The sequence below is a fragment of the Calidris pugnax genome, unplaced genomic scaffold, assembly GCF_001431845.1.
Source record: "Calidris pugnax isolate Ruff unplaced genomic scaffold, ASM143184v1 scaffold14, whole genome shotgun sequence".
Lineage (NCBI taxonomy): Eukaryota > Metazoa > Chordata > Aves > Charadriiformes > Scolopacidae > Calidris > Calidris pugnax.
Window position 1 is genome coordinate 9,427,790 of NW_015090793.1, and position 63,090 is coordinate 9,490,879.

The 63,090-nt window shown below is 44.3% G+C and overlaps 3 protein-coding genes across 4 annotated transcripts; 1 reads left to right on the top strand and 2 right to left on the bottom strand.

The window, feature by feature from the left end:
* Positions 1-8,961: 8,961 nt before the first annotated feature.
* KRCC1 (lysine-rich coiled-coil 1) lies at positions 8,962-26,212 on the bottom strand. The gene is made up of 7 exons (XM_014966753.1): positions 26,138-26,212; positions 16,357-16,463; positions 14,609-14,716; positions 14,356-14,530; positions 13,422-13,670; positions 11,763-11,862; positions 8,962-10,241 (listed from the first exon to the last, which is right to left on the bottom strand). The coding sequence occupies exons 1-7, from the start codon at positions 26,199-26,201 to the stop codon at positions 9,431-9,433; spliced, it is 1,614 nt and encodes a 537-aa protein (XP_014822239.1). The 5' UTR covers positions 26,202-26,212; the 3' UTR covers positions 8,962-9,430.
* A 3,504-nt stretch (positions 26,213-29,716) lies between these two features.
* On the top strand, positions 29,717-55,335 carry SMYD1 (SET and MYND domain containing 1). 2 transcript variants are annotated; one of them, XM_014936003.1, is made up of 10 exons: positions 29,719-29,944; positions 39,099-39,275; positions 39,993-40,206; positions 41,870-42,000; positions 44,142-44,180; positions 47,112-47,304; positions 50,617-50,709; positions 51,583-51,746; positions 53,276-53,444; positions 54,850-55,335. In XM_014936003.1, the coding sequence occupies exons 1-10, from the start codon at positions 29,808-29,810 to the stop codon at positions 55,006-55,008; spliced, it is 1,476 nt and encodes a 491-aa protein (XP_014791489.1). In that variant the 5' UTR covers positions 29,719-29,807; the 3' UTR covers positions 55,009-55,335. The 2 variants fall into 2 exon arrangements, with proteins under 2 accessions (XP_014791490.1, XP_014791489.1); XM_014936004.1 differs by lacking the exon at positions 44,142-44,180 and having other exon boundaries at positions 29,717-29,944.
* A 2,004-nt stretch (positions 55,336-57,339) lies between these two features.
* On the bottom strand, positions 57,340-61,026 carry FABP1 (fatty acid binding protein 1, liver). The gene is made up of 4 exons (XM_014936005.1): positions 60,885-61,026; positions 59,642-59,814; positions 57,972-58,064; positions 57,340-57,473 (listed from the first exon to the last, which is right to left on the bottom strand). Exons 1-4 carry the CDS (start codon positions 60,949-60,951, stop codon positions 57,423-57,425), a joined length of 384 nt encoding a protein of 127 aa, XP_014791491.1. The 5' UTR covers positions 60,952-61,026; the 3' UTR covers positions 57,340-57,422.
* Between the last annotated feature and the right edge of the window lie 2,064 nt (positions 61,027-63,090).

Genomic DNA, 63,090 nt, shown 5'->3' on the forward strand with positions numbered 1-63,090 from the left:
AGGCTGAAATAAAGAAGTTAAAGAACTGGTCTTTAACCCAACAGAGAGCTGCTGGGCTAGCTCAAGAAATGAGTTAAACCCCCCACTTTTCACAAACATGAGGCTGGGAAGCACCAAACCCCACCGTATTGCCACGGCACACTTTCTTAAAAGAAAAGTGAAACTTAAATATATGGGTTTGATAAAAGCACTTCTTTTTAAAAGCACACATCATAACCAAGCTCATGAAAACGTGAATAAACAAATCACTGTCTAAAGACACAGAAATCTTTTGTCCCCCTCCAAGCACCATGAAAGCAGCCCTGTCACCCTTGGCACGGGGGGCTGAGCTCTGCCCCCAGCCCTCCCACCCGCCAGGGGAAGGGCCAGTGCCTCGTCCCCTCTGCTGACCCCTTCATTTTAACTGTAACAAAGCCTCACAGAAAACACCTGGTTATTTTGGTTAAAGCACTCTTCTTACTTGCTAACACCTTACATGTTTCATGAGGATTAATTTTCCCCATGAATAATTACCCTTTTACCCCTCTAACCTGTTTTGGGAGCACAAGGGAACCACAGAAAATTCACATTATCCACTCTTCAGTCCCAAACTTGCACTGGGCGAGTGTGGCACAGCAGGGGTTAGCCCCGGGATGATGGTATAGCCATAGGGAAAGGGGTTCCTACATCTCCAGGCTGGTTTTAGCTGAGATTTTCCTTTCTTCTCTGCATCTCTAGAAGTAATGCAAAGCTTTACTCCATGGAGAGGCACTAGAAGTCAGTGATATCTCCACAAGTGGTGATGGATATGCCATTTTCCCTGATCTGAGAGCCGGAAACAGCTGTAGAGCACGGCTCTATGAAGTGAGTGATGGTGTGAATTTACAGCACCTGGGCTGCTCTCCCCAGGCTTGTACTGCAGGGTGTGCAGTGACTTCTCCCTCAATCAAACTGAGGGATTATTATTCATACTGGTCCTGGGACAAGCGTACACATTTGGCCAGAAAATCTATGCCCTATTTTGTCTCCTGATAACTTGCTTGTGCAGCTGGACCCAGATTTCCAGGCCTGGCCCAGATGTGCTCTGTCCCCTGCATGCTTGTAGATGCTGCACTGATCCATGAGTGGTCACCAGCTGTGCTGGGATACCAGTCATGGCTGGAGCCACCTGCATTGTATGTATGTCCCCTTTCTATCCCCCAAACAGATAAAGGCTTGTCCAGCAACACAGGACCTGGCTGATACCAGCACAGTGAGAAAGGAAAATAAGTAGTAAATTTTTTCTGTTGTCAGCAATACGCAATCAGTATTTTATATAACCCTTTGTTTAGCTTTTTCATGCAATTCCAGCAAATTATTCTAGTATTATCCTTCCAAATGCATTCAAAGGACACAGTCAGGCTTGCATGGCAATATGCTCTGCACTTAGTGTATTTTCTGTGAGACAAACATGTTTTGGCTGTGTATAGAGGACTGACACTGATATTTTCAGAAACCCAGACAGGGTCAGGCATTACTGGGGACAGAGGAAAGCAGCAAAGACAGTCTCACCTCACTGTGAGAGCCAAGTGTCCTTCAGTGGGGAGAGAGACAAACCCCCACAGCTTCTGCTCCAAGATCTCCCAGGGGGCCGAGGACAGACACGACCTTTACAGATTCCCTGAGGAAGTAAACAAATAGTTAAGTGCCATCAGGCAGTTTAATGACTGCAGCATTTCCACAGCCACCCTTAAATTGATTAAACATCAGAAGTTTCAAACCTGGAGGCCTAACGAGGCACCCAAATTTCTTTTTAGACAGTGTGTTGGGCTGTCTGATTTTCAGTACTACTAAGCAGCAGGTAGTCAGCTGTTCTCAAGACTAAACCACTTTCTGAGGTGCCTACAAGGGGATACAGGTGCTACTTGTTAATGTTTTTGAGGACTCATTGGAGAACCCTGGTTTAGGCTCCATTTGCTGATCTCCTCTGGAGTCTCTTGTATTTGTCAAATGCCACACGAGCACATTCTGAAGCACAAAGACAACAAACCCACCTTTCTGGGGGTCTCCTCTTGCATTATCCTTGCTCTAGGCTAGAAAATGTTGCGGTAATGCTGCAAAAAAGCCCGCTTGCCTAAACGAACGGCAGCAGAATACCCTATAAACCCTTGCTAAAACAAAAAAAACCACCAACCCAGACTTGAGCAGCGCGTCCACCAATGAAGATGAAAGTACCTCCACACCAGCGGTGGTGTGCCTGCCCGCGCTGCCTTTGTGCTTGTTCACAAACCTGACCAACGATCTGAACCCCGTTAGTTGCCAGGGCCAACGCGGAGCAGCAAAATCATAACGAGAGGTGACGCAGCTCTGAGGCGAGTGCTGGAGAGCGGGGAGGGCTACGCCACCCAGGTCGAGATGGACACCCGCTGGCAGGAACTGTGGCCTCGACCTCCTTTTCTCCATCAGCCGTGCGGAGCGTGGGGCGGCAGGATGAAAGGCAAGCTGGTGCGTGGGTGCACGGACCCCCTGAGCCCCCCCCGGTTTGCAGCTGCTCGGCAGGCAGCCCCCGGGCTCTGCTCGGGGCTGGGTGGCACAACACCTTCACCGCAGCGCCGGGTCGGCACGCCAGCACTCCCCACCCGGCACGGCTGCTCCTGCGGTGGGAGCCCCTCCACTTGCTGAGCTAGAAAAAAGAAGAACGAAGAGAGATGTAAACAAACCAGAAGGCAGGCAGCGAAGCAGCCGGCATCACCTGCTCCCTCGGGGTTGAGAGGGCTTTTTCTTAAAACAAAGCCCTTTTCATACAGTCCTCTCGTTCTGAGGGCAATTTTAAGGAAACGAGTATGTAGCACCTGCTTGCTTTAGGCTGTGAGTGCAGATACCCTCACACAATGACACGAAATAACTCAGCAGGGGGGAGACACTCATCCTGAGAGTTTTTCAAAAAATATCACAGATGTGTAAGCGCTTAAGCAGACACGAATGGCAGCAACGCTAACTGCTGACCATTGGCAGAGGGTCCCAAACCCCAGAATTTCTATTAAACCGAAGGGGCAGGCTTTATGTCTGATGTTGCTTAGTAGGATGCAACTCTGCTATGGTGGTCTTGATTTCACGTTGGCTTCCCAGGGATCCACTCCCACCTTGAGCATGACATCGCGGAGCAAGGAAGGAGCTGATGTGTGAAGGAACTGCTGATGCAGAGTCAAATTTGAAGGCTACATGCAATAGGGGTGCAAAAGGTGCCTCCCCAAGGGGCCCTGAGGCCTCTGCGCTATGGGCACCGCTGACATGAGCTATTTGGCCCAGGAACCTCGCTCCATGCACAGGTGTTGCTGGTGAAGGGAAGCTCAGGTGCTGTCTGAGAGAAACCCATGTGAGCCAAGTGCATCCTGCACAGTTTCTTGATGGGGACTTGCACAAAGCTACAGCATGAAACATTCTATTGGCCTCTAAGAAGTGGGAAAAAGAGCCAGATGTCGGAAGCTGCTGAGAAGTCTCACACTTCAGTGGTCACACACTGCCTTGCCTGGGTGAGACATTTGCTCAGACAGCAATGCAACTGGTCTCTTGGTGCTGCAGGAACTCGGGGAGCGCAGAGCAAGAGAGGCAGCATTGCGGGGGTGAGGCTGAGCAAGGCAAAGCGATATTTTATTATCAGCTTTTTAAGAGCTCAAGAGATGGATTTGAGAAAGGCTTCTCCCATCATGATCTTGAGGCACGGACACCATTTGCACATGAAGTCAGATGACTCTAAGGATACAGACTTCAGTCTTGATTACCACTCTGAGAACAACTATACATGTACCACGGAACTTCAATACGTTCTCTCAGTCTTGATTACCGCTCCGAGAAGAACTGTACATGTACCACGGAACTTCAATACGTTCTCTCGCTGACAGGGAGGAGCAAAGAGAACTAGAAATCATTATTTCTGCTAAGTACAAAAGGGAAGGATGTGCCACTGTGGCTCAGAAATACCATCAATACAGACTGATACAATGCAGTTCCAAAAGCAACATTTTGAGGGGGAAAAGCTTAGCTATCAGCAAGAGTCACAGCCAACGTGTTTCTCATACAGCAGGATGTTATCCGTAACTGTGATTCAGCCCGTGGAGCTTCAATTTATAATGCAGGTGGTTTGGAAACACCTAGCACTCAGCTTTGGGAAAAACAACTTTACTTCAAGTGTTTGTTAGATTAGTGCTCAGAACATTGGTGTGAACAGTTTCATTGTTAATTCTAAGAAATCCCACTTCATTTTAAAGGCTTCCTTCAAATCTCCCCTCCCTCCCACATACAACGATTTTCAGTTTTCCCCACAGCTCTCAGAGAAAAAAAAAAACTACAATGTACCACTTCTTTCACATTCCCCCCACTGAGACTCTGGTTTTATCTCAAACTTCCATGTCTTAAGTAGAGAAATAGCAAGGACCTGAACCTGTCAGTCCAAGAAGAAAAGGTCTGTGACCTGAGGGTCTGTGTTTTCTCCCCGTGTTGTAAAGCATCCATCCTACAACAAAGCCCAACTGTGAGACAGGTGGCCCATTTTTGTGATACCTCCATTTGCCACCAGTTTAAGGGTATAGTCAACAACTGCTATAGCTGGTCTGGGTTACAAAGACACTGTGCCTACCTGCTCACCACCTCACTCTGAAAGTATAAGCGGGACAGGAAAGGGGTACAGCTGGAATGACACCAGCAGATCTGACAGGGCTGTAACATCCTCCTTTGGGTCATTTCCACCAGTGGATGTTCACATTGAGCCAGAAGCTCTAACATGTTAAGGTTAAAGTCCTCCTTTGGGTCAGTTCCACCAGTGAATGTGAAGAAGAGCCAGAAGCTCTAACATGTTAAGGTTAAAAAAGCTGCATCTGGAAGAATTCATTTAGTACCACGTTCCTGGCAAGTTGTAAATCATAGGAGAAGCTTGTGGAAAGGCTGGAAAGAGAATCCAAATATCCTAGTCCCTCACCCTGGTGCTTTCATCTTGGTGTTCTGGCTGATAAACACAGCCATTAAGAATCAGCTTCTGTGTTCTTAGATGGCAGCGCTGGCCAACAACCCTACACTGAAAAAAGAATACCTTAATTAAATTAAACTGCAATAGTCCTCTAACTAACTCAAACAACAGTTTTGCCCTGTAATATGATTCCAGATACGTGGGAAACGTGAGTTGCAGCTCTAGGCATTGCATTCAGGTGATTTACACTGATTTCAGCCGAGTGCCTCTCAGTCTTCATAGAAATAGGCTCGGGCACGTTAGCAGGTTAGACACGAGGAGGGTACGTCTCCTCGGCCAACTGCAGGTTATCCTGCCAGGTGTTGAGTGGTCCCAGCGTGCCTCGCTGAAACCACAGCCTGAGCTCAGGGCACGCGAGGCGACTTCGGTGGCTCTCCCTTTTGTCACAAGATTTCAAATGAGAACCTTCCACCGCAAAAACAACTTTTTGCTCACTTCGCAGGACGCAGAAAGATCTCTCCCGTGTCAGCTGTGGCCTTTTTCAGACAGACCTTGCACCAGGATCTCATTACAAATTTTTCACGCGCTGCAGCCAGTCATAAAAACAAAGTATAAAAAGACATACGAAGGAAAACAAACTATAAAAACCTGTCAGTATTTTGCAGAACAGCACATTCATGCCACTCTTCATAGTACACTGAAATCATGGTTGCTTTCTGAGCTGACCATCTAGGCTCTCTTACATGTTCATTGAACAAGCAACTCCAATGCTTTCAGGCATTTCTTGTTATTCCTGGACCAGCAGAAGGGTGGCCTTGCCTCCCTCTAGAGTCAGCTCCCCTTACAGAGAGTTTAAGCTGATCTGTTTGCCTGTGAAGAAGAACAGCAGACGCAGAGACACGAGGATGTGACAGGGATGGTAACCTTCTGGGGAAAGGAGGGGAAACTGGCAGCAGCAGTCTGCTTCAGGGACACATCACGGGCAGGATAAATCTGCCAGAGTCCTCTTTTGCACCATTTGTAGATGAAAAAAAGAGGTCTCGGAAGAATTCAGTACTTGATTCTGATCTGGAAGTCTTCACTTAAACCCAGCTTTAAACAGCAGTTTTAACTTTCTGTGCTCAGATCCTTGGACAGAGTTTTAATTTGCCTTTTTCATATACAGCAGCTCTGTCACAAAGCCAAGCAGCACACAGGTTTACTGAAAGAGGAGACAGATCAAATTTAGTGCTGTTGGGCCCTCACAGAGGAACCCTCGTACCTGCACAAAATACCACTGACTCCAAGGGGTCTCCAATCAGATCTGCAAGTCTAGTTCCTCAGTGTGACAGAAAGATCTGTGATTTAATTTGTTCTCAAATCAGAATTGTAATGCTTTGGTAGTTTCAATGGGAGGAATAGATGAGCAGAATTAGCTTTTGTTACAGACAACGTGGATTCCTTTGGTACTAAAAAGTGAAAAAAGGTGTATTTACAGTAAAAGGGTAAAATCATCAATCTCTGTGCCTCGTATTTTAAAATGTCTAGTACGTAGATAACTATTAGGTCAAATGTGAAAGGCTAGGAACAAGGCAATCAGGAAACACATGAACAGTACCAATTATTTATGACCTTAAAAAATTGGATATCACTTACCTAAATTAGAGCTAGATGAGATTCTGCCATGTCTCATTTGCAGCATTTACATCATAGATTAATCATTGTTTAATCAAAATGTGGCAAGAACACTTCTTTTGGGATCTTACCTTTCATGTTTGACACCAAGAAACTTTGTTTAGAGCTGTTCTACGTAGTTTGTGAAACCACTTGCCAGTGGGTGGGCGAGGAGCGTATGGAGTTCAAGTCCAGACTTGGGAATGATCACTGCAAAAACCAAAACCAGCTCCCTGTTCTGCCAACTCACGCTTCTGCCACATTTCAGAGCTGTTAATCTCCTTCTCCCGACTTCCAAAAGTGCTACTCTTATTTCAAAAGCAAGTAAACTGACGCTTACTTCCCTACAGTTACCCTGTTCTCTATGTATTATACTGTGGCCTTTCCGTTTGGTGGAGTTCTAATTGTTTTCTTAGCCTGACTTCCAAAGGAAAGGAGGCGTATGTGACCCATATTGGAACAAGGGGTCCTTACTAATAATTGGCCATGTTTGTACAGCCCTATTTATCAGGGTGGCAGAAATATCAGATAGACCTTACAATGCCCCAAGATTTGCTAAATTAGGCATTGTGGGTGAAGAGAAGGTCATTATTTGTCTTACAAGGGAGACAAGCTGCAGTGTTGCTGTTTTTCTTGCAGCAAGGAGTATATATAGGAGAACACCTGACCATATTGGAACAAGGGGTCCTTACTAATAATTGGCCATGTTTGTACAGCCCTATTTATCAGGGTGGCAGAAATATCAGATAGACCTTACAATGCCCCAAGATTTGCTAAATTAGGCATTGTGGGTGAAGAGAAGGTCATTATTTGTCTTACAAGGGAGACAAGCTGCAGTGTTGCTGTTTTTCTTGCAGCAAGGAGTATATATAGGAGAGAGAGCTTGAAAACCTCCTGTTACACTGTAGGACGATACAAGCAGCCTGCAGCTGGCATCTTACACAACTCACAACTGTCATCAACAGTTAGCATAAGTAAGTTATGATTGAATCCGCTCTCTTCCCAAGAAAATAATAAGAAAAGCAGTTATCAATGTGTGACGAGACTCCCTCATTAGATGAGCAGGGGCTAAGGAAAACCAGGGAGTGAGTCCTTGGAAAGACACAGAAAGACATGTAACTCCTGAGCGAGGAAAAAGAGCCACTGAAGAGAGCAGAGCATTATCAGCCTGAGACAAAGACCAGGGGAGATGAGAAAAGGCAACCAGAAAAACAACCCTATGTACACTTTGAACTGCAAGCTGAATCCCCATGAACCTCTGACTTCACTCCCCAAAAACTTGTCTATTAGAGGATGGCCCAAGTTACTTGATGGCTTAGATGCTAACTACCCAGATTTATAACTTCAGCGGCAACCATCTAAATCCAAGATTGCAATCAACCACAAAACACAAATCCTTTAAAAATAATGCAGACTACATAATTTTCAGAGCTTTTCAAGCTACTTCTCATACCTGCAAAACTAAAACTAAGACAAATTGGATAGAATTCAAGGCTTGAGGGCCCTAGTCTCTACTCCATCCCACACCACAACAACCCACAACAGAAGATTTCAGTTGGGCAGGTTTACTGAGACTGCAGCAGCTCAGCACAGGTGCCTCTACAAACAGACTAACCCAGTGGAAAGCATAGTCTAAGTGGTACAAACCAACAGCGTGCTGGCTTTCAGATCCCACATCAAGGCTCAGAAGCAGCTTTCTTGTAATCAGAAGGCATTAAGAGAGATGCTAAATGTTGTCTTACGACTTTGCTTTCAAATGATCGCTTCTTAGAGCTTAATTGTATTTACTCAATGCAGCGGCTTTCAGTGAGGCATCACACAGGCTTCAAATCCTCTACACGACCCCTGCTCTGCACAGTGCAGGTGGACAATGCAATCCCTCCCTCCTCTTCCTCTCTGGCAGCCTCCCTTGTCCCAGGCCCTGTAGAGGACAGAGCATTTCCAGGGTTCATGGCTCACAGAAGTCCCAGTAACAACTCAAGAGCTTGAACACTATCATCTGAATTTCTCAGTCAATTCCACGTATGTAAGAATTCTGTGCTCATGCCACAATAACGTAAATTCATGTTGTGAGTGAAGGTCTGGTGACATGGCATTTAAAATGGAAATACAAAGCTGCTACTGATTTTTCAGGGTATCTAGCTTCACTCTAACAATTCTTCTGTACATGACCTTGAGTGAATGAAGCAGAAAATACCCTCATGGCAGCAATTATTTTTGTGTATTGCACCTTTTCTGTGTTTCTTAAATTGGACTAAAAATAAAGATTACAATGAGAAAAATCTACTAGACAATGTTTATCTGACAACCATTTCCATCTTTATTAGACTTATTTTGAACTCAGTACTGGGTGACAAAAAACCAAACCAACTTCCAAAAAACCCCAATAGCAAATAAGGTCTAGAATCAAAAGACTTGCTAATTCTCCTTTTAAATCTGCGAGAGAAACGGTTACAACATGGCCGGGGACACTGTAGTGCCCTTATTTATTTTAAGAATTTATGTACTTTCCTAGAAGAATAACAGAAACCTTCCTAGAAGAAATAAACAGGCACCATTAACATTAGAAAGAAACTATACATTCTGGTGAGCTACTGACCCTTATTTCTGTTAGATTTCATAAGAGATTACAGACTTTCAAACTTGCATCACTGCACTAGCTGCTGTATGTGTAAGGTGATTAAAAACTGATACCTATCTACTGCTCAAAAATTTCAAAAGATAGGCTTTTTCTCGCTTCCAGGTTGGAACAAAAACTGCTTAAAAAAATCCCACACCAACAGTGATAGTATAATACAAAATGTTAAAGTGAGGCTACAAACAGAATCAACTTCTTAAAGCTAAGCAACAGCTTTATCAATATTCCAAGACAGATTCATCCCAAAGCAGCTCGTCTTCTTTTTTGACATCTATCTGTGGCTTCTTTTTATCCTTTTTGTGCTTTTTGCTCTCTTTCTCAGTGGAGTTTTCTTTAAGTCTTTTGCCTTTATAAGGTCTTGATTTCTTTTCATTTTCCAAGTTTATCTCAAATTTAATTCTCTTCTGCTTCACATTTTCTTTTCCAAAATCTGCACCTTCACTATTTTTCTTTCTTTTCTGCTTTGTGGCTTCTTTCTCATTCTTCAGCTCTTCAATGATGTATTTTTCCACTTCAAAATGTTTTATCTGAAATTTCTGTTCTTTTCTGTAGGAGCTGGTAGAAGTTTCAACAAGCATAGGTTTGTAGCTGTCTCTCAATTCTACAGCTGATAGCCTGAAGCTTTTTTCTCTGACGGTGTCTATCTCTACCTCAGATGCTTGCTCTTCTTTACAGTAGCCCTTGTTATAGCCATAATTAGGTGTCTTTTCTAGTGCTTGCTCAGAAGCTGGTGGCCAGCTCGGCAATTTGTTTTCCCCAGTGGTGATGAGAAAAGTATGTGATGAGAAAAGGCTGGAATGCTGGCCTTGTTCACACTTAAAGTTTGAAGATATAACCTCACCGAAGTCACTTTCTCCTTCAATGTTTTTATCTTGAAACTCTTCCTCTTCTGCTTTTCCAAAATACCTTCTTGGCTTTAGACCTCTAGCTTTCCAAACTTTAACATAATCAGTTAATTCATCTTGAAAGGAGCCATGTCTTTTCTTTGATTTCTTCATGAGATTGGCAAGCACTGTTTCTCTGCATAAACTGGACAGAAAGTCTTAGTTATCAATACTGACCAATTTGCTTAGCATCTGTTGTGTTAAAATCCCCTCCAAAACTCTTACAAAAAGAACATATTCCAAGTGTGTTGTTCTGTATAACTACATAGACCCTGTTACACATAATCTGTAAAGCTGAAGTTACAGGGAACAGATTCTACTCTTTGTGAAAACTGAAAATCTAGAATAACTTCATGAAGACCAAATGAGTTTCTTATGACCTAGATGCTCTTTAGATGAATCAATGCATTTTATTGAAGAATGAAGAATAAGAAGCGTTTAAAATGACTGCATACATTTTTAAAACTACTTTTAAAAAGAAAATTTAAGATTCTGTTTTACTAATTCATCTCCAATTAGCAGCAGATAAGAAGCAACTAAATTATATACTGTCAAGTAATAAAGTTACTAATTTCTTTATGAGATTCATTCTGTTGAACAGTCGCAGTACAGCAATTTCAGGCAAACTGAAAATTTCTGGGAAACTGACTCCACAGTGGAAACAAAACTGAACAGAAACAACCAACGTGGATTGCTAAAAACCCCAAACAAGATAAATGTGCTCCCAAGACAAAACTACCTATTAGTTTATGCTCTACTATCCTGAAGATGGAAGATAAAGTGGTTAGATGAGAAAGTTATCCCCTATGGGAAGGGCAGCTCTGACAATCCATCCCTCAAATGCATCTTGTTCTACCTTAATTCACCAGCTTTATACATTCATTTTGTTAAACTATAGATAGGCATGTGGCAGTTCCCTATACTCCTGTTTTGGGGGACTCTAATTCTGTCAACATTTAAAGTCATATCAGTTCTACATCAGGCCCTGGTGGTTATATTGTTATTGTACCTTCACTTAAAACATGTCGTATCAAAATGCTTAACATGTAAGCAATTTTAGTATTTAGCTTACATGCACAGCAACCTCTAAAAACCACATCTTAAATCACCACAATATCAATTCTGCAATTAACACAGTCTATAAGCCCTCTTCTGGGTAAAAGGGAAAGTACAACAGCCATCACCTATCCCATAAATGATCTTACACCAAATTTAAGATACACCTTAATGAATCCCAAAAGCAACACAATTGATGGAGACTTGGCACTTTCCAGGATTGAGATCTTCTTTGCCCTGTCAGTAGGAATCTTTAAGTTCAGGCCACTTCCTTCTAGACTGAATACTGAAGATCCCGTACCAAAAGAGACGCTGCTATCCCCAGACAGCAAAATAAATGGGAAAACCATACAGGTTTCAGGACATTTCCTCTGTGGATTGTCACTGAAGATGCAACTGTAGGAATTCTAAGACTGAATTTCAGTCACAAAATATAATGTCTAAATGGACAGTACCCCTTCAAACCAGTAAACTAAACAACAACAAAAAAACCCAACCAAAACCCCCATGAACTAGTCAAAGTCACTTAGCAGCAGACGACAGGGCTAATGAAAAAGTGTGAAAGTACAAACTTTCACAACAGTAGCAAAAGACTTACTGACTTACTTACCTAATCCGGTGCTTATTTCCTTGCACGTGGGCCTGGTATGTTTCTATAGATGTAACTATGACGTTACATACGAAGCACGTGTAATAACCAACCCCAAGAGCTGAAAAGAAGGTTAGAGAGGTTAGAGAGACTACAAATGAAAGGCAAAACTCCAAGCACATCACAATCCCATCCCATGCAAGAGTCCTGCCATAATGTTCCTATAAATAATGTTCACAGAGAGATGCAAAGTCTCTGCTGCAATTTTACACTAGGATAATCTTTATGAAGGGAGCTGGTACAGTTGCAGCGAACCCATGGTTTAAACATTAACAAAGACTATTTCTGATGATTGAAGTGATACAAGATAGTTCCAGTAAACTGTTATCAAGTGCTGATGAGAATGAACTGTACTGAAAAAATAAATACTATTTTAAATACCTGACCTCAAAGTAAGCACCAACAGATACAATCCAGTCAGCCCAAATTTAATGAAAGTAAGATCAGTTTAAGCATTACCGCTCAAATGTTGATGTAGTGTTGGTTCAAGCCTGTGAAGATGCTGAGGGAATTGTCAATACAGTGTATTACAATACGGCACACAGAGTGGCAGGGAAATATAAGGTAAGGTGAGATGAGGAAAGCCCTTGTGTTTTTTAGGTTGTCATTTTCTCCTCTCCTATAAGCTATGTCATCCATAGACCCACGTATTCTGAAACCAGTGAGTAACCTTTTCCCCCATGCAAACCCAAGAGCTTCATCCGTTAGAAAAATGCAACATTAATTCCAGTGGGCTATTGCTTGGCATCAAAATGTATTATTTTGTTTAAATTATAGCATGACTTAATGAAAGATGTTTTAAGTAACAATGACTTTTGACTATCAGGTAGGATTTGGAATTTCTTACTAAAGAAAGGATTGACAGTTTTGTTGCACAGGACCAGATGATGCCCCCTCAAAATGAATCAAGTTGCACAGCAACAGGGCCTTGGCTTTGGACATAGTGCTTGAGCTGGAGACAGTCCTGATGGGAGGCTGGAGAACAATGACTGTTTAGGAAACAAATTTCCTTTTGTGGTAAGATTGAAATAATTACAACCACCCAGTTTAGTGATCAAAAGATTAAGGGAAGACAGGAGACCAGTTTTCAATTATTTAAAGAATGCAACAAAAGAGAAACAAATGATTCAGTTCTTTCCTCTGCTTCTTGTTCTGTGCACATTGAAGAAATATATTGTGGTCAGAGAGCTGAGTTCAATGTCAGTAGAAGGTTTTAAGATGGAGAAGGCAAAGATCAAGAAGTCCTGGGAGATGTTCCTTATGAAGGTTGTGGAGTTTCCAGCACAGAAAGTTGTAAAGAACAAGGGAGATGAACATTTTAATAATGACACAGATACAACTGGCCCTGGCCTTGGATTTGGGGGACTGGGCTATTTTCTATAATGCTTTGAATTTGATTGCAGAACTTGGTGAGGACTGATTTGAGTCTCCAAATGGGTAAGAAAAAATTTCCAACCTACAGTTGCCAGAGACAGAACTTCAGCATTTCATAGATCAAACAGAAAGGAAGAAATTAACTTGTTCTGTAACACAGGAAGAGACTATAATTTCAGGCAGTTCCTTGAACAAGTAAGAGCTGAGTACATGAGCTACACTGAGACTGTAACGTGTTCTGCTTACCATTTGTGCTGTGTTCTCCAGGGATGGCCTTGTCTCCCAGCTCCTCCAATATCTTTTTCCGTGCTTCATTTCTTTGGTGTTTCTTACCATTATAATGCTCATGGGCCATAAGTGGATTATTGAAGGGAGCACAGCAGAGCTTACAGTACTTGTTTGCATCATTTAACTTCAACCTTATGTTGGAGGTTGATGAAGACTCTTCAGCTTTTGAGGGCAGCAAGGGTTTCTCAGCCACTGGCTTCTGTAAAGCTGGAGACATGGAAGTAGAGGATAAATCTGCTGACAGCACAGCTAATGAAAGGCCAAGTCCATGGAGCAAAACAGGTGACTGCAGAACTACAGAGCTGCTAGGTACTGAACTACTTGCAAGAGACTATAAAATATCTTAGTCCTTCCAAGGATACAAAACAGCTGTGTGTGATGGCTGGTCACACTAAGGTCCACACGCAGTCTAAGAAGAGAGATTTCCTCTGCAGAGGATGATTCAGAGCACATTCACTATGCTCCATCTTCAAATACAGTTCTACAACTTGTACAGGACTAACACCGGCTGAGCGTTGCTTGTGGACTAATTGTTTTTTAATTTCTTATCATACTACTTTAGCAGAAGAACATCATCTTGGAACTGCAGTGAATTCTCAGAACAACAATAAACACCTTTCATTAACAAAAAATTAGAAATATTTGCCTTCAGTTTTGGTCAATGACAGGATCATTTGGTCAAGGATAGGGAATCCGAAAGCAAGGTTCCATGGCTTCAGAGTTGCACAGGGTAATATCTTTGTTTATTCACCTAAGGAGCCACCACATGACAGCTCCAAGTTTTGGTAGAACAGAAAGGCACAGAGACATAGCAAGTGTAGGAAGATACTTCTAAATAGTTTGCTTTGCATGTGTTTCCTGTCACTCTCTGAAACAAACATATAGTTCTCACCAGAAACAGGCTGCATCCTCTGTGCTGGCACATGGGCTTGGTCTCCCGATAACTGCTTCACCTTTTTAGTATGGATCTTTCCCAAGCGGTGAGACAAACCAACAACTGGGGAAGTAAAACTCACGTTGCAGAGACTGCAGTAGTTGTTTTTGTCCACTACTCCACTCCCATCCATCTGAAACCAAGCAAGGGCAGGCTCAACTACTAGCATTCACTGAAGTACACAAGGAAACATTTTATGAGGAATAGTCACCTGAAAATTCACACAATCTCTTTTCATCTGTTTGCAATGCTCCTGTCTCTCATCTTTCTCACCATGCATTTGGATGTAATGACGAACTTTCTGAGCATGTTTTTTGCCCTGGGAAGAGACTAGAATTATTCCTGTTTCAGTAATAAGGATCCAAGCAGTGATATATCCCGTGACCGGGACTTCATTCATCAAAAACTGCATTCAACACTTGCCAAATTGTTTTTCTGTGAAGTAGAGCCACAAGCAGACAAATGCCAACTCATGTAACAATACTATATTTCAATCAATAATATAGTACTTAGCATTACTCATAACATTTCGCCTCAAGCACCCCTCAGAGTCATCTACTCTTTGGGGAATCAAAAATCCTGGTATGTTCCCTTATAAACAGGGACGCTAAGATAGGTAAGGAGAGGAATGGAGCCATGCCACAGAGCAAGTCTGCTGTGCTTGGGGGACTTGACAGCCACCCCACGCCATGACACAAAAGAATGACAGGCAGCACAACTTAACTTACCTTCCTAAAAAAGTCTAGTCTCCCCATACAGTCAGCGGAGAGAAACAAGTTTCCCTGGAAGCTGAGTTTAAGTATCTCCAGTCTATGGAGATTTCTACACCGTTATACTGATGATACAATAGTATGGGTAACTAAAATTGGGTGTTAACGTATACTTCCCTCAGACAATTATTTTTTAATTCTCTCAACCCATGATCTTCAAACTCATGGACTTGTCATGTACTTACTCACGTGCCAGACTATACACATGAGTACCACACAATACAGTGGTAACCTACAAAGCAAGTAATTTGTCTTCTCTTACCTGATGCTTTTCAGATGTCTGTTAAGGATTCTGAGGAGCAGTGCAGGATATTATAACAATATTATCAAAGAGAAAGAAGACCTATCATACCTGGCTAGACAATACAAGGACAACTGAGAAGAGAGAATCAGTTGTTTCCATCAATTCATTTTGTAATGGTGAGGTCAGGTAACTTAACAATTGCATCTATTATCCTCAACTGGATCTTGATCCAAGAAATAGAAAATCAAAACCACAACAGGGTCTGAACTCTGTGAAGTTCTGACAGTACAACCAAGTTAAACCAAAGCAAGGAAACACAACGCCTTGCAAGGCCTAAGTGTTAATGTGAATAGCAAGACAGACTCCTGACAGCAACTGACATTTTAAACTTCAACTTTTGCAAGAAGAAAAAGAGAGAAATGTCTGTGCCTGGAAACCTGCACTCCTCAAGATCAAGTTTCAAAATAAAGCATACTTTCCCATGTCTACAGCAATACCCCAAGGCACACAAGTTGTTCCAAGAAATGCCTTCAGCACAATTCATACAGCCTGCCTCAAGCAGACACTGGTGCACAGAGCAGCACGTCTGTATCGCTGGTGAAGCATCAGAAGGCGTGACCTTGGTCCTCTGTAGCTAGCACTGCCCTGTGCCATACGTATGTTCTGGCTCACGTGGTGCACATCTGCTTCAATCCCATACACAGCATGGCCTGAAACTGCTCAGTTCCTTCCAAAATCATGCTGCAATATGCAGGCGATTGCATCTTACTATACTAAATCCACAGCTTTCACATTCAAGTCTGGTTAATGTCTAAGCCTAGCATAGGCCCTGGGAAACACACTATAAAAAGTTCTAAGTAGCCTTTTATAACACTATGTAGAAATCCCAGACAAACAAACCAAAGCCCCAGTGCTTGCGAGGAGAAACCCTCCCTTCCAGCCTACCTTATAGTGTGACACCCTTTGAGTCTCAAATTGCAGCACTGCCTTGCAAACCTTACAGAAAGTGTCGGTGAAAAGGTCTTTCCTTCTTGCTTCATCTAAAATGTCATCTAAACGGAAAGAGCAAAAGACAAAAACCAGCCAGTAGTTAGGACAAGATATATTTGCATGTCTTTGCTTAAACAAAATATCAACCACTTGAATATTCACACACAGCACAAGATGAAGAAACCAATGTTCATCCACTGAATCACACCATGCCTCATTGTGGCTTCAAAGCCATGTGAAAAGCCACCTAAACCTTCCTACTTACAGCGGTATTGCTCTCATGGACTTAAAAGTATTACTATAATAGTACCTAAACTTTAAAGACAAAGAAGACAGAGACTCTTCATTGGGTTTTCAGTCCATTTCAAATAAAGCACAATGTCCAAAATACTTGATTAATGGCTAAAAAGAAGGATTTTAACTGGACTAGGTCATACAGTTAGTTAAATAAGGGAATACTCCTTAAAGAAGAGGTTTAAAGAAAGTCTGGAAACAGCTCTGTAAATCACAAAAGCTTCTGAGACCTCCTGGCCTACAGGTTGTACCTGTGCCCCATATGCCAATTTAACTGATTTAGTCATATGGAGGAAAACTGCTCCAATGGCTTGTTTTGATTTTCTTTACCCCGTTCCCAGTTAACTCATGGCCTGTATACACTTCAACTCACATTAAAATTGGCCCAGGCTTGAAACTATTTCTGAATAATTGCATGTGCAGGCACATTTGATCAGAGGGGGGGACACTCTAACAAGCACTTAAAAGTAATGCCAACATCATGCAAACTAAGAGAGTTAAAAACACTCTTCAATCAAACATAGCTGTGCTGGGAAAACCCTGACGAAGATAAAGCTACATCACCAGCCCAGTTCTTTCTCCTATTAATACACTGTAATTCATTAGGGAAACCAGTTTAACTCATATTGCTTGAAAGTGTTCCCTGGTAAAGGCTATGTTTTCAGGGAGCAGGTTTACCTATGCTATTCTACCAGCAAATCATCTGTGCTGAGAAACTACCTGTTTCTTTTTGTCTCCAGTGGGTCTCGCTTTAATTCCAATAAAGCTAGAATTTTACTTTTTGGCATGCCCTGCTCCTAAATATAAGCTCAAGTTAAACCAGTTTAAAGCAAAAATAAAAGAAGCAACATAACTACACAGTGACACTGAACCGTGATCTTCAAATAAAGCTGAAGTTAAAGGGAAAAAAGTATTGTGATGTCTTAACTGAGCTTACTCCCTGTAAGTTCACCCAACAGTCAGTCCATCCTGGAAGCCACATGTGGAGTGGGTGGCTTTCTGTGCTTTGCACAACACCTGGAGAGATTGTGGGCAGGGAAAGCATCACTCCCTGCGGTCCTAAAGCTCAGTGCCAAAAGGCATCTAGAAATCATGAAGGCAATCACCCTTCACCCTTATTTCTAAGGACTGTTCTCTTGGCCTGTTACCAAAGGAAAGTCAAATCCAAAGGAACATGAAAAAACAGAATGAAATACTGTGTAGTGTGTCCTGTAGCTGTAAATAACACTACTAAGATGTGGGATGATTAAGGAAGGACTAGAGTCCCCCTGGACAACACACGACTGCCATCTTTGCGCAAGCAAAAAGCCCCTTAAAAACAGAGCTGTATATTTCAGTATAAACTGTATGACATGTATTTTAACTCAGCCAGTACCACCCCAGGAATGTGGCTCCAGCAAAAGCCTGAAACAAGGAATGCCAAACTGCTTTGACACGGCAACATTAACGTGTGCGACCAGCTGGAAACCCATGGGCAGCTCTATGGGTGCTGACAAAACCTGAGGAATGGCAGATGCAGAGATTCTTCTCAGACTGTGTGTGTGTTTAACCCCACTTTGCATTCCCAAAGCTGCACTCCTGAATTGTTTAACATACAGATCTTAATTAAAGCTGGCTCTAATGAGGGTTTTGGCTGAGATTGCAACAACAATTGGGTATCAAGATGCTACTGTCTGGCATGGTTTACCATCAGTCCCTGATACAAGAATTAATTTTCTAATAAAGACTTCATGTCCATAAGGTAAATGGCCAGATGACTAATCCTTTAGAACTTTGCTATTCTGTAGTATAAGTCATATAGAAATCTTCAATATTTTACAGTTACTGATTCACATAGCTTCACCCCACAATAAATAACTTGAATCCACACAAGAAAATCCAATAACTTGGTTCTGGGCATTAGCTCAAAGCCCATCTTGCACCTGAGACACATGAATTGCCAATGTTTGTAGCAGAAAAAGCCACTTATGGAGGAAAATTACACCAGTTTGCTCATGTGTATGGAACTGTAAAAACATAGCTACCTAGAGAAAGATAAATGGAACATATTCTTTATTAAAAAACAATAAAAAGCAAATTGCAATGCAACCAGGCACAAATCTATGAAATACTACTACCACAGGCAGTATTCACTATATTTCAATTTGCATAACCTCTCACTGGAAAACAGATCTTGGTTTCAAAGACAGACTTCTTTATATTAGTTAAGGACAGTATTCTATGCATATTTTCCTTGATTTAACAGTGAACTGCACAGCATCCTTCACAGATAAACCCAAACAAAGTACATGCTACAAAAAAAAAAAACCCTAAAAAACATTTTCATGTGAAATTAAAATTGGGTTTTTAATTCACTATCTTGGTGGCACACTGCAATGAAGAGTGGATTATAGGTACCAGAAGTCTGGTTGTCCAAGTAACTCCTATTGTATGTCTTCAAGCCATCCTGAACCCCGCTGTGTCCTTGTCCTCAATGGCATTTTGCAGTAACTGATAAAATGCACTAATATATATTCCAGGGACAGTTTTAATATTGCTCTTCATTGTTTCAAGAGTTGTTTTCATTCTTCAGTATCGTATAAATGTTGACAGGACTTATTCAGATTCTTTCTTCTTTGTAAATTTATCACATCTTAGATCTCTTTTCTATTTATACTATTGTTTTCTATTTCTCATTAAGTTTTTCAATTTTTCACCTAACACTGTTGTCCTTCTGTTTTGGCTCTATCTTTTCTCAAGATAAGGTTATGCTTCTCCAGCGGAGTCAGCAGTGAGGAATGCAGAGCTACCTCAGTCTTACACTATAGCACTGTAGGCCCAACAATTGGTTTCCCCCGAGAGAAAGATATCTACTGAAATAAAGGCACAGTTCACAACATTTGCCTTGATTGTGGAACCTGAAGAACAGCTCTACTCAGCTTTTCTGCATGGTCACAAGATGACTATTAACACGTATCACATGAAACAGGCAGGGTACCCAGACAATAACTTGGCTGGGGAATACAAACCATGAGTGTGGCAACATAACCTGTTCTAATGCAGCTCTTGGCATCCACCTGCTATTATATTAGCAATAGCCTGGGAGCTCAGTTCCGGCTTTGTCAGTACCACACAGCGAAGCACAGCATAACCCTGTCTGCTTTCCTTAGCCCAAACAAGGACAGAACATCCTCATCCACAGAAAGCATACAGCAGCTGCTACCCAAGCTGGTCAAAAGCACAGCTATCTTCTGAAAATACCGGGTAGCCACTTTTAAGAACCCATATCTGATAATTTCAGCCTCAAACCACATGAAAACCCATACATATAAACATAGCCTTTTTATTTTCTGTATAGTTACTGGATGTTTAGGCAAATATATGTGCCTTGGATAACTTATTTCTACATGGTCTTCTGGCGAACTGCGTAAAATCAAATTCAGGAATAAACTGATGTGACTCTCACTCAAATCCCAACTGGGCAGTAAGTTGTAAATGGTCTTCAGCCCAGCCTGGGCAACTGCAGACTCCTTCCCAATGGCAACCACACACATCGACAGCCCTCTTTGCTAAATGACACATCTCTGCTTGCTTCCAGAGAAGGGTCATGAACACGTCTGCCCTTTCTCCTTTTAGCTATGACTCAAGACCATTTGCAACACACAAAGACCACAGAGCACGGGGAGATCTATGCTACTGCTGTTTGTATCTAACCAGTTCTATTAAGTTCTAAATATTAAGCTGAACTTGAGATCTTCAGCTTTCAGATTCACAAGACATCTCTCCTGGCAACCAAGAAAAAAGTTTTTAAAAAATAGCTTACCTTATAGTTTGCAACCATGACATCAGAAACTTTTCAGAGAATGAATCAAAAGCCTTGCAGAACTGCCATATTGACCCCGTCATTTTTATGCCTCCAAAATGTTTAAATAAAGGTACTGGTATCATGAATTTGGAGCAACTGTTCGGATCAACTTTCTGTCATTAAGAAATGGTTCACTGCAGAACAGACCACCTGCTGCTTGTCACAAAGACACTGCTCCTTAATAAAAGGATATATTTTAAAAACATTTTTATCCATAAGACATGAGATTATTTTTTCCCACATTCATGTCACAGGATGAAATCAATCAGTAATTTTCAGTGAAGCTTTTCCTTTATTTTTAGGCTATTCCACAAAAAGAACTGTTTATGTTTGTCAACAGCCAATATTTTGGAGGCAAAAATAGGTCTTTGGACTATGTGTACTGTAGACATTAATCCAGCCCTTGCCTCCTATTTACTAATGACCCAATGGCAGTTGTTTTCTCCTGTGATTCTTAGTAGTTTTTATGGTCTGTTATTGAGACAGCTTTCCCAGCTATGTTATGAAACCTACGATACTTGGTACTGCCACAGACATGCTCTGAGATCTCATGTTTTGTGAGGTCCACTGACACCCTAAGAAAAGACATACTATAGCTTAAACGCCAGCATACATTTAATTGGTATAATTATCTGACTGACATCTTCTGAGAGCCTTCAGAAGACACAGAAGTAAATGCTTCATATGAAGTTAAATTAAAAGCAGTCTGACGTAATAGTGAATAACATCAGTGAGTGAAGAGGGAGAACATCAAGCACCACCTGAATATCCAGGTGATATCCAATATACTTACATTCTTGCTCATTCATTTAGCATTTATAAAAATATTTCTCCAGAGGTGTGTTTTCTACAATTATTTTTTTTAATGTAGAGAATAAACCCAGGCTAAATCGCCAAAGAATGAGGAGCACAATCAAAAGGCAATGAGGGACACATTCTTAAAACAAGATCAACTTTCACTGAATTTTTTTAGAGTTGGAAGGGACCATAGAGATCATCTAGTCCAACTCCCCTGCTGAAGCAGGATTGCCTAGAGCTAGAGCATGTTACTCAGGACTGCATCCAGGCGGGTCTTGAAAATCTCCAAAGAAGGGGACTCCACAACCTCCCTGGGCAGCCTGTTCCAGGGTTCTGTCACCCTCACGGTGAAGAAGTTTCTCCTCATATTTGAGTGGAACCTCTTATGTTCCAACTTGTGCCTGTTGCCCCTCGTCCTCTCACTGGAAACCACTGAAAAGAGTCTGGCTCCCTCCTCCTTCAACCCTCCCTTGAGATACTTGTAGGCGTTGATAAGGTCTCCCCTCAGCCTTCTCTTCTCCAGACTAAAGAGTCCCAGCTCTCTCAGTCTCTCCTCATAAGGGAGATGCTCCAATCCTTGAATCATCTTTGTTGCCCTTCACTGGACTCTTTCTAGTAGTTCCCTGTCCCTCTTGAACTGGGGAGCCCAGAACTGGACGCAGTACTCCAGTTGTGGCCTCACCAGTGCAGAGTAGAGGGGGAGAATGACTTCCCTTGACCTGCTGGCCACACTCTTCCCTATACAACCCAAGATACCATTGGCCTTCCTGGCCGCAAGAGCACACTGTTTACTCATTGTCATTTTACTGTCCACCAGGACCCCTAGATCTTTCTCTTCAGTAGTTGCCTCTAGTAGGTCCACCCCTAACCTGTACTGGTACCTGACATTTTTCTTCCCCAGGTGCAGGACCCTACACTTTTCCCTGTTGAACCTCATTAGGTTCTTCCTTGCCCAGCCCTCCAGCCTGTCCAAGTCTTGATTGTTTTAATGTTCGAACACTGAAATATGGGCATTGAAAAGACAGCGCAAACTGCAGGTGCTTGGCACCTCTCTTAACAAGAAAACCAAAGCAATTTAAATAAATTTCTTTAAAAAAATCAAAATAACAGAGGTGTATTTGGGAAATCTGGAACCAAACAGGTTGCCTAAAATAATAAATCAGACTCTTATAGTGTCTGCATTGAAAGATAATGATTTGCTTACTATTTTCAATTCTCAGTTATGATCCTAGAATCATACCCGGCATTTATTTTTTTCATATTCTTGAATGAAACAGCAATTCAGTTAAAGCATTAAAGCACTGACGTGAGAAGGCTCAGGGGCATTTTAACATTATTGTACTTGTATATTTTACTGCTTGAGAGTTCGAGAATGTCTTTTCAACTTTAAACCTTTGCTATCTCTTTTCTCACTTTTATTGGGTTAATTGTAGAGGAATCTTTGTGGCAAGCCAGGTAGGAAAGGCAGGAGAAAAAAGGCTTTCCTCAGGGCAGTATAAATGTGGTATGAAAAATACTAACGTTAATTAAAATATCAGAGACCAGGTAATTTTAAAAATGCCTGTTCAGCCCAGGACTTTATACCACTTTATTAAAAAGGAAATGCTCCAAGCTTTAGTCTATTATTAATTTTTCTTTCCCGATTCTTGAGGCTGGAGAAGACAGAAAGCAGAATAATGTAGTAAAGAAAAAGTCTAGGCTAGACAAATCCCTTAAGGCAAAGGTATAAAGTTTCAAGTTCAAGGTACTAAACCCACAAAATGACACAGCTAAATTTGGCCCTCAAACGCCAGCAGCAAACATAGCATTTTAATGAGAAATAGACGGATATACATGAACCAAGTTCATCAACTGCAAGTCGTCAAGAGCAAATATTGACCCACGTATTTTCTTATTTTCACATGGCTGTCTCCAAGGCACATCCACACAAGCAATGGGGTCAGTGCATCTCACCAGGCTACCACCTGTCAGCCTCCCAGGAGCTGAGTGTGCATGCTGAAGCCTGTCCCAGCTGCAAAGTAAAACAGGTTAATTTACATCACGTGCCCTACATTAACTTGCTTTACTCTGCAAGCAAGAAAGGCAGGAGCTTACGAAGAGTTATCTCAGCTGACTGGCTGTAACTTTACATGATATCCAAACTCTACTGCTTGTAATCAAAATATTCCCACTCTGTAACAAGACCAAAGATGACCAAAAGCTTGAATGTTTAGAGTATCAGCTGTCTGAAACCGCATGCAAACATCATCACTGAAATCCAGTCAAACTTTTGGTTGTGGTACAGCATGGTCACTGTACAGTGGGAGACAGAAAGCAATCTTAGAAATAAACTCAAATATCCACAGATATTCAACTTAGAAAGGGCAGGCAAAGATAACAAACTTTAAAATCCTTATCAAACACACTGAAATGCAGTATTAAAGCACTGTATTCCTATACTAGGGAGGTTCAACCAGACAGATTTCGATTTCTGCAGTTAGGTGAAAGGTGTTTCTCCACGGAAAAAATACTGTAGTAGCACTAAATTTTCATTTTGTCAGCGAGTTTAGTCCCTGAGTATGCTTTTGAATGATTTTGTTTTGTTTTGAAAGCTTAGGTGATTGTAAAAAAAAAATGAAATGCCAAACTGGACTCTGCTGTTTGGAAACGAATGTGGTTAATGCTTGCATATTTCCATAAACTAGTTCATCATGCAAGATCTGTGATCTGCCTTGGCACATAACAGAAGCAGCTTGCAATTGATGCGAAACACAACGCTCCCCCTTTTGCCCAGTGTGAGCAAGTAGCCAGACACTTTGCCTGCTCTCTTGGTGCTCTGAACTCATCCAGGACACAGAAAATATTTTAAAGCATTAAGACAGAAGTACCATGTATCAATCACTACTAATAAAATTCAGGTGTGTGCTTCTTGCAACACAGTTCCTTGATTCTCTTCATTTTTCTCCCTGTTGGTCTAAACCCTCCTGTTTCCCCTTCTCTGTCTCTGCTGAACATCACACTGACCTCTGCAGCCAACTGTCATGGTTTAACCCTCCTTGAGTCTTATAAACACGTAAGAAATACACCTTCCAATCCCCACTTGGCACTCTCTGAGGCAGGTTAAGGCAAGTTACTTACCCTTCTGCCTGGCTTGCTTTGACATAAAAATGCTCCCATACAATTGTATGATTGTAGTTTGTGCAATGTTATTTTTTCAGCTTACTCACAGTACTATTTAAGACGAGCTTGTGGAATGCTGGGTGAGAAGCATATAATCAGTGAATTGGTACCTGACTTTTTTTTTTTTTTTACTTCTCCAGTAAGTGAAGAAGGTGTGTAGAATAGAAAAGGAGGAAGAGGGGAAAATCAGCCATTTATAACATAAGAGCACTATATACTGAATCTTGAAAAAAGATGCACGGTTGTAACTACAGATTAACTACTCTCTTACAGGTACCATGGGATTTTATTTTGTTGACACTCAGACAAAAGAAACCCTTAGACTAAAACAAACAAACCAAAAATCCAATGTGTGTGTGTGGGCGCACGTGAAGGAATTAGCAAAAACTGCTGCCACAGACTTTCCAAAGCCAAAAGTTACTGCTAATTTTGTATTTTCTGTAAGAAAAGTATACCCTCCCTCCTCAACAGGCTGTTAAACCAGAAATTACCCATAATATCCCATGCCGCAGCTCTATTTGGCACTGGTATGAACTGACAAACATAACCAGCAATCCTTGCTGTGTCTGGGTCACGATAAAACCTGTACTGGCTGTGCACTAAAATAAGGGTGTGAGCTACCTCTAAACACTGAGAATTTAAGAAACAACCTTCAGACCCTTAAACTCCCTTGAAATTCTCAGGAGGTCAGAGTACTTTTAAAGTTAAAGTTGCACCAAAGCACATTTTGGAGTTCAGGAACATGACAACTCAGTTCAAGAAATAAGTGTGAAAAATGGAATTTAAACCTAAACATAGCAACACCGCATTCCTAACTTTCCCCTAATATATTCTTTTGAAGAGCATAGATAGTTGTTTTTTCTTCCTTAAAATAGCTGCCAGCTTTTTAAACACATTCATTCCACCAGTTATTTCTGTTCAAGAGCACTACTAAATTTAACTGACAATGGGGAAATCTGCTGTTAACGGATATTTTCCACATTTAAAGAAAGTCCATGTTTATGCATTGCTAAGTTTGTGGCTTTGTTTGGTTTTTAGCTTGATTTTCATTATACAGTTAATGTTTATAAACCACTGACCAAAGCCTTTAAACATGCAAGTATTTTATACACATTATACAAACAACTTGGCATTGCTGAAAGCTCAACACTTATTTTTGGGGTGCTATTTGCTAGATTTCAGGAGGGATTACCCAGGAAGGAGAGGGCATGGAAAGCTCCCATCACTTCTCAGCCACAATCTTAAGATTCAGTTCCAGGCCTGAACATCACAGGTCAGGTGTATAAAAGTAACCTGTTTGCCACCTCACTGTTCCACAAGCATGAGATTAGTTTATGAAGACAGAGCAAGGCCTCTTTGCACTGAAGAATTAAGCAGAAGCCTGCCTTTTACAAACTGCGTATCGAGCAGCTTGGACCTATTGCAGATACCCTGCCTGCTCCTTCCACACACACAACACAGACAGGACTTGCGCTGCATTTCACTTCTCATTATTTCTGCCTTTTACCAGCAAAGCCCCATCACTTTTCAGTACCAGCACCATGAGAATGAACTTTATTTCACAGAGGGAACCGCTCTACCTCTGTTCGCCGCCTCTCCTCCCCTCACGGCCCCGCCCAGGCCGGGCCGGGCCCCACTCACCTTCGCGGCGGCGGGCGGTGAGAGGGGGCGGTGGGGCTGCTTTCCCGCCCCGCTCCGCCGCCATGGCCCCAGCGCTGCCGGCAGGGAGGAGCCACCGCCTCTGAAGCCCTTTGAGGGCAGGGGACAGCCGGCGGGGCCTTTAGGGCCGGGACAGTTAACGGGATTCCGGCCGCCGCCTCCTCTCCCGTAACGAGCTCCTCCTGCGGGCGGCCTTCACCTCACTGCCCCCTCGGGCCCAGCGCCCGGCCCGGCCCGGCCCGGCCCGGCCATCCGCGGGCCTCCCCCTCAGCGGCCCACAGCCCTGACTGACTAGGGACTAGTAACTGACTAGTAACGGCTAGTAGCTGCCTCATAACTGCACAACAGCTACTACTAACTACCAGTAACCGCCTGGTATCTGCCTCCCAACTACTAGTAACTGCCTCAGAAATACTGGTACCTCATAACAGCCCAGAAACTACTAGTGAGAGCCTAGTGACTGCCTAATAACTGCTCAATAACTACTAGTAACAGCTTAGCGTCTGCCTGGTGACTACTAGTGACCGCCTGGTGTCTACTAGTTACTACCGAATACCTGCCTAGCAACTACAAGTAACTGCAGGCCTTTCCCCTCACCTTGGCTGGCTCCTCTCTGCCCCAGCACCAAAAACACCCCCAAAAATCCCCCAAATGGCCACGCATCCACCAGCTGTCCTTCCCCTCCATCACCCCATTGATCTGACCTTCTCCAGGGCTGAATTCCCCCCAGCCCCTGTTGCACTCACCCCCAAGAGAACAGGCAGTCGAATTTCCCCCAAATTTTCCCCACTGTCACCCCAAAAACTGGTTTCATTGGGATCCAGGGCCGATCCTTGCCCTGCAGGATTGTGATTACATTTAACATTTAAAGCTGAATTATAATGACAGGATGAGTCTGAGGAGCACCTGCCTAGGACAGGTTTTTTCTTCCTCCTTTTTTTTTTTCCCCTCTCTAATGCACAGTTTGTCTGAGCACTGCTCACCACAGTCCAGAGCAGCAGCGGTTAAATTTGGTAACGTTGTGCTTTAGATAATTTTTTATAGAGCAGTAGAGGGTGCTGTTTGTTCTCCTGTCGAGGATGGGGCCACTCACCCCTCCAGCCCAATATCCAGACAGACCCAGAGCGCAGAATAACCTGCTCTTGAAGGGTCAGCCTTGCTCAGTGCTCCGAAATTGTCATGCCTCTCTGGCTGGCTTTGCAATTCAATGTGTTTCCAAGGGGTTGAAAGTAGGGTCGCTTCTCCAAATAGATCCTTAAGAGGGAATCCCTGTTATCAAGCCTCTCTTGGTCCTTTCCAACTTTCTCCGTGCTTTCTCTTCAGATTGACAGTTTTACCATCATATTTTTGCACACACTTGGGTCTGAAACCATGCCCAGGTGGTACCAAAGGTGTGATGCTCAGCCAGATGGGTGATCTCCTCCTGTACAGCCCAGCTGAGCACACACCACTGTGGCATTCACCAGGCTGGAAGGGACAAATGAGACTTTTGTTACACTCTGTCTCAGCCAAACTGTTTTGTTTTCTTTTTCCTTTGTGATCTGATGGTGTGAAGGGCACATTGTACTGGGTGCACCACAGATGTCTTACTGTGCAGAGACCTGCTCTGTTGTAACTCCATCCTAGAAAGACTTTGATCTGTTGATTTTAGTTGTCTACTTTGAAAACATATAATTATATTCTTTGTTAAATTTACTCTCTGTTATTCAATTCAATTCAATTCAATTCTAGTCTAGTCTAGTCTAGTCTAATCCATTCCATTCCATTCCATTCCATTCCATACTCTTTGTTATCTGGGAATTAGAAAGAGCGTTCAGTGTGATTAATGACTGACTTCAGTATAGCCACACTCCAATCAGAGGTTTGTTTTTTTTTTGAAAAAAAAAAAACAACCTAATTTTTAGGTGCTAAAGTACTGCCGGCAAATATATGTATCTGAAAGGCATTACATGCAGGGGAATTCAACATAGGTAACAGGTGAGATGACAGCATCCTGACATCACATATCACACCACACAAGTGGAGCATTGCAATTAAAATTGTAATTGCTTGTAGTGGCTAGTTTGTAGTGACTTTTCTGTGCTGCTCAGCGTAAATGCTGGGAGGTTTGCGCTGATGGCTCTGTGATGGCTCTGGCCCTTCTCAGTAAGAGTGGAGGAGGCTGGTTGTTTGGAGAAGATTGCTCATAATCACATGAACACGCAGATCACCCTGAATTTATGGAGTTGTGGATTGATATTGTTTGTGCTTGGCACACAGGGGTAAACTATAACACAGGAGATTTCTGCTGAAGCGTGCTACGATTCTTCATTTGCAGGCAAGGAAAATTGCCAGAAGCTTTTAAGCAGAAGATGCTGAGCAGTTCTGTGGCTGTCTTAAAGAGCACAATGATACTTCCCTCTGCCTTGGCAAGGTAAAACGTTTCTTTTACAGCCTAGGGATGAACAGGAATTACCCTCTTTACTTCTCTACACCTCGCTTTCCCTGTTAAACCTGACAGGTTTTTCTGTGCAGCAAGGAGGTGTGGGAAGAGGTTTGCAAACATTGGTATCTGTGCAGTGGTTAGGGATCCAGGAGGAAATACCATCAGATTTCCTAGGGGTGGGAGGGTAATATTAGCAGGAACCCCGCAAAATAGTATTAAATTATAAAAAAGTGCTGAAGAACGATATGGGCTGGGTTCAATTTCCACAGCGAGGTTCACTCTTATACATGGAGGCCTTTCCTTGCATCACCCCAAACCTGTACTGGCTGCTGGGGGCAGAGAGTAAAGCAAGGGCTTGGCTTCTCATGGGTTTGGTCTGTCTGGTGTACCTTCCTTTTCCACTCAGGTGACTCAAATTCCCCCGTCTCTTCAGTGGCTTAGCATTGGAGGTGGGAAAAGCTCTCAAATGCAGTGCCATTTCAAAGAGGTTTAGTGCATCTAAAATTGTGTGCATATCTAAGATGTCCTGTTCGCTTCCGCAGCCCGTGCCAAACCACTGCTGCCCTTCCAGCTCCTTCTACACTGCTGTGTGTGCCCGCTGCCACCAGCATTTGGGAAGTGACACCCCTTTTCCAGGCTCCGGTGGCCACAGAGGATGCCGAGAATTTCGGAGTGTGTATTTCGCTGTTATCCCTGCCTCTAAACACACCATCCATCTCCTAGAAGGTAAAAATAAAGCAGCATTGTTTAATTTCTGGAAAAAGCCAGATGGCAGTGGAAGGGGTCAGAAATATGCACGCCAGCCCTCCCTGTCCCACTGTCTCAGCTGTTGCTTACTGAGAGACAGAAGCATGTGGTTGCTAAAAATAACCTGCAAAGAGAATACATTCCCTCTCCAATGGGAGAGTATAAATTAATCCAAATTGTAACATATACAACTGCTTGTGGCTGGGAGAAACAATTCCAAACGCGGCTTTTGGAGGGGGGTTTCCTAATGAAGCAGAAGCACAGACCTGCGTAGGTCAGTGATATTGCGCAGAGGATCATTGCCTCCTGCCTCTCCTGCTCCCACCCCCTCACCCTCCTATGGGAAACGCTGTGGCTGGGGGTGGGGGGGAGGCCAGCCCTTTTATAAGCGTGGTCTTGCAGCAAGTCGAAGTTGACAGGAGTGACGGGAGATTTGGCTGGCTCTGAGATACCCACCTCCCAAGCCTTGGGGTCCCTGGGATGACCAAAGGGGGAATGGAGTCAGTCGAAGTGTTCACCTCTGAAGGCAAAGGCAGGGGCTTGAAAGCACAGAAGGAATTCTTGCCCGGGGATGTCATCTTTGCGGAGCCAGCCTACGCTGCCGTGGTTTTTGATAGGTAAGAGAAAAGAACTTGTAGAACACAGGCTGAAAGTCATCTCAATGCAAAATTTCATTTGGCCGGGCGGGTGAAAATTTGAAAGCATCTGGACAGCATCAAAGAAGGGTGTGAAGGGAAGTCAGAAGCACTTCTGTAAAGACACATTCACAGCCTACAGTGAATGTGTCTCCCAGGGCTCAGATCAGCTTTTTTACTTTTTTAATACGGAGCGAACGTTTCTAGGATCTTTAAGGTGCTTGGTGCTCTTAGCTTTTAGCAAATGTGGTGGAAGTTGTGTGCATTCAGGGTGTAATTTAGGTACAGCAGTCTCAGACTGGCTTTTGCAGAAGCCTCTGATGTGCAATGCGTGATAAAAGAGAGTTAAGTTGTGCTCTGCTCACGTGTACCACCTCCCAGCTGTACACGCCACTTCATTACCCGCTGCCTTCAAACTAAAAGCTGGTGGGGATCTGCAAGTGATATTGTTTCTATTAAAGTGATTTTATATTTGTAGCTAGCTGAGTTAACTGGAGACAAGTTTCTGCTTTCACTCTTGGCACGAGACTGGTTTTAAGTTTTTGTTCACACTGATGCAGCCAGAAACTGAATTCTGGCCCAAAGGTGTTTTCTTTTCTGCTGCTTGTTTCAAGGACAAACAACATGCAATCAGCCTGTACTGCCAGAGTGGCTGGTAGGTGCCCATTCCTGCCCTTCAAATCAGTGGAAGATTCACTTAAATACCCTGAAAGCCAAAAGGCATAAAGAACCAATTTCTATGTTAATCTCCCATGAAATAAATCTAGAATAAAGCCCCAGACATGAATGGAATTTGTGCAGCCTTATAATACGCTGAGAACAGAATTTGGCTCAAAGTTTTAAACTGAGGAGCTAGCTGTCAGATGAAGGTTTCATTCTGGGCTTAGGAAATTTGTGAGCATTCTTCAAGGGTGGCATGGGGACTCCCAAAACTGATATTTTTGCCCCATACCGCCAGTAATTTTAGTGAATGTTCTGCACACTAAATAGGGCAGTGAATGATTTTGCCTAGCTGAGCTTTCCCTGATTGAATAAACTCTGCTAATGAGGCCTGGGACGCAAGCAGAGCTCATGCTGCTGTTTTAATCCTGGTCATCTTGTAGCTGGAGCTGATTTGTGCTACTCTGTGATTTGGCAGTAGCAGAGAGTTGGGGATTAAATGGACAGAGCAGGAAATAAGGTTTTTTGTGTCTTTCATTCACTTTTTCCTTGCCCTTATACTGTCAGTGGGTGAACATGTTTATGAATCTTTACAACGGCAGCAATGACACTTTTTAGTTTTTATTTTAATATGTCACTGCAAGAATGCACATTAAAAATATTATTTTTATTTTAAAATCTTCGGTTCTTGAATTCTTAGCCCAAAGTTCAATTACAGTACTTAGTGACAAAACCATCTCTCCTTGACGTGTCCTTTTAGCTCTTCTACTTCAGTTTCACTTGTGTCACTAGCTGGAATCTTGCTGTGGTACTATGCTTGCTTCGGAAGTGCCTACAGACAATTATTTCTCCCATATGCCTCATTAAAAATACTAATTATCTTTTAAACCATTGAAAACATTTTGCCATTTGATTGCTGGTTGAGAACCTTTTTTCTCCTATGTGAAATGTTGCGAGCATCATGCACAGAGTAGAGCTGCCCATGTTGAAGAGCTACAACTTCACTGCATTTTCAAATGTCACTTGTGTAATGTGAGATAAAGGGAGAGACTCTGACCACCTCGACCCTTAGACTGCAGACTGTGTCTTAGGCTTAGGTTTCCAAAACCTCAGATGGGGAGAGATGTGCTTCCCTCCCTCCCTCCTTCCCTCTTTCCCTCCTTCCTTCTCTCCTTCCCTCCTTCCCCAGTCTGTGTTTGTTGAGCTCCCAGAGGACAGGTCCAGACACTGAGCAGCAAGACTCCCTTCTCTCCCTTCCCTGTGACTGGGGAATGGCTTCAGTCATTCTTATCTCTGCTTCTTCTTCATTCTACCATGTGGTAAATAATGGACTCTTACCCTCCCATGGCACATTTCATCCCAAAGCACTTTATATGTGTCTGTGGTGAAATGTGTTCCCAAAATCTCCAAAGCAGGCAGTGCCAACTAAATGCTTGTTGATTGGTCCTCCACAGGGAATATCCTGGGCCTGAGATATAATGGAAACATGCATTTTCCTTGTGAAAACTGCTCTGATGTTTTTCACACACACATGGATCTCACCCTGCACTGAGAAACCCGAAGTTCAGAGCTCATCATCCTAACTGCACTCAGCATCTTCCTCTCTTGCTGAAAGCAATGTATATGTGTACCATGGAAAGGGAATTCCAATATGAGGGGTAGCTTTCATTTTTCAGCTCAGGTCCTACCAAACAGGTGACCACAGAGCTGTGCTTTCTTTGTGTAGAAAGGCCACCATGGAAACACAAGAGTGCAGAGTACTTGGAAAAATTGGTCCATACTTTGCAGCCTTTTGAGGAGCTTAGTTCTTTGGGGAGTCTGGTCCCAGCGTGAATGCTGAGCCCCTGAAATCCTGCCCCTGATTTTGCTGTTTAAACCAACTTCTACAGTGTGTCTGCATAGAGCTAAGGGGAGGATTCAGTTGCTGTAGGTGTTCAGTGTCATTTGAGATGCCCCAGGGTGGCTGAGACATCCTCTTAGGGCTGACAGGTACAAAACAGGATTTATGAGAATCAGGCCTCCTCTCAGGCCAGATGGGTGTCCCTGCAGGGCCTAAAATAGCACTAGGCTTCTATGTCCAGTCAAGTGAAACCAACCCTAAGTGCCCTTTATAATCAATGGAACACTATAATGTGGACCGAACACAGACACTTGCCTGTGAGCTGATTGGCTTTCCAGACCCCACTGAGTATTTTGATGTGATCTCTACTTAAAAACTGAGGGTACAGATGATTTAGACATCTTGATGTCTAAATCTGCAGGCTGCATCCCATCCTAGAAGCCCCTGAAGGTCATAGGGATGCTGGAGGTCCCTGAAGGTCCCTGAAGTCATCAAGGCTTGTACAGTTAGACCCAGTGATGGTCATCTGAGCCGCAGTTTCTGACCTGGTACCAGAGATTTTTAGTCCAGAAGTACATAAAAGACAAAGTAAAGCTAAAGAAGGTTCCTACAGTTGTCAGCCAGCTCATAGATTTTAAGGCCAGGGTATGACTCACAAGGCTAATCCTGCACATTGCAGAGGGGTTGGACTAGATGACCTTTAAGGGTCCCTTCCAACCCAAACCATTCTATAACCTTTTGCTTAACATAGTGGTTACCTGGCATTGACTCCTGCATTAAACCTGTTACTTCTACCTGAACTAGAGCAGCTTGTTTAGAGACAGTGAATACTGGTTGAACGGGGATGTGAAACTCAATACTAGTGTAATCTCTAGTATTTTGCTGTTTGGATAAAGTGCAGACGCTGTCTGATCTGTGTTTGAATCAGCCTTGCTGTTATCAGCTGAAATAGCACTTAGAAAACACCGGTGTCAGGCCAAGTTTGCCCTAGAATAAATGCAGAAGGTTGGAAATATATTTTCTCAAGGTATTTTTTGCCTTTGTTGGGGTTGTTTTTCGATTTCCAAAGTCCCTGTGCATTCCCCACTGACATTACTTCTCACTGAAGCTTTCTGTAGTGCTCTGCTTATGTGCTAGGTTTTAATCCTTCCCTTCTTCCTCTTTACTTTCTCACTGAAGATCCCAGGTCTCCTTTCCTCACTGCCACCTTCAGGATGATGGCATTCCCATTGCCTGGGATCAAAGTACAGTATGTGACCTTCTCTTATGGCATGTCAGTTGGGTCTCAAGCCTGTAAGAGTTTACATTTCCTGTGGGCATAGTGATGCCTGATATATCTCTGTCAACCTTCATCAAGAGAAGGTTTGCTCTTTAACCAGTGAGGTTTGAGAGACAGTAGTCAAGGCAAACAGTGTCATGTGGTAGAAAGCCAAGATCACCTGAGATGACTGATCTGCAGATTGCTATAAACTTGAGATCATTGGATTTTTGCGCTCCTTTTTGATTTATGAAGCAGGCCCAAAACATTTTCCAAGGAAATGTGGGGAGCTCCATTATTGTAGCTGGGATGACCTAGGGATATAAGAAATACAAAATTTTCCATAACAGTACGACTCTGAAAAGATTATGGAAGCAAATTCTTTGAGTTGATACCAATTAACTGAGAGTTAATGTGATCGTATTCATATTGTCTAAAATTATCTCATCTGTTCAAAAGTTTCAATAAAACCTGGGAGAAACTCTAGATTTTTAAAAGGAAACCACACTCATATCTCTTTAAGAAGAGGCTGAGAAAGCTTGTTATGAAAGACTAAAAGTAAAATAGTCTGAAAGTCTGAAATCAATCCTCCACTCAAATCAGACAAACTAGGATGTGTCATCTCTCACATTTTAAAGGTAAAAGCATTAATTTCCAATCCCCTTTTTTAAAGGAGCAAAACTATTCTTGTGCTAATAATTCACCATCATCACCTCAGTAGAAACCAGCTATTGAATTCCTTTCACTGCTGAAAGAGTAGGTGCATTCCCTTAGGCTGTTGTGTTTAATGAAGCGTTATAGCCTCTGCTTTGAAAGCCAAGTGGACTTTACCTACATCTTAGGCTATTCTTGTGCTGTCCTCTGTAGGACGTTGAGGAGAGAGTTGTCTAGTCAGCCAATAATAAATATGAAGCAGGTGGACTTAGGTTGTCTGTGTGTGTCATCTGTCATGTACAGAATAGCACAAACTCAAATAATTTGTGAGCTTCTCACCACATCCATTAGCTATTAAATGAAATCCTCTTTTTATTCCTCTGCACTACAGCCATCTCACCTTGCTTTTCCAGATCAGTTCACAAAACTAATTTGTGAGCTTCTCACCACATCCATTAGCTATTAAATGAAATCCTCTTTTTATTCCTCTGCACTACAGCCATCTCACCTTGCTTTTCCAGATCAGTGAATGAGATGCTGTGGGTGCTGAATGGGAAATGATTGGCAAATGTTTGGGTTGTGCATGTCTCAGAGATGAGGTTAATCTATTCCTGTGGCGGTGCTCAGCCCTCTGTCCTGGCAGGTCCAGCAGATCTTAATCCATCTGAATCCAATCCAAGCAGTCACAAGAGCTATGTGTCTCTTCTGCTTTCACCGAGAGCCATGCTTGCAGGTGCCATGGTTTAGTTGACAGTGCTCTGTCACCTCTTGCATTTGTTGGCTGGCACATTGTATCATTCCTTTTGTGACTGTAGCTACATCCAGGATTAGTAGCAGTTGTGCATCTCATCTACGTAACCTCTGAGCTCGTGAGCCCCTGAGAGTTGAGCTTGGTTAACTCTTGGATGAGAGGCCAAGGAAACCTGAGGCTCTCCAGAATGTAATTTAGTGAGATGGTCAGTGGCACCTGCCCTTCAAGTCAGTCCTAAATCCCTGACCTGGCAAGGCTTGGACAGGCTGGAGAAATCACTGTGCTAATGAAGATCCTTCTTTTGGGCAGGGTGAAAAAAAGTTCTCACTATGTGTGGAAGATGGCAGTGAATGAATGGCCAGAGATCACCCCAGAGGCCATGGTGTACACAGACGCAGCAGAAAGCAGTTGTATTGTACCCGTGTTAAAGCAGTTATATTGTCCCTGTGTTAAAGCAGGGGAAGCTGAGCACTGAGTCTCTTAAGGGTTCAAACCTCCAGGGCTCCTGTGTAGGTACCACATATCTCTCCAGAAACCCTCAGTGCTGCCTGGCCATGCAGCATCCTGACCACATGAGCATGGGCTGCTCTCTTTGCAGAGAGAGGAAGCTCCATCTGAGCCACCTGGAGCCATCTTGGCTTGTGTTAAACACTTTCTAAGCCAGACAGAGAAGGCTTTATAGATCAGTGATTTCCACAGTCTGAGTGACTTGGGTTTAACCTGTTGCTTCCCTGTCCTTGGGGAACTTAAACCATTGTAGAGGACATGACAGGGGAGACTGTGAACCCCTGCAAGCCTTTGGTGTCCTTGGTGTTGTCTACCTCTGGGACAGATGGGAGCAGAGCCTGTCATAAGGTCCAGCCCTGGGGCCAAGGAAGAGCCCCATTTTGCCATCCCTATTCAGGGCATCTGGTGCTGAGCTCCTATGAGGCAGCAAGAGCTTGCACGATTGTCTCGGGGCACCTGGGGGATTTAGGTGCTTGCAGGGTCAGGCAGTACTTGAGCAATGCTTGTTGAAGATTTAGGCAATAGATCTCAAATACCTGTGTCTCCTGATTTTATTACTGCACCGAGAGTTGAGCCCAGGCCTCTGAGTCCTGGTAATGCACATTATCAACAAATCCAGTCCTTTTTTAAACCATTTCTGAGCATGGAGGATCCTTCGAGGGTTTTGTGAGAGATGTGGTATTTCTTATACCTTCCAGTCAAACTACCTGTGAGTAATTGTGTCCGCAGTTTCATTACCATATGAACTGTTCCTCTGCCTCCTCGGGAAGTCTTGTGTAACTTTTTTTTTGTGCATTTCTGCGTCTCCTTAGAACCGAGGGCTTTCAGGGCTGGTGGTAAGTTCCACCAAGTTTGCTTTGGAATCTCTGGACTCCTTATGCAAAACCCATTGAAATGCAAAGCCAACATTTTAGTATTTTTCTGTTCTCAGAGGGAGAGCTGGGGGAAGACAAGCCTCTGTTTGAGGACTTGGGTTTTGCTGCAGCATATTCCCCTCCAACTTGTCACTCCTCTTTACAGGGAAACTTCTTTAACTGCCTTTTCACTTTCTGACTGCCCTGCAAGCATGCAGGCGGCAGGAGGGAGCCCCATTCCATCGGTGAGATATCTCCCCATGCTTCCCGGCAGGATGTAACCATGCAGGTTTTATCAGCTGTCTGGCTCTCCGTTGCCTTACAAGGAGCGTAATCTCTCTTGCACCTCTCTGCCCCTCTGACTTGACAGCTGACAGAGCACAGCCTCACATTTCTCACCAGTTCATTTGACTTAATGGAGTTGGCTGCATCTCCCTTCCCAGACACGTGCTTCCCCCTGCCCCATCCCGGCTGCTTACCTGGCGTTGGGCTCCCTCCCGTGCGCCGGTGCTGGTCACTGGCATTTTCCAAACCTCATTTTTGCGTGTGGGTTTTGTCTGCTGCGAGTCATCCTGCTTTACATCAATGGCCTTCTGCTTTAAATCAGTGGCCCTCTGCTTTAAATCAATAGCCCTTTTCATCCCACAAGAGCCAAAGCGGAGGGTGGATTGTGTCAGCAGCTCATGCAATAGTGCCGGAGGAATGAAAGAGCATCTTAAGTATTCTGTGATAGATATAAATATGCTTACGAATGTTTATATATATATTTGTATAGTGGAGGGGCAGGACAGTCTTGGGGCTGGGTACTACTCTGGGGCTGTGAGTGATTCCTGCCTGTGGCACAGCCTTCTGGCGTGATCATCAATACATTTTTTATTTCCTTGTGCCCCTGTGGTCAGTGAGCTTTTTGCAATGAAAACCTCCCTCCTGGGGCTGGCAGTGTCTGAGTGATGGGCATTTAAATTCTCCTGCACTGTTGAGCCTGGCTGGAGGCAGAGGTAAAGTGGGCATCGCTAGCCTGTCCGCAGGAAGACTTTAAGCGGCCTGAAGAGCACAGTGCTAATGCTGATGCAGGACTATAGAGGGAGGACTTCATGCCCTCGGAGCAGAGCGCAGCCTCACATCAGGCACTGTGCTCATTATCTTTAACAACACCCCTACAGGTGGCATATTCTGGTTTGCTGATCAGCACTAAATCATTGATGCTTTCAGCTCAGCAACATATCAGCCTTGTGAAGTTGAAAGAACCCTTGGATTTATTAATAAAATCTTATGGTGGTCATAAATGCAAGTATAGCTCCCTAAACTTGGCATTACAGTGAGGCCGCCCCAGGTCCTACCCCAGCCACTGCTCCTGGGAGCTCTTTGGAGTTCGTCTCTCGTCTGTCTTCAGCTGTTTGGTATTCCTTGTCCATCCCTGGGTAGCTGAAAATCCATTAGTGCCCCAGCATTTGTGCTTGGGGGCCTGCTGAATGGCCGGGAGCCTGCCCTGGTCCCTCAGACCTTCACTAATCCCCGTTGAGCATCTATCTGCAGTCACTGAGACCAGGAAAACCCAAAACCCATCCAGCCTGGGGCTCTGTACTGCTGTCTCCTGATGGTGGACAGCCATGTATCACAACTGAAGGAAGGAGGAGAAGACATAAACTACTCTGTGGTCTATGAGAAGATCTACCTTGAAGGAGGCTGTTCTTTTGGTTTCCTTGTGTCAATTCCAACACAATGGCACAATTGCCAAGTGAAATGCCTCCAGTACAACTACATCTTTGGCCTGGTGACAAAAAGAAATGGCAAACAAAGCTGCTTTTTAATCCATGGAAATGCACGTTGGTTTCAAGCAGCACAAATACAGGATTTCCTTATGCAATCACTTCTGTCTATCACTCTTCTTCATTGTGGTATACCTCTGGTCTGCTCAATAGCAGAGCATTTTTGATGTATATTTTTATCCCCACAGCATGCCTATGCCTGAGGAAAGCTGAGGAGAGCAGTGAGGGTGGCTCAGAGCCATGGTACCCTTCACCCAATATTTTCCTTAGTCTCAGGCATGGTGGTGGCCACTGCTCCATTTTGTGACCCGGTCCGTGTGAAGCCCTGGAAAGCCTTAGTGCCCAGCAGGGGTTCACTTCAGCCAAATTCAGAGGCAGGTGAAGCTCTCAGACTGGCTCTTTGCCTTCACATTCTTCTTTGTGCTCGCCAGAGTTATAGACTCGTTGGGCATCTGGTTTCTGCTCAGCGAATGGGTGGCTGGTGCTTCAGCACAGGCTGGACAGAAAATGAAAACAGACTGAAAATCCTGTTAACAGCGGCGGTGCTGAGGAGGAGCAGATGAGCTGCAGACGAGAGGGCTGAGAGCTGGGGAATGCTTTATTGCTGTCCTCCTTTAAACAAAATATTTGTCTCTTTGGCATAGCCGAACAGAAAAGCAACAGCGCTGGGCAAGTGCATAAGCATTATGCTGGGTGGGAGGTTTCTCCATCACCCCAAAAAATCTCAGAGGATCCATCCTTAGTGGGTGTGGGGAACCAGGGATGCAAAGCTGGCAGGACCCTCACTCGGTAGAGCTGGCCCTTCACTGAGATACAAGCCAACAGGTCCTTCTGTCCTTCCAGCCTGACGCACGTCATCTGTCACACCTGCTTCAAACGACAGGAGAGGCTCCACCGCTGCGGCCAGTGCAAGTTTGCCTACTACTGCGACAGGACCTGCCAGAGAGCGGCTTGGCTGAACCACAAAAATGAGTGCTCCGCCATCAAGAAGCACGGCAAGGCACCCACCGAAAACGTCAGGTGAGAGCTGGTCCCCAGGGGCTGAGCCAGCAGCCTGGGGAGGGTGGGAGAGGACAGGGCATCCCTCCAGAGTGTGATGAAGAAGAGCTGAGTGGCCTGATTTGGATGGGGTGGAGGTGGGAGACAGTTTGGAAAAGGCCAGGAACATCCCTGAGCTGCTGGGATGGGGACTTGGAAGAGCATCCAGGTGCGAGGCGCTCATGATCCTGGTTTTTTTTTGGTGCTGTGCCCCAAAAACTCTACTTCAGCTAAACGTGATGAGGCAAACTCACCCATAGTGGTTTAGGAGGTGTGGGAAAGTGGGGAATAGGTGGAAAAGTGGAAGAGGAGATGGGCTCTTCCCTAATTTGTCTACAGGATACATTGGTTTGGATTCACGTCCAGGCTCCATTACAAGAAAATGAGAAGAATCCCCAAGGAAATGAGAGCTGTTGTGGAGGGCTGGGGACCAGGAGGTCTGTAGCACTTCTCCAGATAAGAACATAGATGCCAGGGCAAAACCCTGTTTCTGTCTCCCTTTCTTTCAAAAGCCCATGGGTGGTGACCAACCATCAGCCATTCAATTCTGAGCCTGTCTCACTGTCTCAGGCTGTCTGCACACAATTTCCCACCTATTAAATGAATTTCGATGGTTCCACCTATTAAATGATTTTTGATGGTCCCTCTCCTTGCTCTGGGTGGTGGTGGTGCTAACACCTGTGGCTCTCTCCTGGCCAGGCTGGCTGCCCGCATCATGTGGAAGATAGAGAGGGAAGGCAGTGGGCTGGCAGAAGGCTGCCTGGTCTCTATTGATGACCTGCAGAACCACGTGGACAGCTTCGGCGAGGAGGAGAAGAAGGAGCTCCGTGTTGACGTGGAGAGCTTCCTTGAGTTTTGGCCATCCCAGAGTCAGCAGTTCGGCATGCAGTTCATCTCCCACATATTTGGAGTGGTATGTTGGAGGGGTGGGAGAGCAAAGGGGGGGCTGCTTTTAATGCCAGCTTCACAGTGAAAGTCTCCAACCAGCCTGAGTTGAGGATACCCAAGTTCATCCTTCTCTGGCCTTTAAGAGGCCATAGCAGCTGGGGTAGCTGAGGCTGATATTTGCTGCAGGTGGTTTGAATACTGCTTGTTCCTCATCTGCATCACTTCTGCACTGACTCTGGGAAACTGAGGCATGGAAAGGGCAAGGTCTGAAACCTTTTATCTGTCAAACCATTCAGGCAAGTGGCTCGCTCAGCCATAGGTGCTGCATTGTCATCACAAGTCCCACTGGGCATCTCTCTCTCTGCATGTGGGAGAGCTGGGAAAATCTATTTAAATACAGTTTTAGCAAATGTACTTTGAAGATCTTTGAATACAGCAGATTTGCTTTCATATATACATTCATGTCTTTTATATATTGTGTGCATTAGATTTTTATGTGTATATTATAAATATATATTTGTATATATAAAAAATAAAAATAGGTAAATGATAATAATAATGTCTATTAATAACTTGTTAACTAAAAATTTCTGTTCTCAGTGTAGCAGAGAGGGAAATTCCCAGAAGCCAGTTCTGGCTGAGCTGCTCTGCCTGCAGCCCTGGTAATGGTGTATCTGGGGCTGCACCAACCCCTCACCCAGCAACGCTGCCAAAGGGGCCAGGGTGAGCTGAGCTGAGACACACGCTCTGCTCGCACCTCTGCTGATGGCTGGTGTGGCAGAGAAGTCAACTTTGCCAGCCCTAGCACAGGGAGGACATGATGCATCCTTTGGTACCCAACCCAAAAAGAAAATCCAGTCCACTGGGTACAGGGAGACCTATTTACTGGGGACTGGCATATCTTGCCCGTGCAGAAATAAGGAAGTACAGAATAAGTTAAGAAAGGAAATAAAACTAGTAACAGAGTAAAATAATTAGCAGCCAAGTTATTATTTCCTTTGGTATATCCTGTCGCATTTTCTCTTTGCAAATACTTCCTTTGTTTAAGTTTGTGATTAAAAGCTTCTCCATTCACATGTGATAATGATGTACCATATAGAAAAGTGTAATTCATTCTTGGTATATATGTCATGCAAAAGTAGTCATGCTGAAAATTGTTTGGGACTCATAACAAACAATAGTAATCATTTTTTATAAACTCTGTGGCCACCCGGCAAACATGACCACGCTGAATGCAGCTCTTGAGGTTGATTTCTAACTGGTACCTGTTTTAGTAACTGTGAACTTTGCTTTCTGCCAGTGCTCTGCTTGAATTGCCTCAGCTTCATTTTCCTGTGACCTTTTCTGAATTATTTGCAGGAAGTGAATATAAGGAAACCAATGCACGGTCAAACCAAATTTATCTTAGACATCCCAAACGAATATTAACTGCAGATATTCTGCAACATTTACTCAGCTCTGCTCTGGGCTGGTCCATCTGCATGAGTCCTGCATTGCATCTCTTCTGCTGTTCTGTCTCAAGATGTTTCTACAACTACTTTCTGCAGTGATCTTGTAGGCACTCCTTTCTCCTTAGAGTTTGGAGATGGGGTGCTGGGGATATACCTCTTCTCAAGCATCGGCAGGAATTGATGAGCTGAGTTCAGCGTTTTCTCTAATGCTTCTTCCTCCCTGTGTTTTGGGACTAGATCAGCTGCAACGGCTTTACCCTCAGTGACCAAAGAGGACTGCAGGCTGTTGGTGTGGGGATCTTCCCCAACCTCTGCCAGGCCAACCATGACTGCTGGCCCAACTGTACCGTCATCTTCAACAATGGCAAGTGAGTGCATTTCTGTATTTGGGCACAGTGGGGATGCATCCTAACAGGCAACTCAGCAGACTCTGCTAGCCCCAGAGCCTGGTCCAAAGTCAGATTGGAGTCTGTGCTCTTATATCCAATGGCCCTGGTTCTGATCCATAGTGGGATGAGGAGAGCCTCTCCAAGCCACCAGGGAAGCAGGGGAGGTAACTAGCAGTGATTGCAACCCTGAAGTCTCAGTTTCTGGGCAGTAAGTAAAGGAATGGCATTTTGTTTGCCTGGCAGCTTGTCAAAGCCCCATAGTGTCAGAGCCCTACCCCAGAAAATCTATTCATTCTTGTTTCCTTCTCTAGCTCAGAAGAAAAAAAAAATCAGTTTGTTTTTTTTTTCTAAAGGGAACAGTTTTCTCTCTCATCATTGTAATTTTAAAAATTATTGTCTGATGCACTAAACATATACAAAAGGTTTGACCCCACATCCAGTGAACCAGCAAATAATTTTTCCCTGGTTTCTGTGGGTTTTGAAACCAGACTCAAAATAGGCAGATAAAATACTAAGTAGCTGCCTGGATCACCCCTTATGTTCAGGCTTTATTTATAAATACTTAAGGAACAGATATGATTAACAAATCATTAAAGATTATACTGAGTCCACAGTCCAAGAGTTTCTTGTAACCAAAGCTTGCAATCAGCTGTGTACCACTATCTGTGATGTGTTTATAACCATCCCTAACACAAACCCTCATCTTTGTGAGAGTGTACCATCTCTATTAATCACTGATTAACTCTTTAGCAGTGGGATCTTAATGACTGTTAATCTGCAAACCGAGTCACATGCACGCGCAGGATGCCCTAAGCTGCTGGGCATTCCCCATTCTCACACAAGTCCTATAAGAAAACTTCTGTGGGACGTGTGAGATGGAAAGCCATTAAGTGGGAAATGCAGGGATGTTTCAGCAGAGCTGGAAGTGGAGGCTGCTGCTCTCAGTGCTCAGGGCAGCCCGAAGGAAGGATGCTCTACCCTTCCCAGTCTCCTCCCAGACCAGAACAGGTAAAACCGCTGCTGATCCAGCAAGTTTTGTGCAAGACATTAACTGTGGGAAACTGCTTGCCAAAAACCACACAGCCACAGTATTTCATCCAAATTTTCCACTAGGTCTTAAGATTTTACAAAATACTGTGTTTACCAGGCTTCAGTGCTATAAGTTAACCATCCAACTTTGCCTTCTTTAACTAACCCATTGCTTGTGCCCTCTGGTTCTCACTGCTGGTTTTACCTGATAAAACTATACCAGTATTTATCAAGCAGCTGGTAAACAAGCAACTGGAAAACAAAATTGCATTAGGAAGATTGCCTTGGTGGGAAATGAAGCCTGATCCAAAGTCAGATTGGAGTCTGTGCTCTTATATCCAGTGGCCCTGGATCAGATCCATAGTGGGATGAGGAGAGCCTCTCCAACCCACCAGGGAAGCAGAGGAGGTAACTAGCAGTGATTGCAACCCTGAAGTCTCAGTTCCTGGGCAGTAAGTAGAGGAATGGCATTTTGTTTGCCTGGCAGCTTGTCAAAGGTCCCACATGTACCCTGTAACTGACTTTAAACTTGAACTTCTGGGTTTTGGCCGGGTAAATTATGAAGGTTTCTTGTTTTTCTGTAGTAGCCTAATGATAAACCCCTGTTGTGGGCACTGAGCTCTCTGTCAGCACTTAAGGCATCATATTGGACTTGAGGCCCCACTAAACTCATCACACAGAGCACAGTCGTTGTTGCTGATATCCCAGTCTGATTTCCATTTCAAGCTGTGTTTTAGAGACCATGTCTACTGATGTCAGTGGAGACATTTCTGTACAGGAGAACTAGTCCCCTCGTGCCTGCCAAACATCAGAAGTGGGTTTTGGACACCCCCTGGCTGAGACCACTCCTAAAATCACAGTGCCAGGACAGTTCTCCACCTAGTCCTCCATGGCCCAGTGATGGGCAATTTAGTTGTGGCAGCTGCAGAGCAAAAGCAAAGCTCTCACACAGTGAAACATGAGCCAGGTACAGGGAACCCCCTTGTCTCTGTCAGGACAATGTCCTGGTGCCCTATGCCATGCACCCATTATTTTTTTTTTTTGTTGTACTTGTACCTGTGTAAACTGCAGATGTTTGTTTTGTCTTTCAGTCATGAGGCTGTAAGATCAATGTTCCACACACAGATGAGGTGGGTCGGTCTTGAAAGCATCATCCTTTCCCCTTACCCTGTACCCCTCATGCCTCGTATTTAATGGAAAAACTGCAAACAGCCCAAGGGGCTCCCTCTGTTTGCAGAAAATTTGAGTTTCCCCATTTTCTGAACTTCTACTCCTCCCCGTGTAAAGCCCCACTAAACCTAAACCTTACTTAACTCTGCGTTTTGTAGTAAATTAAAATGATAATAGTAATACTGTGACTGTCTCCCCCACTGCAAATTCCCTCTCTGCCTTCCCACTCTCTCCCTTGGCTTCCTCCCAGTCAGTATTTCCCCTCTCCACTTCTCATTTCTCCTCCCCTGAATATGGCAAGAGCATGAAAGTCAGAACAAGGTCTCGCTAATCTCGTACAGCCTAAAATAAAACCTTGCGTATGAGGAGACGAGAAATGATTGCGTTACTGACATACTAAATAGTCCACGTTTCTTCTGCAACAAACGGTGCCTGCTGAATGTGTTGACTACAGTAGCAATACCATGAGATGTAGGTTTCATCCTTTTTTATCATAATACCTGATTAATGTTTTACCTTTTAATGATGCCACTGTTACCTGATCCAAACTAAAGAAATCACAAAAACATGTGCAAAAAAAAGTTGTCTGCTTAGCTCACTGCACTTGGTATATTATAGTCAGTCCTGTTAAAGGGACACTGTTGTCTTCAAACTTTAATTTCAAGCAAACATACAATTTCCTCAAATAAGATGTGACATACTTTTGAAGTGCTCTTCCTCACCATTGACACTTACTTGGTGCATTGTAGATAGGACCATAAAAACGAGCAAATAAGTTTAACTTCTGATCAGAGTTGCTGTTTGGGGCAATTTGAGTTTTGAGCTGTTGGGCATTCGCTGTGCCCGTGTGTGTGTCTGTGAAGGTCCTTGGTGCTTGGGGCAGACTCTGGGGAAAGAGCACAGGACAAGCTCAGTGGGGTGCTCTCGGCTGACAGTGTCTCTTTAACTGTAGCATTTAAAATATGCTGTGTGTTTCCAGGCTTATCCCGAACGCTATCAATGCCCTCCACACAAGGGATGGCTGCTTAAAATATACCTATGGTGCTTAGGCTATCAGGGGCATCATAAAAGTCAGAGGCTTGATTTTGCTTCTCTTATTGCATGACTCCCTTTAACGAGGATCCCATTAAGTGTGAACGGGAATGTTTATATGTGTAAACCTTTCTGATGGGAATTGCTCTTTTTCATGCACTTCCTCCTGGAGTACCAGGTTGCACTTTTCTCTGGCTAGAATTTTCCCATGGTTGTGACATAACTAATAGCTGCCCTTCGTGATGATAGCACGTTTAGTGATAATTTTGTGTGAAATGCACTGTTGATATGATCTAACAGCCAGAGAAGGTCAAGACCAGCCTCAGGGAGTAGTTTTCGCAGCAGCTTTAGCACAGCTGAAAGGCTCAGAGCTACACCATTGCTGCTGAGAGCTTGTAAAGGGAATTACAAGGGAATTACAGTCCCTTTGCAGCAATGTAATCACACAGAAAAGGTAATGTCAGAAAAAGTAATGTCCTCCCCAAAACACTTTTAATGCACCTGGTGAGACCTTTGGGTTCTATGCCACCTACACCTTTGGTGAGACCTTAATTGGGTCCCATCTACAGCCTCTTATGTTCAGGTGATAGCCAGCAGGTCCCCCCCGAGGTCCATCTTGTAGCAGATGTGTTCATGAAACATGCTGTTGAGCTCAGCAGGAGGATGATCAAGGCACACGCTGCCTGTGGTGATGGACTCCCGGGACTGATGTACCACACTGTAGGGTGACAGTAGGGTGGCAGCTCAGACCATGGGACTGGCTTCATTTTGGTAACCTGTTAGTATGCCTAGCTGCAAAAATATGTTTAAACAACTAACTGGTCCGAGCAGAGAGCTCAAGGTCACTGGTCTCAAGTGAATAATTTCTAACTATTGGTAGTGTCACTAGAAGATGGGGGAGTAGATGGGTACAGAAGAACCACCATGAAAATTGGCATTTGATGGGGGGTTTTCTCAGTCTGTCCAAATTCTTCAGCCAGTTGTGCCTGTCCAGACTGCATGACTGAGAGATGGCCCAGAGTAACCAGGAGATTTAAGTGTGTAGAGTGAAACAGCAAGGGAATAGTTTTGAGTGTTCGTGTTATTTAAGACCATTTACAAGGAAAGACATGAGAGCAATGCAGGTGCAAAGATCTGGCTTTCCAAAAGCCTGTCATTAAGGATTTGCTGTGGATTTTGGTTTAGTAACAGAGACTAGTGATTTCCTTGTGTTTGATATTAGCAATTTCAGATCAAATGGGCTGTATGAAAAATATATCCAGAGTATTTCCAGAGAATTGTTTGTAAGCCTTCATGTAGATATGCATGAACAGGGTGAGGGCATCTCTTTCCCAGAACCCAGAGGTAATGTGTCTTAACTTTTCAGAGCAAAAATGATACGGAAAGCAGCATGGCTCAGGATCTGGGAGTCTAGCCAGGGATGTGCGGGTAGCATGCAAAGCAGTACTTAAAAAAAGACCCAAAGTCCTAACTCAGCATTTTGCAAGGCTCGTTTTGTATTTCTGATCTCAGGGATTTCTTCCCACCAAATCTCCTGCAACACAATTAAATTTTATGCCTAAATTCAGCCCCTGCCCACATAAAGTAATGGGGCTTTTATCTGTTTATAGCTCAGACCCTTATGTATCCCTGCCAGGGATGGGCAGAGGGGCAGGTCACTGTTTTTACTCTGTATTCAGTTAACCAGGCTGCTGCCCATCTCTACATTGCCGCCCTGAAGAGCTAACACAGCACCTTAGGGCAAGGGCTCACCTGTGCAAGGCAGGAGCAGGTCACAGGATTTGTCCCTGATGGCTCCATGGCTGCACCTTTGCTTCTGCTGCTTCTCCAAGCAGACATCTCATCTCCTTTGCACCCAGGATCGAGCTGCGGGCACTGAGCAAGATTTCTCCTGGTGAGGAGCTGACAGTTTCCTACGTGGATTTCCTCAACGTGAGCGAGGAGCGGCGGAAGCAGCTGAAGAAGCAGTATTACTTTGACTGTGCCTGCGAGCACTGCAAGAAACAGATAAAGGATGACCTGATGCTGGCAGTGAAGGAGGGAGAAAGCAAGGTATGGTTTTTCCTGCTGTGTCCAAACCAGAGACAGCTGCATCTCCTCCACCAAGGCATCTGTGTGTCTCTTCTCTCAATAGAAACAGAGTGAGATTTTGGCAGAAGCCTGACTAGTGTCAATGTGAAAAATGAGAACAGAACTGAACCTTGATTGAGCACAACACCAATTCAAGCCCACCATGCAAGGCCAGTTTAATCCCTATTATGCAACATAAGTGCAGTTTCTAATTTTAAAAAGCCCACGAAAGTTGTCTTTAACTCTGACCTTAAAGTCCATCAACAAACAGAATACCGAAATACTGGAAATTTAGGTGCAGAACTAAGAAAAACTGCTGGCATTCAGACTGTGGTTTTTTTTTAAAGGAACGGAAAGGGAATCAAAGTTTTGAACAGCAGAAAGGAAAATGTGTTGCAGGTGATTCATGGTGACTAACTGTATGGTTTGTAAAAATGTGTACCATCACATTGGCTCCAGGAAGGTGGGAAGCCTCAACTTCCAGTCCCTCCTTGCAAAGGCCTGTCACAGGGAGTTTGTACCATTGCTGTGGGCAGACTGACTGTGAAGAATTAATGTGTTTGACTGTTCATTTTTAATTAATCTGTGTTTTCCTTGGAGGTCTCACAAGTCATTGAGTGGGTGGGTGTAAGGCTGTGCCTTGCTGTCGGCAGTGGGATGTGTTGCTTGGCCAGTGTCTTCAGTTTATGAGCATGCTGGTAGCTCAAAGAGTTTCTTTTTGGTTCCTCTGTCCAAGCATATAATTGCTCATATTTTTTGTCCTCTGTTGCAGTGTTAGCTTAGGGGTTTCTACTCCTGCAAGCTTTACAAAGCATATAAAGGAGGGCAAGGCAGGACAAGAGCATTTAATGTATTATCAAATTACTAATGTGCACTATCAAACAGTCACTTAATGAGCCAGAGAGTACAGCTCAGGGGCTGATGTGGGGCAGGACCAAACAGCAAAGGTGGGATGAGGAACCATGACCTCTTAGACCAGCACTGCCATCAGGAGAGGCTCATGCAGCTGCACCTTCCTGGAAATGAGTAGAAAACCCTCAGCCTCCAGCTTAGCACAGTTGCCAGAAAGCCAAGTCCTGTGACTTTTCTTTCAGGTAGGTGGCGGTCAGAAAATGCTAGGTATTGCACAGCAAAAGTCTCTCCTTTGGTAGGGTTTGGAGAAATGGGATAGAATTGATATCAGGGAGCTCCCATTGGAAGTAGGACACGGGACTAGAAGGAACATTTTGCTTGTTGGGTTCCCCACTAGTGCAAAATCTCTGCTATATAATCTTATTGCTAAATTATCAAGCTTCATCTTTAAGCTAATCATGACTACTGAAACTCCCCACTTCCAATGTAAAGCTGTCCCAGAGCTGAGTCCTCTGATGCAGAAGCATTTTCATCTGACTTTCTGTAGAAGTATTGTCGAACATCTCCTCCAGTGGATGGCATAAAAAAATGTCAGCTCTCATTCAACACCTGCTATCAAGCTTTGACCAAGCAGTGAGATGCACCATCCCCTTTTCATGAGCATTAGAAGTGCTCTGCAGCATGCAGTGGGAAGACATGCACTTTTAGGTAAATGTCCTCTACAATATGAAGTGCTTGTATAGAAAAAGCCTGTAGCTCTGCAAGGTGCATGATTTCAGCTATTAAAAATACACTCCATCCACAGACAATACGTACCCAGACTGACCTCACCCGCAGAGCATGTCTGTTGGCCACCAGCTGTATCACATTTTCTGAATTCAGGCTCGCTTGCCCCAGAGTGGTAACACTCACAGCTGCGTGGAAAAAGCGCTATGAATATATGGAAGATTGACAGCTCACATCCCCAACAGCCGCTCCGACCTCCAGTCCTTCACCCCTTCCAAATAGTAGCAATGTTCCCATTGTTTATAATGGCAACAGGCTTAGGGGGTCTAGTAAAAGCAAGAGGGGATTTTTATTAGACAAAGCTTCTGTGGAATTGCTGGTTGAAGTACCTATTCTGGGAGCCTTTACTCAGACAGCAGAGCGATGTGATTTGCACTGAGGTTAACATTGCCTTTGAATGTGCTCTGTGTATCAGGACACCCTGCACGCTGCTCAAACAGCTGCCAGGATCTGATTAGCTGTGATAGCTTCAATCTAATAATATAGAGTAATAAATCGTAACACATATGTATCCATAAATAGATGGGGGGATATATGGCTCTGAAAAGCTACTGGTTTTCCCTCCATACCAAACTTTCAAGAGCTTTTCCCGACTAGCTGAATTTCACAGATTCCTCAAAAATCTGTTTGACCAGGTGTGGGAAAAAACAACAGGACAGTCCCATGGTCCTGACTCCAAATCTTTGGATCCTTCGTTGCAATGTTGGGTCTCTGCTTTTGATTCACTCTCAGAGTCCTTCCTGGCGACTGGGCACATGCCTGTGCTCTGGCTCTATTGTGCGTCTCCAGACCAGGCTCCTCCTGCAAGCTCCTGGAGTCAGGCGATTATGGGCTGATTTCAGATTTCCCATTTTTGGAAAGGAATAATTTGTAAACGCAAATTTGAAAGGCTCAGAAAAATGGAAGATGAATGATGGTACTGGAAATCATAATGTTGTATTTCAGCATTGAATGAAGGGAAAGGAGGCAGCTGATTAGGAGCTGGGTAGTGTTTTGTCAGGTATGCCTAGATGTGCATCATGCCTTCAAAATGGTAAAATCCAAACTTCTTCGAGGTGTGTGAGAAAACACATTTCACTCTGGATGGAACTGAAATCTGAGGTCAACCGTCTTATGATGGTTGGACCTAATGATAGCATTTCTCAAGGTAGGTGAAGTTTAGTGATGTTTCCTACCCTTATTCCACCTGTCTGGCACTCAGGAGCCTCATTCTCTCAAGCAGCTGCACTAGGAGCACCTGATACATGCCAACCAGTGACTTTCACAGACTCTTTGCTGTCTCGTGAGACCTCCCACTTTCAGGGTCAGTTCTGTGCCTTTTCCAGAGGAGAGAATTGGAGGGAAGTGTCAAGGAACCCAGTTATGCATGTCAAATGTACACAGCTGCAACCCTGATGGGTGACACTCTTGCTGAAGCCAGCAGGAGCTTCACCTGGACATTAGGTAGTGCACCATTTCAGCTGAGTCTTAGGCAGGTCTGAGGAGGTGCGCTGGGATATACAGCCAGTGGTAGGAAGGTGGTGAGTGATGTGGGAAGCATCTTGCTGAGCTGATTTGTGTTTCCAGATTGTGGAACAAGCATCCCTTCAACCAGGGTATTTTGGCATGCATGAGGCAGTGCATTTTCCTCACTGGTTCTCCTAACGTTGTCCCCAGCCCTCTGCAGAGACGGTGAAGGAGGTTATCCAGTTCTCCAAGGACACACTGGAGAAGATCAACAAGGCCCGCATGGAGGGACTTTACCACGAAGTGAGTCCTGCTGCATTTGCTCTCTTGCTGTATATGAACTGCCAGGAAAAGCAGTTTTATGAATGTAGCCCTGTGAGAGAAAGCTTTGAGCAGCAATCATTTTGGTAGGCTGAATTTTCTGAACAAAGCAGAGCACATCCTGTCTCCCTCAACCTTCAAGGAGGCTGACTTGGCCTCTAGGACTGGTATGGATCGTGCAACCCAGTGGCTTTTTGGTGTGGAATACCATGTGATGGTATTCCACACTACAGCTCAGTCTGAATCATAAGATGATTCATGTGTCTATATTTTGTATAAAAGCAATGTCACATTAGAGTGGTCTTTAAAATAAGAAATTCTATTTGTTCCCCATTCCTTTCTTTCCTTCACTCTTACCCACTTGTTAATGGGCACTCGTGCATAAAAACACGTTAATTATAATTTCATGGGGAAATCCTGTTAGACCTCATTGGTTTTTGAAAGAGCCTGACTCCTAGTAAACACCAAGTCAAAACCTGAGAAAGGTAAGCCAATGGTTTAGGCCATCCAGATACTTTCCCACCATAGAAGAAATACTGGAGATAAGCACTCCCAAGGAAATTGGGAAGAGATCCAAAATAGTTAGGCACTTTAAATGAACAGAAGCCTGCTGAAGGTCCAGTGAAAAATTGCAATCCATAGCTCCCAAGGAGCTTTTCTTTTTCTGTTTTTTTAACTGAGGGTACTGTACCTGCTGCAAGTTCAGAATCCTGGAGGAAAAAAAAAAGCAACAAAAACAAACAAACAAAACCCACAAAAACCAAAAATCCCCAAACCAAAACCAAAATGAAAACCAAAACAGAAACCAAAGGTGCTCTGACTCTCCCTTCCTCTCCCTGCTTGCCCCGAGCGCAGGTTGTGAAGCTGTGCCGCGAATGCCTGAAGAAACAGGAGCCCGTGCTGGGGGACACGAACGTCTACCTCCTGAGGATCCTCAGCATTGCCTCCGAGGTGCTCTCCTACCTCCAGATGTTTGAGGAAGCAGCTGACTATGCCAAGAGGATGGTGGATGGCTACATGTATGTCTGTGCCCTATTTTTGGCAGCTCTCTCTGATTATGCAATGTTAGGCGGTGTGTGGTAGGAGTAACTTCCTTAGCCTGCTCCCATCAGGGCAGCAGTGCTGGCATCCTGACTGGGAGCTGATTATATCACCAGACACTTCCTAAATGCACAAGAGCTGCCAAACACCTTGATTTACTAAACTGTAACTGGCAAATGGTTTGGGTACATCTTTCATTAACCTCTTTGGTTTGTCTCAGAAGCATCTCAGGACTGCCCTGGTAGCAAGACACAGAGAGGCTTTCACTGCAGGAGATGGTCTGTTCCCCTGCACCCTGCAGGAAGGAGAAGCTGCAGAGAAAAGACAAACCGTGTCAAATGGCTGTGATTCAAGATCTCCCTTTGCTCTTGAATAATACATGGATTTTTGTCTTGGCTAATTAGTATGCACAAGTCCTGTGGTAAAGGCTCAGTGAGAATAAAGAAATTCAGGCTTAGTTCACATAGATCCAGGGCAAACCTCAGAGTAACAATGATGTATGTTATTATTACTGAGGTTTTACTACAGGACTGATGAGTGTTAATCAACAAAAAAATTAATATTATCAAGTAATGGAAACTATAGAGCGCAGAAGGAAGAAACGCCCATTTTGCTATCTTGTGCACCCTCCTGCTAAGAGCATCTCATTCCCATTTCTTGCCTTTTTGGTCAGTTCTATCCCAAAAGGCTTGTGATATTTTCTTCTTTTTCTAAAGGGTGACACAGTCTAGAGTGAACCTCCCTGGCTTGCAAACCTGCCAAGGCACTTTGTGTCTCAACCCTGGCACTGAGTTAATTGAATGACACGGATGAAATTGCTTACCCTCCCTGTTTCTCAGCTTTTCAGTCCAGAGTGGGGACTGCAGTGATTTCCTTCCTTTCTTTAAGATCTGCCAATTCAATATGCCAAATAAGCCCTTGAAGGCAGGTTCTGAGGTAAATCCAAGCAACTTCTAACTCTGCCTGTGCTTCTAAAGTTGAATGTAGAGGCCAGAATTCATCTCGCCCACCTGGGCAGTAGGGAGTGATCTGACAGTCCCCAGAGGCAGGGATGCATCTCCAGGGTGTGAGATGAAAATTTCTGGAATTTCTGGAACCACCTGCTTCTCTCCTCACTTTGAATGAGAAACTGGTGATTGTTGCATTCTTAATTTAGGCACTGCATTCAGCTTCTGAAGTTAAGTTAGTGCTGTCTGGGCTGTAGGGTCAGATCTGGGTTTTGTTTTGTGACAAAATAATGTGGAATGACAGAGCTTGGTATTCTCCAATCCAGGTGTCCAGCTTTCCCTGTTTGCAGGTTGTTCATCCTCTTTCACAACAACTCATGTCCTCATGTAACTTTCTTTTCAGCCCCTTTCTAAGCAGCACTGCACATTTCAGTGGCACTGAATGCAATAGGCCCTTCACTTGGGTAAACAGTCTGATGTTTGGCAAACACATCACGTCACTAACAAACATTTGGGAACCCAGGGCTTTCCTGAACTAAAATTACTCAATGTGTTTCCAGGAAAATATACCATCCCAACAATGCACAGCTAGGGATGGCTGTGATGCGGGCAGGAGTGACCCATTGGCATGCTGGTCTCATTGAAGCTGGGCATGGCTTGATCTGTAAAGCTTATGCCATTCTCCTGATAACCCATGGACCTTCCCACCCAATTACCAAAGACCTGGAGGTAGGTATCATCTCCTGTGTTGTCTCTGCTGTCTTTCGGGGCAAAATTACATTCAAGCTGTAGAAACAACCCATCCATAAGAGCTGAGAGATCTATCAAGTACTGACTGCTTCTTACTAGTGCTGTGGTTTTCTCTAGATTATATTATAGTCTGCTGGGAAATGCATGTCTCTTCTCATGGGAAGTTTTCATCCCTGAAAAATAGCTTTTATCCTGCTCTAGGACATATACTAAAAATGGCCACTGAGCCCCTGAATCTTCTTTGAAATTACTGTGATTAAGGACAGAACCTCCCACTCTTCAAACAGCCTGATTTCACTGCTCTCAGATGGATGGCAGTAAAATTTGACTATATAAAACTTTGTATGGTGGATGTTCCCAGTTTACCAACTGAATTTCTTTATCAGTGTCCATTCTTCTTTATTTACCCCTCCACAGTCCTTCTAAGCTGCAGTGTATTTTTTCCTCAAGTGACTAATAGATATATTTCCCAGCTTAGGGTTAAGAGCTGCAGACCCCAGGGAATTACAGCTGCTCAGATATAACGAACTATTTACAATTGCAGTTCGGGATCCATCATTTCACCTGATGCAACCTGTTGGCTTTACAGCATTCTCCTGTATTAGCCAAAAGAAATTGCATGATACCAAACGAAATCTCTTATTGATGTCTCATTTTCCATTACAGCAGAGCTATAACCTTTATTAGTAGAATTTTATATTCTCAGAAAAATGAGCATCTAATACCTAAAGCCAATCTGCCTGTTGACCGTTTCCCTGTACATAGCAGAGGGTGAGACCTCAGCACCTCAATTTCCTTTCCCACTTACTTTAGGAGGAAAACAGTGGATATATGGCACATACTTATCTCTGTGCTCCTAAACCAAGGGCTGAATAAACTCACAGACAGCTGTAAAAAGATTTCCTAAAATTCCTTCTGAGCCTCTGGCATAATGCAGCTCTAGGAATAGCTCTGTTCATGGTGAATCCTGGGATGCAGGGGGTGCAACTGTGACGTGGGTGAAGAGGGGCTGAGCATCCCTCTCCTTCTCTCCTACCTCCTTCCATATGAGGTGGTGGGTCACACCAAGGGGCAGGCCCAGGGTGTGGGTGGGAAGTCCTGCATCACGTTTGGGAGTGTGAGGCTTCCTAGCAGCCTGTGGAAGAGCTTGGTGCATGAAGGGCTGGTGCCTTCTTCACCTTTACAGTATACAGGCAACCAAGTTTGAGAAAATAACTGTACATCTGTGTCCAGTCAGTTTTGGTCCTGCTGGTGGGACACCTGGATTAAGTTGCATGAGTTACTACATGGCCTAGGACATCCCTGAAGGACAGTCCTTGTTTTTTTATTCACTTGCTTTGAGATGCCCTGTGTCACAGGTTTTATAATCTGTTGTGTCCCTCAGGTCATGCGTGTCCAGACGGAGATGGAGCTGCGCATGTTCCAGCAGAATGAGTTCATGTATTACAAAATGAGGGAAGCTGCCCTCAAAAACCAAAAGATTCAAGTCATGCCTGAACCGAGCAATGAGACCTCACCAAGCCTCTTCCACAAGAAGGAGTAAACCCCGAGCTTGAGACAAATTCGTGCCTGTTGGATAACATCACTTGTGGCACCTCCAAACGTGAGGCATGTGATATACCCATAAGGATTGTTCCCAGTGGCACCAGTCTGAGAGCATGGATCTGCTAGGAGTCCTGAAAAATCTTCTGAGCACTCAAAACAGAAGAGATCTTGGCAGAAACAACATCACTTTTCTACCACTAGCATTAAAAATCAAAACAAGAAACCTGTTATAAAATTGTTTATGTTCTTATTGGAAGCCTGTTTCTCTCTATGTGACTCTTGATCTTGAAGTACTGGGTTAAATTTTTAATTGATTCTTTCCTAAGTGTTTTTTTTCCCATTACTTCCTAATGATGACATAATTTCTTTCTGGTGATGTCCATGGGTGGTTGACCAAGGGATGGTAGAAGTGGGAAGCTGGTCCCAGAAAGTGTTATGTATGTCTGTGGGCATTAAGTGCAAAGTGAATAAGACCCACAGATGATGTTTTGTGTAAAGTGGTGTTTTTCTGATGAAAAACTGCTGAAAATTATTCTGCAGCTGAAATGTGTGCAACATCAAACTGTAGGCAGCTTACAAGCAAAATTAAATGGAATTCCTACATCAGGATAAATTAATTAGGGTAAATTAGTTTCTTTAGTTAAAAATCAGAAAATGGCCAGTGGCAGCAGCAGATGGATGTAAGATGAGTCCATGCCAGAAGGCAGTTGCACCGGTGCGGTGCACTGGCTGTCTGGATTGCTCTAACTGAAAAAGCAGATCCATCTTTGCTCACCTTCAGGGTGAGCTGGGGGCTCTGATGCCTTTCAGCACTTTCCTTTCAGCTCACACAGGTGCTTAATCAGTTTTGCACTAAGCAAAAAAGGGATAGTCCATGGATCAGCCGCCAGTCGGCAGCCAGCCGGGAGCTAAGGAAAAGTCTAAAGGCAATGGTTGGATTTATAGATAAAAAAAGGTCTTTGCTGTCTGCCCACCTATCTCAAAATGCAACTGGTTTGCTCTAGACCTTCAGTGGCAGCCAAGAGATGAAAAGGAATGGTTTGTTCAAGAATCCCCTGGCTGCTTTTTAGCAGAATAGTGAGAAAACAAAACTATGGCTTTTTGTCTTTGACATTTCTCATTGATTTTGCTGATGTTTCTCCAGATCTAAGATGAGTTCCCTGGGACCAACATTTGCTCTTTAGGCGCTGTTGAGCTAAGTCCTTTCATTTGTCCATGAGGTGCCTGTCTGATGCCCTGTGTGACAATCCATATTGGTTCAGTTCTCAGCATGAGGATCAACGTTGATCAGTAACATGAAAACCTTCCCTGAGGAAAGAGGAGTCATGGGAGAGATGCACGCAAAGACAAATTGGTCCTTTAGGGGCATGTGTTGGGGTTGCAGGAGGAGGTGGGGAAGCACTTGTGGTGTTTTCCTAACATCCTGATCGGCTTTGAGCAGTTGTAAGAAGATCATCCCAGCTAGGTAGACCACACCAGCCATATATCCATTTCACAGTGATGATTCCCAATCATCATCCAAGCACAGAGCTTGGGAAAGGCTGCTAAGAAGGAAGAATTTTCTTGCCTGTGTACATCGGAAAACCACATCTCCATCCAACCTGCACTGCCAAGTGAGAGCACAGGAGATGGCTTCGGTGCTCCTTCTGTGTCTACACTGTGAACAATCAGTGTGCATCTCCTACCAGGAGAGAAAACCTGTATTTCACCCTGGAAGGAGAGTTCAGCTCCAGTTCAACCTAATTTATCAGGCGTGGTTTGGGGCAAAACACACACCAAACACGTGCAGGCTGTCTGGGCCCCTCCTGCTGGTGAGAAGGGATGGGGAGGAGATGAGGTTGAGGTGGCCAGAGCCCATAGGGCTGGATTCTGTTGCAGAAGTGTGAGAATGGGGATGGTGGCTGGGACACTCAAACTGCCCCCATGCTGGTTGCTTCTCCAAGACAGCTTCCTAGGCAGGATCACTGATATTTTCTTGAGCCCACCTAAGCCTCCCCATCCTTTGGTCCTGCCAGTCCCTTTGTGGTCACTTTGGCTATATTTGTAAGGAAAGGGAACCGAGCCCTTTTCCTGCCCAATGCTCCTCCATCCACCCAGCCAGGCCAGCCATGGTTACATGACCCACTGCCCATGTGTCCCCAGAAAGGGGCTGGAAGAGCACTCATCAGCATGGAGCACATCTCAGAGGGTCAATGGCTCTGAGCCTGCTCCCTAGCCTGGCTCCATTCACTGGCAGCAGTACAGCCTTGCCATAGCCTGTTGCCTGATTTCTACCAGGGCTTGTGTGAGTTTTGGAGGCTTGCATCTATTTATAGCAACAGCAAAGAGGTTGATGATAATGAGGCCTTTAATACAAATTTTACTTTAATGGAGACATTTTACACAGTAAAATGATTGGCATGTGCAGGGTCTTTAGATTCTCTTGCTGACTCTCTTGAAGGTGAGGTCTCCCATGGTCATCGTCTGAAATACAAATGGAAAGCGTTAGCTTTTCATGACACTTGGCTACAAACTCTACTTGGAAAGGATCTCATATTGCAAATCAAAACAGAACTGGTCCCCAGCCCATCTCCTATAAACTAAATTATTAAAGCTTTGGATGTCTTCATGAATATGCCAAAGCAGGTAGGGTTAATCTAGTATCCTTCAACTGGCATCAGTCTGCTGCACCTCTCTTCTTTGTAAGTGCCACAAATATATACATCTGGGTGGGTGAGAACATGCTCTCATTGCATGGAACTTTGATCAAAAATACCTATTAAAGTCTCAAAGAGTACTTTTGTAATCAGACTATTCTGAAAAACTGCCTTCAGTGCCTGGCCAACTGACCAGCTTTGGCTACAGAGTGCAAGCATGTGTTCATCTCCAGCACCTCTGTAAGGTGCCCAGCATCTCTGTAGGCTTTGTAGGGCTTCACTAGGCGCTGTAATGGTGGCCATTGCCCCTCTCTTCTACACTTACATGGGTGATGGTGTCTCCGTTGAGTTCAGTGACGGATTTCAGCCCCTTCAGGTTTGTGACAAGTTTGTTGTTACCCTCCATCTGAACAACAGCCTGGTAGGAGGAGAGAGAGGCATTCAGGTTATTGCTGGAGACCATTCTCTCCCCTTCAAACTGAGACTCACTCACAGCTCCTTGCACTGTTAGATGCCAGAGCATTCCTTGACATCCCTTGGCATTCTTGAGTTTTCATAGAATCATAGAATAATCATGGAATGGTTAGAGTTGGAAGTGACCTTAAAAATCATCTAGTTCCAACTAGGGTGTGTCATGTTGTCTCCTCTCCACCACCCTCCTGTTGCACATACTACAGCAACCTCCTTTGGGGTGAGGTGACAGGGAGCTGCGCAACAATATGGGGCTGGGGGGAATCTTGGTCAAGATGGGAAACTATTTAAGGAGCTTCCAGAAACTCAATCATGGCTGCAAAACTCTCAAAGGGACGGGCACATCTGCTGAGAACCCCAGGAGATGCACATCTAAAAAGGCTACAGACAGCACCAGCACCCCCAGGGCAGCTATCACTGATCATTGAAATTACTCAATAAATAACCCAGTGAAACCCGTTTCTGTTCATCTGTCTGTCCAGCTATAAGGCATGTTCATCTGCACTTGAGGTGCTGATCTACGGAGAGTAAAAGTCTTCTAATAGCTGTTTCCTCCCAGTTTATGTGCAAGGGACTTCAGTGGTGCTGGAAAGTGTGACAAAGCCCGATTCACTGGGGCATTTCTTTGGATCATCCCTCCTGCTTTCAAAAGTCCCTGAAATATCATCTTCTCCCGAGGTAAAGGTGAGAGGCAATATTTGCTGTCTTGGTATTTTATGAACTATTGGAAACTAATGTCCAGGAACGGGAGCTGACCCAATTTCAAGGGTGATAAATCCTCACCTTGCCAAATCACCGCACCCAGTGTAACCAGAAGCAGTGGAAAAAAAGGCTAGCAGAAAAGCTAACAGCCGCTGGGATTTAAAAGGAGAGATTTACTGGTTTGTGATTCATTGGCTGACTTTCCTGCAATACCTTTAAGTCAACAAAGCGACGGTGGGGGTATGTTTCGTGTTGCAACATGACAGAAAGTTGACCCTTTTCCACCTCAAATCTTTCAGACGTTTTGCTGTCAGAAAAATGTACCAAAGCATCTCTATCCTCCTTTTCCAAATGGGCTATTTAAACACTGGCTTCCAGTGTTTCCAAACTGGCTATTAAAATAGCTTCAGAAATGCAAGGCTTCATCTGCAGAAGTGCTGGTTGGGGAGCTTGTTTTGTAAAAGTGAAGAGGGGAGGTGGGAACTTCAGTCTTGGGCTCTGAGTTTCTTAGGAATGTGGCTCAGAAATGGACTGTCAGTTTTGGAAATGTGTCCCTGGGAGACATGGTGAGGACCTGCAGGGAGCAGGGCAGTGGGTGTCACACCTACAGACTTGGTTTCAGCAATTGGCCCCTTCCCATTATATTAAATCATGCATGCGATGAGAGAGACAGAACTAGGCTGGGGAATTACCCAAGTCTTTGTCCTTGTCAGCTTTAACATCTGTGGTCTGGTCCCCTTTGGCTCAAGAGCAGGGCGGATGGCTAATTTAATTTAATGTCCCTGAGCCCTAACAGTGGCAGAAGAGGAGCTGATCACTCACCTTGACTTTCTCTCCTGTCAGCATCTCTATATCGCATTCCTCCCCAATGGTGAACTCATTTTGCATCACTTTGGAGCCAGTGGTCACGGTAACCTTGAACTTTTTCCCATCCTGCACGATTTCTGAGATGCTCTTGATGTCCTTGCCCTTCTGGATCTGGTCATCAGGAAGCCCTGCCCAGGAACAAGAGAGTTAGATGGACCTTGGAGCCATCAGTGGGTAGATTGCTGCTGCTGGATGAACGCAGTGGGATTTGGGGACACATAGCTGGAAGGATTTCTAATCTAGTGTGGAAAAGCCTCACAGAGATGATGCTTCCTTAAGGGCCCCATGGCCCTGAATCTGCTGGGGAGTAAGAATAACAACTGCTATTGTCCTGGGGTTGTGTGGGAACGAGAGTTCTCCCTTGTCCCACCAACTTGACTGCGAGCAGAACAGCTACTTCCCTGGCCGAGCATCAGAGGGAAAGAAAGAACCCTGCTTTCCTTCTTTCACTGAGAGGCAAGCAGAGAAAATGGAATAAATTAAGGCAGAAGGAGGGAACCAAGTAGGGTTTTTTAATGAGATTCAGGGTCCTTCAGAACTAGCTCACTAAAGTCTTCTCCCAAAGCCTGAAGCTGATCTGACAGATAGAACCCCTCAGGCACATAACTGTGCAGAAGTAGTGCAAAGCCCCCTGAACCTCTGCAGGAGCACATTCCCTGGCATGGACACTGGTGGAAATCTAGCTAGCCACATTCATCTTTAAACATTTAAACAACCCAACAACTGTTTTTCTGATGAATGGTGGAATCTGGGGCTTTGCAGCGTCACTGAGAAGCAGCACAGCGCACTGAGCGATGTCCTGCTCACCCTTAAACCTCACAGCCTGACGCGCAGACCTGCAGTCACCCTAAGCCACCAAGGTCCCACTGGCTTAGCACGTGTGTGCAGCACTGCCGTGCTGGCCTCTGGCTGCAGAGATTGCTGGGATCGTTCTCCTGCAACCCATAAAATCTCACCCAGCATCTCTTGACCTCCAGCCACCAGCCTGAGAGATGCTTTCTCTTCTATTTTGAGATCACATCTCCATAAACATGCATTTAAAAAGCAGACAGAAATACAACCGCAGGATGGCAGACAGAAAAAGGAAATCTGAGAGGTGTTTTCGATCTATGTCATTAGCACACCAGCACCGTTGGAGTCCCAAATATCGGTGGGATCTGCAGAGGAAAAGCAGCACACAACACATGCAGGCACTTACCAAGGGCTTTCATAAATGGCTCAAAGTTTTCCTGGGACTCGAGCTGGTACTTTCCAGTGAAGCTCATGATGGAAAGGCTCTCAGTGCTTCCAACACAAGAGAAGGTGCCTTGCTGGTAAGCAGAGCTTGGTTTTATAGGTCCTTTTGCCCTAAAAGTTGGTCAGAGGTAAGATGATGTAATTCTTTTATGGCCATGTTCAAACATTAACATAAAACTGGGCAATGTTCAGTGATAAATTGCTCTACATTTTACGGGCCTCGATTTACAATGTGGGGGCAGGGAAAATCCCATAAACCCATTTTATGAGGGTAGCAACGTGGCATCCATAAACAAATGATAAAAAAAAATTATGCAGAGAGATTAATTATCAGAGGAATGAGCGCATTTATCCAATGAGCTTGTAGTCTGGAAGTGCACATCTGGAAGAGGAGAAAATGGTGAAAGTTATGGTGAAAGTCCCCTGGAGCCACAGAATCATCATTGTCCCCTAAGGCAAAAGCACAACTCACAGTCAAATCCTGGGCGTGAACCGGCCCGTCCTGAAGACTTCAGTTTAATTCAGGCCTTCAGTTTAATTCTGAAGGCCTTGCCTTCAGAAAGGAGTGTTGTGTGGAAAGATGGACTGGTGCCATTAGTCATCAATCAAGGCTATTGCCAGGAGCCACTGCTAAAACCCCCTAGGAAAAGGGGGTTTCCTTTCCCCAGAGAAGCCTCCTTGCACCTCCTTTCCCCAGAGAAGCCACAGTCGCTCGTGTATTGAAGGAGCATCCCAGCCCTTGGAGCTGCAGTTCTTCCAAACGACACCTCAGAAGTAGGGCCAGCAGCAGCCTCCAACCTGAGCCTGATTTCTCCCTCCAAGGTGGGACTCGGGGCTGGGCTCCTCTCCCAGTGTGATCTCCCTTGGCTGAGCATCCTGGGTTTTGGCACGGTGTGTGAGCATCCATCCTCTGCGCCTGGACTCTGAGGCTCAGCTTCTTGCTCCCGTATCATCCTCTGCCCCAGTGAATTCCTCTTCCTTCCCAAAGTCACTAGCTAAGGGGTTTACCCCCTTTTCACTCACATGCCTTCTCCTCTTTCCAATTCTTCCATTCTGCCGTCTCATAGCATCTTTGGCCTTTTTTAAAGCAAAATCACAGGTAAGCATGAAAAAAAATCTGCCTCCTTCCAATTTAGAGAAGCTGCCAGAGCCTTCTGTGGCCACCCACCTCCACTCTCTGCGCTGCAGTGGTGAGCAGTGACGCAGCCCAGGCTAGATTCAGCCTCAGTTTCTGGTTAATTAGTACAGGCAGTGTCTCTCTGCGGGGCGGGCGACGGGTGAAGTTGGCTGAGGGAAGGGTGCGTCCATGGGGGACATCATCCCTCTGTGCTGTGGCCTGGGCCCGGAGAGTTCAGAGAACGCTCATGGAAGGGTTGATTCAGCAATTTTTCCAAACAGCTTTTCAGCTTTTTTCCCTTTTATCCCATTTCCCAACAGGAATGATGTCACCTTATGAATTGCACTTCATTTTTTCCCCTGCCCCAGGTGAATACCCTGGGATTGCACGGGGCTGTGCTGCCAGATGTCCCTTTGCAGTGTCTTCTTCATGGGGACAGTGGTGACTGACCTCTCTGGCCAGGTTCTGGCAGCAGCTGCAGCTGGCAGATCCCTGTGTCCCGCCAGGGAATGTCCTCCAGCCATGGGCCACCTGGAAGTACACATGTGCCTCCCACGCATTCATGCCCTGGACCTCCGGCTGCTCCTCCAGGCAATTTTGTATCCACTCTCTTTGCATAATGGGGAGAGAGATTCGGACTTGGAAAAACATTTGAATCTTTTTCTACCATCTGACTCATTTTAGACTCCCAGTGCACCGTGGGGTGGTCACCATGGGAAAGCTCCAGCTCTGCACAGCTCATTTTCTCCCCACCTTTGTCAACTAGAGCAGCCTGGAGTTGCATTTTTCATTCATTTTTTCACTGAGATGCACTCCAGGGCTTGCCACGTCTGACCACATTCAGTGCAATGACCTGAGCTGATGTCTACATGAGGTGGAGGAAAGAAATAGGAGAAACACATTGTGAGCAGCGTCCCAGGGCTACCTGTCCCCCTCCAGCCTCCCCAAAAGAAGCCTACATGACTAGGGCATTTGTAAATGTTTCATATTAGCCAAGATGAATCCAATATTAGGTGCTTGAAGGAGGGTATCTTCCCTCACCCCCCACCCC

What these genes read in the sequence shown, in the direction of transcription:
- SMYD1 (XM_014936003.1), top strand. Translation starts at nt 29,808, where the DNA reads ATGACCAAAGGGGGAATGGAGTCAGTCGAAGTGTTCACCTCTGAAGGC. An exon ending in GTCATCTTCAACAATGGCAA is followed by an intron (nt 42,001 to 44,141) that starts GTGAGTGCATTT and finishes TTTGTCTTTCAG; the next exon opens with TCATGAGGCTGTAAGATCAA. An exon ending in AGGATGGTGGATGGCTACAT is followed by an intron (nt 51,747 to 53,275) that starts GTATGTCTGTGC and finishes ATGTGTTTCCAG; the next exon opens with GAAAATATACCATCCCAACA.
- KRCC1 (XM_014966753.1), bottom strand. Translation starts at nt 26,201, where the DNA reads ATGGCGGCGGAGCGGGGCGGGAAAGCAGCCCCACCGCCCCCTCTCACC. An exon ending in AAAGGGTGTCACACTATAAG is followed by an intron (nt 14,717 to 16,356) that starts GTAGGCTGGAAG and finishes GTCTCTTCCCAG; the next exon opens with GGCAAAAAACATGCTCAGAA. An exon ending in TGGAGAACACAGCACAAATG is followed by an intron (nt 11,863 to 13,421) that starts GTAAGCAGAACA and finishes CCTTCTTTTCAG; the next exon opens with CTCTTGGGGTTGGTTATTAC.
- FABP1 (XM_014936005.1), bottom strand. Translation starts at nt 60,951, where the DNA reads ATGAGCTTCACTGGAAAGTACCAGCTCGAGTCCCAGGAAAACTTTGAG. An exon ending in GCCATTTATGAAAGCCCTTG is followed by an intron (nt 59,815 to 60,884) that starts GTAAGTGCCTGC and finishes GTTCCTGGGCAG; the next exon opens with GGCTTCCTGATGACCAGATC. An exon ending in ACGGAGACACCATCACCCAT is followed by an intron (nt 57,474 to 57,971) that starts GTAAGTGTAGAA and finishes TTTGTATTTCAG; the next exon opens with ACGATGACCATGGGAGACCT.